The sequence below is a fragment of the Lupinus angustifolius genome, chromosome LG02 (assembly GCF_001865875.1).
Source record: "Lupinus angustifolius cultivar Tanjil chromosome LG02, LupAngTanjil_v1.0, whole genome shotgun sequence".
NCBI lineage: Eukaryota > Viridiplantae > Streptophyta > Magnoliopsida > Fabales > Fabaceae > Lupinus > Lupinus angustifolius.
Genome location: NC_032010.1, coordinates 6,555,785 through 6,627,873, shown reverse-complemented (window position 1 = coordinate 6,627,873; position 72,089 = coordinate 6,555,785). Strand labels below are relative to the sequence as shown.

Sequence of the window (72,089 nt, the reverse complement as noted above, 5' to 3'; positions counted from 1 at the left end):
TTACGACATAGTGATAAGATTGAATTCCTACTATTTTAGTTTTAAAAATAATTAAATAATATTAATTGAAAATGTTTTAAGATCTTTTTAAACAATTAGTATAATAAATGATTATTTTGAAATAATATCCACAAATTTACTTATTAATTATAATATCATAACTCATTCTATTAATAGTAACATTAGATTTCGCATACTTATCTTTTAAAAAAATGATTAAATGATAATAATTGAGAACGTTTTAAGATTTACTATCTAAATGTGCAATTACGACATAGCCTATTTAACGTTTTAAAATTTGATAAATGATTATTAATTGAGAATATTTTAATAAGATTGAATTCCTACTATTTCAGTTTTAAAAATAATAAATAGTATTAATTGAAAAGATTTTAAGATCTTTTTAAATAATTAGTATTAAAAATTATTATTTTGAAATAAATTCATTGTTTATTTTTTAAACGAAATAAAATATCATTTAATTATTAAATTTTAATATCATAACTTATACTATTAATAGTAACAATAGATTCATTCTATGAACAAATTTACTTATTAATATTAATATCATAACTCATTTATTCTATTAATAGTAACAATGGATTCCCCTTATTTAAGTTTTAAAAAATGATATTAATTGAGAACATTTTAAGATCTACTATCTAAATGTATAATTATGACATAACCTATTTAGTGTTTTAAAATTAAAAAATGATTAGATGATATTAATTGAGAATGTTTTAATAAGATTGAATTCCTACTATTTGAGTTTTAAAAATAATTATATTATAAAATAATTAAATAATATTAATTGAAAACGTTTTAAGATCTATTTAAATAATTAGTATTATAAATGATTATTTTAAACTAAATTTATTGTCTATTATTTTTTAAGTGAGGTAGAATATCAATATATTTTTCCTTAATAACTGTAATACCATAACTCATTATATTAATAGTAACAATGGACTCATCTTATTTAAGTATTAAAAAATGATTAAATGATATTAATTGTGAACGTTTAAAGATTTACTATTTAAATGTGCAATTACAATATATCTTATTTAGCGTTTTAAAATTTGAAAATAATTAGATGATAGTAATTGAGAATGTTTTAATAAGATTGAATTTATATCTATAATGAGCATTGCTTATATCCATAATGACATGACAAGGATCTTAAGTTAAGGAGATGGTGACATGTGTCAATAATGAGTTTTTTTTTAGTAATTAGTATATTAAAATTATTATTTTGAAATAAATTCATTGTCAGTTATTTTTTAAGGGAGTTAGAATATCAACATATTTCCTTATTAATTGTAATATCTTAACTCATTATATGGCTAATTGAAAAGAGGAAGACAATTTCAACCATATATTTATAGCCTCATTATTAAGTTTTCGCAAATTTATTATTTACAGTTATGCAAAAATATATTCATAATGAGCTTTGCTTAAAATTGGCGAATCATAAATAATTTAATCAAAATATAAATCAAATCAATTATACATAATATGAAATTGAATATGTTAATATTAATTGCAAACGTTTTAAGATCTTTTTTAATAAAGAGTATTAAAATCATTATTTTGAAATAAATTCATTGTCAGTTATTTTTTAAGGGAGTTAGAATATCAACATATTTCCTTATTAATTGTAATATCATAACTCATTTTATGACTAATTGAAAAGTGGAAGACAGTTTCGGACCATATATTTGTAGCATCATTATTAAGTTTTCGCAAATTTATTATTTACAGGTATGCAAATTTATATCCATAATGAACATGGCTTAAATTAGCGAATCATAAATAATTTAATCAAAATATAAATCAAATCAATTAATTATCATAATCAATTATACATAATATGAAATTGAATATGCATAATATGAAAATTATACAATTTGAAACTTTCAAATAATATAGAAGAAAGTCATAATAAAAAATGACAAAATGGCTTATCAGGATCCGTGACGATGAAAATGGATTCAACACTGAAATATATTTTGGATCGGATCTAGAACTTTAGTAAATGTGGATGAACCTGAATGATAGTTGTAAGAATCAAAATATGTTCAAAATTATATCAGTTTTTTTCTTTTAAGGCTTGTATCTCTTTGATTGGTAAAATAGGAAATAAAATTATATCTATCAATGAACATCTCGGTGATAATTCATGAATGATGAAGTAATAAAAAAGTGAAATGACTATAAAATCATACCTCGTTTGATGATGGAAAAGATTAGATCTGTCTAATCAAAATAAAAAAAATGTAGGAGAAATAGTTTGTGAGTTTCAAAAAAAAAGAAGATTAAGAAGTAAATTGAAATAAGAATAGAGAAGAAAATTAAGAAGTAAATTGAAATGAAATAAGAGTAAAGAAATGAAAGATTAATTTGATGAAAATCATACCTCGTTTGATGATGGAAAAGATTAGGCATGTCTAACAAAAATGAAAAAATGTAGGAGAAGTAATTTGTGAGTTTCAAAAGAATAGAAGATTAAGAAGTAAATTGAAATAAGAATAGAGAAGAAAACTAAAAAGTAAATTGAAATGAAATAAGAGTAGAGAGATGAAAGATTAATATGATGAAAATAGACTATTCTTTGGACAATCTATTCTCACATATATTTATATTAAGATAGTAGATGAAGGATATAGTGTGTGAGAGTTCATTATAAGAATATGTGGGCATTTTGGAGGAGAAAAAGTTAAGGAAATGGTGACATGTGTCAATGATGACATGGCAAAGAGCTTAAATTAAGGAGATGATTATATGTGTCAATAAAAAGTTTTTTTTGTTATATAGATAATAGATAGATTGGTTCAACTAGTTAGAACGTTTTACCGTTTGGTTTTCACTCATGTCTTTAATAGTAGAATAGTCAGAACCAGTACAATAATCAAATCATACCAAATACTTGACTGATTAATTGGTTTTATGGTCACTAGTAATATACAACTTAAATCCAAACTTATAACTTAATTCTAAAAAATACTCATTTTATTGATTTCGATTATGGAAATAAAAACTTTAGGCACTTCTAAAAAATTAAGCTTAAATAAATAGTAAGAAGCATAGTTATAGCGAATTCAACCAAAAAATTGGTGCAGTGTACAAGTACGTTTTGACAATTATACTCGATATGTAATTAAATTTGTCAAAATCATAAAATTGGTCTATTGTAGTGGACAAAACTGACTTTTTGCATATGAAAATTTTTAATACTTTTAAAAGTGATAAGGATTCAAAAATTAAACCTAATAATTGTTTGTAATATGTACCATTTATATGTTGTTCATAATATCAATCACATTATAAATTTATTATATTTATTATTATATATGACTTAACTAATATGTTTTTAATTAGTGAACTACTGATTAAATTAATATATCACTGTATCAATGCTTTAACATATGGTAATTGACACCATATTAATAATAATGGTATGAAATAATATGAAGGATGGAGATGGAAGAGGATACTACCAAGAATTAGAATAATCATCATCATCAAAGATCGTGCTAACTCAATTTGGCAAGATAGTAAGTTTTTTAGTACATTTTTCACTTATCTAGCAATTGTAGATAATGGAGCATGCTATAATAATTTTGTATGTAGTGCTTAGTAACATGATATAATTAAATTATAAATAAGCTGAATGAGTAAACGGAGATTGTTATTTTGATGTGATATAATATGGGATGTGATATTTACAATAGTAATTTGATCAAATATTAAGTGTTGTTAAATCTAACTTTCTTGATTGTCAAGTTATCTCTATTGTTATCTTTAACCTCAAGCTTTTCTTTCCAGAACTCCAAGGGCTTTATGAGTTGCTTCCAACATAAGGCCCAATTTTATTTTATTTTTCCATTTATTTCATATTAGGCCTTTGCCAACTTAAGTGCAATACTTAGTCCAACTGTTAATAGTAGTTTTGCTTCTGTATTTAGTCTTTTAGTTAGGTTAGTTAGTGACTACTTTCCTTTTCTAGTTTCTATATGAAGAGGAGATCATCTTTTCCAAAGAGAAACACGATAATTACTTTATCAATCAAAAGCAATATTGTAGTTTCCTTTCTTTCTTTGTTTTCAAGGCGTGCAATCAAATTGAGATGGTATTAGAGCAAACTGTATTGTGATCATTAACCTTTCCTTCTTCTCTTTCTTATCTTGCTTTTCCCTTTTCATTTTTATTTTTCACAACTTGTATTTCCTTCTAATCATTTTAGATTATAATACCAATCCATCAAACCCATATTTTCTCCACTCTAGTTAGAAATTTGTTTTAGTTCTTGGCACGTCCTTACTAAATGGGAGGAATTATCACTCTTGGGATCGAGCCTTCAAGTTGACCCTTCAATCCAAGAATAAATTGAGATTTATTGATGGAAGCTTGACATAATCAACATTATAAGATTCTCTATATGATACATGAATAAGATGCAACACCATGGTTCTATCTTAGATTCAACACTCATTAGAAGAATCCATTGTTAAATAAATTCTCTGGATTGATTGTGCAACTGAAGTGTGGAAGGATTTGCAAGACATGTATTCCTAAAGTAATATTTTTCGTATTGCTGCAAGAAGAGTTTTACCAATTAAATCAAGGTAACCTAATTTTTTATGAGTTCTTTACTCAATTAATGGCCTTATGGGTAAAAATGGAAAATTTCAAACCTATTAGGAGTTACAAGTGTGTGACACCATGAACTTGTGGGGTAATTCAATCTGTGAAAATTTATAGAGAATAAGACTATGTCATTAGGTTTTTTAAAGGCCTAAATGGTCAATATGCTCAAGTGAGATCCCAAATAATGTTAATTGATCCTCTTCCAACCATTAACAAGGTCTTTTCCATGCTTATGCATGCAGCAGAAACGTAATTAGGCAACCTAAATCCCCCAAACCTTGAACTAAAGGAGAAATCTTGTGTAGTAATTCTAGGAAAGACTATCAATACTAGACCAATCACAATTTGAGGGGGAAATGAACTAGGTGGTAGATCAAACAGAATGTGACAAACTCAAGAAAACAAGTTTTGTACCTTCTATGAAATAACAAATCACACAATTGAAACTTGCTTTCTGAAGCATGAATACCCCCATGACACCAACTAAAAAGACATGATAGAATGACCAACCATGCTACTAGATTTCCCTTGAATAAGAAAAAGGATCTGAGGGCAAACTTAAAGGCAATTAGGCAATTTCAAGGTGATGATAAGATGTTCACAAAAGAAAAGAAAAACTCCTCTTGGACATGCTCAACCAATCCAAGGCAGATCAGAACCATGATTCCAACTTAATTGTTAACACTACCATGTTTGCCTCTTCTTCAGGTAACATACACTCATAATGGCTCCTGAACACTAGAGCCCCAGATCATATCACCTACGATATGACAAATTTCAGCGTACATAAATCCATATCACATATGCTTATTACTCTGCCTAATGGGAACAAAATATCAACTTGTGTTTCTAGCACTATCAAATTAACCAATTTTGTCATACTAACAAATGAACTCTTTGTTACCCAATTTCATATGAATTTGATATATGTGAATAATTTGGTTCACACATTAAATTGACATTGATATTTTCTATGAGTCAATGCCTCATTTTGCAGAACAATACCAAGAAGATGACTGATTCAGCTAGACTTCAACAAGGATTGTTCTTTTACTTTTAACAATTTTACTAGAAATATAATTCATAAAAACCGATGTCATCTACGCTTTAGGCATGTATCTAACTCTATTATGTTGATACTCAATAAACAATTTCCTCTCACAATTAGGATTTTTAACTCTTTAAAACCTTGTGATATTTGACATTTTTCTAAACAAATTAGACAACCTTTTCCAATTAGAAATTCATAAAGCCTACAATATTTTCATCTTTTACATGCTGATATTTGGGGACACTATGATGTCTCATCTCTCTTTGGTCACAAAATACTTCTTAATCTTAGCAGATGATCATAATAGATTTACTTGGATTATTATGATGAAAACAAAAAGGTGAAACTAGGCATCATATAATCAATTTTGTATCTATCATATAGACTCAATTCAACACCAAACTCCAATGCCTAAGTAATGATAATGAAGTGGAGTTCCTAATGCATGATTTCCTAGGAATCATACACCAAAGAAATTGTGTAGAAATTCATCAAAAAATGAGATTGTTGAAAGAAAGCATCATCACATTTTAAATGTGGCTAGAGCTCTCTTTCTTCAATCTCATCTCCCCTATAAACTTTGGAATATTGATGTGAAACATGTTGTACATCTCATAAATGGAATCCCAACTCCTCTTCTCCAAAACAAAGTCTTTATCGACGCTTATGTCATAAGCAACCTTCTATTGATAACCTTAGAATTTTTTGTTATTTAGTTTACGATAACACCACTATTTCACACAGAAGCAAATTTCAAGCTAGATCTAGAAAGGTTGCCTTTCTTGGATACGAAGAAGGCACCAAAGGCTACCTATTATATGATCTACTTTCTCATAATGTCTTTCTTTCTAGACATGTTGTCTTTTATGAAAATTACTTTCCTTTTACATAGCATCCTATAAATGTTGATTCCCATATATGTAAGGTTTCACTGAATAGTGTTAATGCTAACAACACTCATCCCAACCTTAAACCTCACACTCAGATTCATGTTGTTAGCACCATTAACCCAAATTCACCCTCCACACAACATTCCTCTCCAATTCTCGTTAGACTTTGCCCAAAAATTAGGAAACCACCTACCCCTATAAGAATATCATTGTAACCTTGTTGCCTCTAATCTTGGTACTACCAAGTCATCTTCATGTCTCCCTTATCATTTATCTTTTGTTATTAGTTATGATAACCGATATACTTGCTATAGAAAAATTTGTTGTGATGTTTCAACCATCACATAACCTTCATCTTATAAACAAGGCAGCACCATGACTTGTTGACAAGAGGCTATGCAACAACACTTGGTCCCCAGCCATTCTCCTAAAGAACAAAGCTCCCCTTGGATGTAAATGGGTATACAAAGTCAAATATCATGCTCATGGCGCATTGGAGACGATTAAATCTAGACTTGTAACCAAGGGTTATACTCAACTGGAAGAAGTATATTACCTTGACACTTTTTCCCATGTGGTAAAAATTACAACTTTGGAAGTCATCTTGGCTCTAACTACTGCAAAATTCTGGTTTTTAGAACAACTAGACATCACAAACGTCTTTCTTCATGGTGATTTACTTGAATATGTCTACACCTCCACCACCTGGACTGTTATTTTCAAAACCCAGCATTGTCTGCAAGCTTAACAAATCCCTCTATAGCCTCAAGCAAGCAAGTTATGAGTGACACACAACCATCTTCTAAACTGATATCTTTAGATTTCTTTCACTCACAGGTTGATCAAGATTTGTTTACCAAGACCTCAACTATTAGCTTTACAACCATTCTTGTCTATGTTGATGACCATGTTCTCACAGGCAACAACCTCACTGAAATCAACCAAGTACTTGATACCTCCTACAAGATCAAATATATTGGCCCTCAAAGATACTTATTGGGACTGGAAATTGAAAGATCAAGTTCATGCATACATCTCAATCAATGAAAATATACATTTTCCCTCTTGGAAGACTCTGTCTCCCTTGCATCAAAACCTGCCAAAATACCTTTTGGCCCATCCATTAAACTACAACTTAATGAAGGTACCCCTTTGTATGATGCCTCTTGCTATAGAAGACTTGTGGGTAGATTAATCTACCTGACTATCCTATGGCTATATATTTATTATGTTATCCAACAACTTAGTCTCTTTACTAAATCCATGGATTCACACTACAAAGCAACATTAAAAGTACTTCATTACCTAAAAGCTTCACCTACACATAGACTCATTTTCTCTTCAGCATCCATAATCAAACTATCTACATTTGCCGATTCATATTGGGCTTGTTGCTTGGATACACGGAAATCTATCATAAGATTTTAAATATTCCTTGGAATATTAATCATCTATTGGAATACCAAGAGGCAAAACATTGTTAGTAGATCATGTCCAGAAGTTGAATATATAGAACTTGGAAGTCTTGTTTATGAGATCCATTGGCTCAATTATCTATTCCATGACATTCACACTCCACTTTCAAATCCCATCCATGTTTAGTATGACAACATATCAGCCATACACTTAGCTCACAATTCAGTCGTCCTTGAACGCACTAAACATATTGAAATTGAGGGTCATGTCATTGGAGAAAAGATACAATGAGGCTTTGTTCATCTTCTTCACATTCCTTCGTCAGAACAACTTACTGATGCCTTCCCGAAACCACTACCACCTAAACTATTTCAAAACTTCAACACTAAGTTGGGCCTCTACGATATGCATCATCCAACTTGACGATATGCATCATCCAAGGGGGGGTTAAATCTAGTCTTGATGATCAAGTTATCTCCATTATCATCTTCAACCTCAAACTTCTCTTTTATGAACTCCAAAGGCTCTATGGGTTGCTTATAGCATAAGGCTCGATTTCACTTTTTTTCCTTTTATTTCATATCGGGCCTTTGCCAACTTAAGCCCAATACTTAGTCCAACTATTAGAAGTTAGTTTTCCTACTATATTTAGCCTTTCAATTAGGTTAGTTAGTTGGTCACTTTCCTTTTTAAGTTTATTTACAAAAAGGAGATCTTCTTTTCCAAAGAGTAACACGACAATTACTTTCTCAATCAAAAGCAATATTTTGGTTTCTTTTCTTTCTTAGTTTTCATGGTGTACAATCAAATTGAGAGGTGTGTTATTGACACAATAAATTAAAGGTGTTTATCTAATATGAAATGCGTGGGGTTATTCATATATCAAACTATCTATTTACTATCTACATCAAACCAATCAATTATAAGGTATTGTTTTTTATGGTTGAATCTAATCGGTATATTACAATCTCTTATATAATCAAATATGTCACACATTGTTTGATTTTCTAGATATTGTTTAAATATATGTTGAACTACTATGATAGGTTTAACTATTAATTAGTTTTGAAATGGAACCAATACATGAGAGTCAAAATTCAACTTTTTACATTTTCCCTAGAGAAAAAGCAATTAAAACCTTTTTAGATTGTTGCATATTATTCTTTTAATAGGAAATAGTATGGTGTATTATTGATTTATTTAAGATATGACAATTCACCATGTTATTTTTATTTTTCTAGTTACAATACATATTTACATCAATTCACTATTCAATTTGTATTTTTTTTCTTCTCTATCTTCCTTATATGAGAAAGTCATTATCTTTGGGTATTATAACTATCACTCCTAATAAGTGACACTCGTAAGAATAAAATATCAGTCTTTTTGGCATGATACGATACTTAAGGTCTAGTTTTGCCCAACTATAATCTTTGTCATTGAAATTGAATTAAAAATGGAATTGAAATGGATGGGGATCACATTGTTTTTATATTCTAATGAAGTTGATCGATCCAAACCGCAACTAATTTTCTGTTGGGTGGAATATGTTGTGATTTTTGTGGTAGATGATAATATTATACATCATGTTGGAAAATGTACTAAATTTGCCACATATGCGATTTAGTTATTCAACTTCAAAACATATGTATAAACGACCTTATGTTAAAGCAATAGAAAGACAAGGAAAGAAGAGAAGAAGACAATGTTGTTGAAAGAATAGTAAGAAAATAAAGAGAAAGAATTGTATGAGTGCGATCAATGCCTTTGTGTATTTCTCATGTATTGAAAACTTAATGTCAAGGTTATGTATTTCCATAAATGGAAACTATATTTAACCAATAAAACTAACTTTACAAACTACTTTCTAGAAAATGAATTATCTCTTAACATTCTCCATTAATTCCTATTCTATGAAGAAGATGAGACATCCTTCAACTCTACTATACTAAGTGTGAACACCCATTTTTTCCGGCCCAGAAAAAGTTCAAAACGTTTTTTAAATAATTTACTTTTTAAAAAAATAAAAAAATGATTTCCTACAAAAAATAGTTTAATACATAGGTTCTAGAAACCCATACAATTTTAACCCAAAATAAGAAAATAAATTATTTTATTATTTTATTTTAGTTTTTTTAAATTATAAATTTAAATAAATAATAAATAATTACAAATATTTTTCTATTAATTTATATGATTTATTTCGAATTTATTAAAATAAATATATAATTAAAAATGGAATTTCAAATAAAAAATAAAATAAAACAAACAAAGTAGGGTTTTTTTTTAGTTTCCCACAGGTATCCTCGCACTAGAGGCAATCATGTCCGAGCCGGGAACATCCACAGGTACGTGGGGCTAACTCTCCCAACGAGCATTTTTTCCATCCACAAGACTCGAACCCGGGTTCTTGCTTAAGGGGAATCAAACATGTACCACTTGAACCAACGTCAGTTGGTACAAAGTAGGGGTTTAGTTTAATTTCATTTTAGTGTAAATAAATGTGTTTAGAAATAGAAAAGGGGTTCTTTGGGGGTTGCACAGGAGAAAGGAGAAAGAGTAAACACTGTGAAGAAAAAGTGTAAAGTCCATTAAAGTAGAAAATCTAGTAAAGGTAGAAGCATTATTTGTTTTGTGCTCTCATCGTTCTATTGAATCGTGGCAGTCCATCGTGCATACCCTTTTCTGCTTCATCTTTGACCTCCAGATTAACCAATCACGTTGTGAAACGTAGGCAAGTGCACGTTGCACATGGAGACGCGTGCACACTGGAGGAATGCGCCTCTGCCCAGGTTTTCTTCCGGTACAAGCACGTCTATAGTAAGCCTTGTACACCCCTTTTTAGACCGAACCACAATGTGACACGTAGGCAATACATGATGTGTTCGTGAACTCACCTGCACCTGACCAACGACTCTCCCAACTTCCTATCTGATGCCTGCAGGCACATTGTAGATGTGATGGACCAAGAGGCAGCCAACCACAGACTAACACGTGGCGCAGTCCTTTGTCGCAAACTTCCCAGCCAATCGTTGCGCGACAAGTTGGGCATCCTCTTTGCTCCCATTCCCACCAGATTAAAACTCATACACGTTTAAAATTCTCTCCTCTTTCACTTATTTTAACCCAATTAATTTTTGTTAAAAAAATAACAACTGTATTTAAAAAAAAAATTGGACAGTAAATTAGTACATTTTATATAAATTTTTTTGGAGGATGAATTAATAAATTATTATGCATAAGTAATAATAATAATAATAATAATAGTAATAGTAATTTCCTTAATATAGGTAACAACAAATACACTTGTTATGACCTTTTAACAACTAATTAAATTTTTTTAATTTTTTTATTTTATCCTTTTTTGTAGTTAATTAAAAATTGTTATATAAAATGTGAATCCTTTTACTAATATAAAAAAATGACTTTTAATATAATTTTTTTTTATAAAATACTTATACACAATATTATTATTATTATTATTATTGCTTATAAAAAAGTTTACAACTTTTTTGGGATTAACCAAATGGTGGAGACAGGTTGTGTTAATACTTCTTGTTCTCATATCATCCTTGAACGGTCATATTCTGATGCTTATTTTCGATCGATTAATTCCGAAATTAATTATAAAAAGCCCAAAAAATATATTATAATTATTTTCAAACCTTTTTAAAATGGGATGTGGAGCAAACATTAGTTTCTACCGCTTCACCACTTTTAAAGAGATAATTATTTTACCAACAAACTATTTTAAAATTAAGAACTACGTAGTCTTCATTTCCTAAAGTGTTTAGCGTTACGTAAGAGCAAGATTTAATCTTGTTATACATAAAAATAAAAAAATAAATATTTTTGTTTTAGACAATGTAATTTTAAATAAACTAAAGGTATTTAAATCATGTAATTGTCAAGGGTACCATTTAATTACGGGCTGACGAGATGCAAATATCTTCCTCGATTCGTAATTGACTCTTGAACCTACATATTAAAATCCAAAGCCTAATGTGATTGAGCAAAATAATTTTTCTACTTTTCTTACCATAAAATGTAGTGTCGACTCTAAGAGGTCACGTAACCGATAATCAGGACTCGACAGCTGGCGACTCTATTGGGAACTTTTTTTTTAAGAGAGTCAGGTCATGTGAAGCTTTTTGCTTATTTTTTAAATACCCTTTTTTCTTTTCTTTTTTTCACACCAACATTTTTCTACGATTTTGTTCATTATTTATTTATTCATTTATTTTTTTATCCATTTATTTTTATTTTCAACTGAATTAATTATTTGAACATACTCATCATGTTTTATGTAGCTTTGGGGTGGGGTTTATTTTTTTTTTAAATCGCTTCCTCACAAATTGACAATACACTTGAGTTACACACATACCCTATACCCGAGTTGTTAGAGATTAAGATTGAGATAAAATAGACATTTGCTTTACCGGTGTTAGACTTATCTCCTGATATTAGCATAATAGACCGTCCAAATTGTCCTGGTATTGTGAGTTAGGCACTCGAAGGGCTTGACTCCTCTTGTTTCTAACCTACAATGTTATGACTCCTTTCTTTCGAGATTGGAGGCAATTTGGTGACCTGCAAGTCTAGAGCTTTTATTGAGTCCTCTTTAAATATGACCTAGTACCCCACCATAGAGTTGTGACTTTTAGAATTTCCAAAACCTTATAAGCATACATTACTTAAGACACGGGAAAATAACTTAAATTCAATCTGTTACAATTTGTATTCCCTTCGATGAGCTCAATGCCCCAGGGATAATTTTCATGCCCTTCGATTGGCTCAATGCCCTAGGGATAATTTTCACCCCATGAATAGGCTTAACGCCTAGGGATAAATCTCATTTTTCTTCAATGGACTCAATGCCCTAGGGATAACTTTTCTAACATCTTAATGATTTTGGAGTTTAATCATTTAACTCATGTTCATGCACCCACGTACAAAATCATGCATTCATTTACAAAATTTAATCATTCAAACATCCATCCGTAATATATATTATCTAAACATTCATAAAAAAAAGTTATCATTCAAACATTCATAAAATATCATAATCCAAAAATTTATAAAAAATCATCATTTATACGTTCATACATTCATCATTCATCCATGTAAAAATAAAAATAAAATATGTTATTCATTCATCAATTCATACATTCATATAGTTATTAAAAAAATTAAACAAAAAACAACCATTCAAAAATTATATTCCATACATCATTACACCAAAATTGCAAACACTAATATTATTCAGAACAAAAAATTCATTCATGCAACATCAAATGCATTCATCCAAGAAAAGAAAAAAACAACATACATATATTATTCATGAACCATCATCCCATTTATTCATACACTTTATATCCAAACTTGCAACAAGCATTTCATTATCCATTACCAAGTGCACTCGCGAATTAAAATTGGTTTCAAAGGTGATATAATTGGTACCCGACTAAAACGAGCTAGAAAGAGGAAATAAATCAGTGGCTCAGATTGATAAATCATCCTCAAAAGCTATTTTGCAAACTTTTGTTTATATGGAGATCCCAATTGACCAAGACAACCTCAATCACTCAACCAGTTCTCAGGATCGAGAGGAAATAAATGCCATAGAGAAAAGAATTAGAGTTATTGAAGAAGTAAATTCATATGGTTTGAAGGACGTAAGTGACATGTGCTTAGTCTCAGGTTTGGTTGTGCCACCAAAGTTCAAAGTGCCACTATTTGACAAATATCAAGGAACTTTTTGTCCTAAAGACCACCTAACTATGTATACTAGGAAGATGACTTCATATATCAGAAATGACAAGTTGTTGATCCATTTCTTTCAAGAAAGCCTAACTAGAGCTGCTACCACTTGGTACTTGCGACTTGAACGTTCACAAATTCAATGTTTCAAGGATTTATGTGATGTCTTTGTCAAGAAATATGATTACAACATTTATATAGCTCCTAATAGGACACAACTCAAAAATATGGTCAAGAGAGATGATGAAACTTTCAATGAGTACGTCCAAAGGTGGGCAGAAGTGGTCGGCCAAGTGAAACCCAAGATATTTGATGAAGATAATGTTTCAATGTTCATCGACACTCTTCAGCCACCATTCTATGGTATAATGTTGGGATGTTTATCTTTGGGATTCCGTCAACTTATGACCATAGGGAAAAAGATAGAAAGTCGTCTTAGAAGTTGCAGGAGTGTGAAAGATCCAACTCAACACATAACTCGGGATGAAACTACAGGTAAAGGGACTGAAGGTGATTTGTTATTCATCGAAACCTTCAACCAACCTCAACAACATCATCATCTCCAACAACATTATCTTTCTACTAACAGTCAAGGAGGACCATCTCGAAAACGCAAGAGAAAAAGTCTTTATGATGTGATCCCCATGTCTTGCTTTGAATTGCTGCCACAAAAAGTTCAGAGGGGTTTGTTAACTCTCCTTCCTTTTAAAGAGGTGGTGCCTCCATATTCAAAGGGTTTCAACCCAAATGCTCGTTGTATGTATCATGGAGAAAACAGGACATCCGACATATGGTTGAAATCAATTAAAGGGCAAGGTATGATACCTGATTAATGAAGGACTGATCAAGTTTCAAGGCGATGCTATGATTTGAGGAAGACATGAAACATACTCCATTCGTGAGAAACTCACCCCAACCAAATGATATTTCTCTAAAAATATATTGCAATACACCCTCCTGGATCCACCCAGGGCTTTAGGGTTGCAAAATAAATGGTCTCATGTTTCCTTTCTTATGAATAAAAAAGTTATTTTCTATTGCATGTCTTTTTAACAAGCATATACTAGTGCATTGATCTTACAAATTTACCATCTTATAATCCATTCCACAAATCATATTCACCCAAGCAAAAAAACAACAAAAATAAATTCATGCGTTAAACTAAGATATAAGATTTTAAAAAATTTGGAGGATGATGCAAATGCAAGACCAATGTGGTGTGGATCCTTAGTCACCTCATTTGAGCCATAGACAGATTTTTCCGATGACACAAGGCTTCTTTGATAATTCCCAAACACTAAGAAGATATCCTTAGTCACCTCATTTGAGCCATAGACATTATGAAAGGAGATCTCTTGTGCTTAACCCTTAAAACATCATAGTCGGGGAGGGTAGTTTTTCATCAGTTTCCCATTACATTCAATTAATAGGAAATAAATGAAAAAATTCATACTCCAGTCACCTTATTTGACCTGAAGGACGATGATTCCAAATCAAGTAAAAAAATTGTTCATTTGGTCAAAGTGCAAAATAAATTACATAAAATAAAAGTATGCTGAGAATCTACAATATCTAAGGCAAAAGTTAGGGCAAACTAAATGCATTGACAAAGGTCGAGAAAAGGAATATTCACATCCTATCGGGTAAGGTTACAATGTTGACCTATCACATTACAAAAATTCAATAGAATCCTAATAATTGAATGTCATGTCAGAAAACTATTGAAAATAGGACAAAGGAGAAATGAGGAAGGATGAATGGGTATGGGAAACACATATTTGAGCTTTATATCTTTTCTTGGAAACCCTTAGCCATGCCAAAGTACAAGCATAAAAAGACCTTTGTTAAGGATCGATTTGCCTAAGCTTCATACCATGGCAAAGAATGCTGACTCCACTAAACTGAAATTTTGATAAACAAATATCTCATATTTAATGCATGAAATACATTCTCTCTTAAACATCACCATCATGATCACTACATCTATACTCAAACCCCAAATACAACTTCAATTCCATATTCACTTATCCCATCACCACTTATAGCCCAAACACTTAACCAAGTTAGCAGATCATTGTTTTAGTATTCCTTTTTAAAGGATTGTGCATGAAGTAAAAAGCACTAGACCAAAGGAGGAATAGTCACCCAAACTGGGGCAATTTTGGGATGATTCTTGTGCAAGTTCTCTCGAATTGAAGCATATCAGGACAATTTGAATAGAAGGATAACCTCGTTATCTCATACTGGGGCAATGTTTTTGAGTGGGTCGCAATTTTCTTGAATCAAAAAGTTTCACGAGTACCAAAATTGGGGCAATTTTACATAAGGGTGTTCAAAAAACAAAACAAAATAAAAAAGAGTGCTAGGTTGAAAACCCGCAAGGGCGGCCTGTGAAAAGGAGAGCAATACTAAATCGAAAACCTGAAAAGGCAATTTAGTATCATTACAAAAAGAGAGAATTCCTGGAAGAGAGGTATTCTGGGCAAAAATTAGGGAAAGTTAAATGAACACCCTTATGAAAATGCCCATTATAGTTTAAGCAAACTAGGGCAATCAAAGTATTTCCTCCGAAGGAAAACGAGCAATCACACTTTCATCTCCCGATGGTGAGGTTCCAAACAACTTATACTAGGAAAATATTACTTGTATTAATTATTCTTATCAATACAACATTGGGACAGTTGGCCATCAGTAGATCGTCCCAGTCAGCAGTAATTCAGTCATGCTCAACAAAAGGAGACAAATTGATATATCAAAGACAACTCATGAGTGCACTAGAACATTAGTGCATAGTTTATATCCTTCATTTCATCATATTCTTAATTCATGCATGACAAACATCACACATAAAATATTCTCAAACATTCACTCATTACTTTACAATCATTAAATCAAGCTCTCCGGGTCATGTATGTTGATGTGAAATATATGCTTTCCGGGTCCTGTACCTCGATGAGCATTCAATTCAAAATCTAAGCTTTTCGGGTCCTATACCTCGAAGTGCAATCTTAAACTTTTCGGGTCCGGTACCTCGACGTGAAATATTTTCTTTCCGTGTCCTATACCTCGATGGATATTCAAAATCTAACCTTTCTAGGTCTTGTACCTCGAAGTGCAATCTTAAACTTTCCAGGTCTTGTATCTCGACATGAAATACTCGACATGAAATATATGCTTTTTGGATCATGTACCTCGATGTGAAATCTAAACTTTCCGAGTCTTGTACCTCGATGCGAAATTTAAGCTTTCTAGGTCATATACCTTGATGTGCGATGTAAGCTTTTCATGCCCTATGCCTAATGTATTTTAAAATTGTACCTTCAAAGACCCTGTGCTTGATAGACCTCGAAGTTAACCTTTCTAGGACACTGAGCCTCATATGAACCTTTTTAACTCCAAGTCTCGGCATTACCCCGACCTACATTTTTAGCTTTTGTCTGTGTGTCTTCAAATTTCGGCAGTACATAGACATGTGTCTTTGGTTTCACCTTTTCCAATCCAAATTCTGGAAGTACATCGACCTGCATCTTTGGTTTCATATTTTCCATTCCAAGTTCCGACAGTACACTGACCTTTGTTCTTGGCTTTTATCCGTAAGTCTCCAAATTTTGGCAGTACACTGACCTACGTCTTTGGTTTCACCTTTGCGCCCTCCGATTCTAGTATCACACTCACCTGCATCCTTGGTTCACTCCCACCTTCTATCACACCTCTCGAGAAAAAACTCCAGTCATCTTGAAGACAACTCAGCTCACAAGACAATAGTTACTTTTAAGTGACAAGATGTTGTTAGGCTTTTTCTGATCCACGATCAAATTGACATTCATTTCTTTACTAGTTACTTATTATGATATCTCTCGAACCTCAATTTGCTTTTTTTATCAGGTAAGCAACAAGTAAAAATGGGCAGCTGGGAACACTCATTTTTGTCCGGCCCAGAAAAAGCCCAAAACATTTTTTAAATAATTTACTTTCTAAAAAAATAAATAAATGATTTCCTACAAAAATAATTTAATACATAGGTTCTAGAAACCCATACAATTTTATCCCAAAATAAGAAAATAAATGATTAATAAATGATTTTGTTATTTTAGTTTTAGTTTTTTTTTTAAATTGTAATTTTAAATAAATAATTATAAATGTTTTTCTATTATTTGATTTATTTCGAATTTATTAAAATAAATAAGTAATTAAAAATGAAATTTCAAATAAACAATCAAATAAAATAAAAAATAAAAAAACCTGGTCAAATAACCAAAAAATAAAATGGGATCATGTCCCTTAAAATGGGCAAAAGAACTTAGTAAAATAAAAGTGGTTAGCAAAATATTAGGGGTTTAATTTAATTTCATTTTAGTATAAATAGATGTGTTTAGAAATAGAAAATGGGTTCTTTGGGGATTTTGAAGAAAAAACACTGCATATGAGAATGGAGAGAGAGTAAACACTATGAAGAAAAGGTGTCAAGTCCATCAAAGTAGAAGATCTAGAAAGGGTACGAGCATTATTTGTTTTGTGCTCACATCGTGCATATCCTTTTTTTGCCTCTTTTTTTGACCTCTACATTAACCAATTATGTTGTGACACGTAGGCGAGTGCAAGCTGCACATGTAGACGTGTGCACACTAGAGTAACGCGCATCTCCCCAGGTTTTGCTCCGGTATAAGCACGCCTATCGTAAGCCTTGCAACCCCTTCTCAGAGCGAACCACAACGTGACACGTAGGCGATACACGCTCCGTTCGTGAACTCACCCGCACCTGACCAGCGACTCTCCCAGCTTCCTATCTGATGCGTGCTGGCGTATTGCAGACCCGATGCACCCCTAGAGGCAGCCAACCACAGATTGACACGTGGCGTAGTTCTGTGCACCAAACTTCCTAGCCAATCGTTGCACGACACGTTGGGCATCATCTTCGCTCTCATCCACACCAGATTAAAACTCACACAAGTTTATAATTCTCTCCTCTTTCACTTAATTTAACCCAATTTATTTTTGTTAAAATAATAATAATTGTATTTGATCAACAAATTGTTTTTGGGATAGTAAATAAGTAAATGTTATATAATTATTTTGGAAAATGACTTCAAAGATTATTAACAACAAATAGACTTTTTATGACCTTTCAACAACTAATTAATTTTTGGTAATTTTTGTATTTTATGCTTTTTTTGTAGTTAATTACAAATTGTTATATACAATGTGAATCTTTTTACTAATATAAAAAAAAGACTTTTAATATAATATTTTTTCTAAAATACTTATACATAATATTAACATTATTATTATTATCGTTGCTTATAAAAAAATTTACAACTTTTTTGGGATTAATCAAAGGATGGAGACAAGCCATGTTAACACTTCTTGTTCTCATATCATCCTTGAACGGTCGCGTTACGACGCTTCTTTTCAGTCGATTAATTCCTAAATTAATAATAAAAATCCCAAAAAATATATTATAATTATTTTCAAACCTTTTTAAAATGGGATGCAGTGCGGACATTAGTTTCTAATACTTCACCCATTTTAAAGAGATAATTATTTTACCAACAAACTATTTTAAAATTAAGAACTACATAGTCTTGATTTTCTAAAGTGTTTAGGGATATGTATGAGCAATATTTATTCTTGTTAGCCATAAAAATAAAAAAATAAATATTTTTATTTTAGACAATTTAGTTTTAAGTAAAATTAGGGTATTTAAATCATGCAATTGGCAAGGGTACCGTTTAATTACGGGCGGACGAGGTGCAAATACCTTCCTCGATTCGTAATCGACTCCCGAACCTGAATAATAAAATCCAAAGCCCAATGTGATTGGGCTAAAATAATTTTTCTATACTTTTTACCATAAAATGTAGTGGCGACTCTAAGAGGTCGCGTAACCAAAAATCGGGGCGCGACACCAAGCAAGTCTCTAAGCATTTTCAATATACTACATTTGAAAGCTTTTGTCATTAAGTCAACAATTTGAGATTTTGTGCAACAATACTTCAACTTAATTCTTTCTTTGTTGACTTGATCTCTTATGAAATGAAATTTGGTTTCAATGTACTTGGTCCTCCCATGTGATACAGGATTCTTTGCAAGATCAATTGCATACTTATTATCCACTTGTAACTCCACGAATTCATCTATCTTCAAGTCCAATTATGACATTAAAGACATGATCAATAATGCTTGATAAGCTGCACTATAAGCTGAGATGTATTCAGCTTCACAAGTAGATAATGGCACCATAAATTGCTTTTTGGAGTTCCATGAAATGGGGGCACCACATAGTAGAAACACATAGCCTGAGGTTAATATTCTCTCCACTTTGTCACCACACCAATCTGTGTCAGAGTAGACTACAAGATGTAATTCACCTTTCACCTTCTGGTATGGAAATAGAATCCCCAAATTAGTTGACCCATTTAGATACCTTAAGATACTTTTTGTAGCTTCCAAATGAGACTGCTTGGGTTGCTCAGAACCTACTAACAAGACCTACTCCATGTGAGATTTCGGGTCTACTATTGCAGATAAATCTCGAACAACCCACCAATTGTCTGAACAGGGTGTTATCTATTGAGTTTTCATGCTCACAGTTATCGAGCTTTAGATTCCCCTATACTGGATTTGAGACATCATTGCATTGATCCCTATTGAATCTATTCAACACCTCTCTTATATATTTTCTCTGATGCATCACAATTCCTTCTTTGGTTTTAGCAAATTCAATACGAAGGAAATATCATAACTTGCCTAAGTCAGTTATCTCAAATTCAAACTTGAGATTGTTCTTCAGTCTTTCCATTTCTTCTATACTACTTCCAGTGATCAATAGATCATCTACATATAGACAAATGATCAATATTCCAAGGTCGTTAGTTGCCTTTGTGTATATGTCATTTTCCATTGTGCATTTCTTGAAGCCTTCAAGTTGAAGAACTAAATTTATCCTCTTGTTTCAAGCCTTGGGAGCCTATTTTAGCCCATATAGTGTCTTTCTAAGTCTAAGCACCTTGTCTTCATTACCTGGAACTATGGATTAGAGGGCAGATGAATATAAACTTCTTCATATAGTGGGCCATTCAAAAATGCAGATTTGACATCTAATTGCCAAATCTTTCAACTTTTCTTGCTAGTTAGGCTCACCAAGATTCTAACAGTTTCAAATTTGGCATCAAATACTTTTGAGTAGTCCTCACCTTCCTTTTGAATGAACCCATATGCTACTAGCCTGGCTTTGTGGTTAGCTATGTTGCCATCTGGTTTCAGTTTAGTCATATAGATCCACTTTACTACTATTGAGTTCTTCCCAAGTGGTAGAGTGGCTAGCTCCCAAATGTTGTTCTTCTCTATGTCTCTTAGTTCTTTATCCATAGGATATGTTCATACTTTGTCTTTGATTGCATCCTGAAACTTTACTGATTTAGTAGCAGCCATTAGAGTAAAGTGCATATTCTTTCCATCATCTGTATTTGCACTATCTGGAAACATATGATAATCCCCGATTCTTGATGGTAAACCTCAGACTCATTTAGTTCTACCTTGATGGGTTGCTTTTTCAAGCACACTTTGTTCGCTTGGTGATGTCTTTGCTCGTTGCTTGGCAGATTCTATTGGAATGTAGACCTTGGTAGGTGCATGATCACTTTGATCCAAGTTGTCATCCCAATGGTTTTACTCGTCAAATTGCACATCTCTACTATAGGTCACCTTCTTTATCTTAGGATTATACACTTTGTATGACCTTGTAGGGTGATATCCAAGGAAGATCATGGCTTCATTATTGTCATCCAATTTTCTTCTTTTCTGATCAGGGACGTGAGTGTAGCATAGGGTTCAAAAGACCCTGAGGTGTTGAATTGGAGGCTTTCTCCCTGACCAGATCTCTTCAGGGACCAAGGATGTTGAGTTTTGAGTTAGGCATAGGTTCAACACATATGTGGTTGTGTCTATTGTATCAGCCTAAACACCTAGTGGAACCTTAGTGTTTTTCATCATGCTTCTGACCATATTCATGATGGTTATGTTTCTCCGTTCAACCACACCATTGTGTTGAGGTGTATATGGGGTTGTGATATCATGGACAATCCCATTTTCCTTGCAAAATTCCTCAAACTCTTTGGAAGTGAATTCTCCATCACCATCAATTCTCAACACCTTGACTTACCTAACCTTTTTTTTTTTCTACTAATGCCTTGAACACTTTGAAGGTTTGAAACGCCTTTGATTTCACTAGAAAAGTCCACATTTTCTTGTTGAACTCATCAACTAAAGAAACAAAATACTTGCTTTCAACTAGAGATGATATCTCAAAAAGTGCACAAACATCAAAGTATATTATGTTCAGCAAGTCCTTGGCTCTATTGGGTGCATATGATCCAAAAGCATATCTATGTTGTTTACTTATGACATATTTGTCACACATGGCTTGAGGTTTCTTGATATAGGGAAGGCCTATGACATGATTCTTATTATGTAGCATACTTAAATCTCTAAAGTTAAGATGCCCACACCTCATGTGCCAAAGCCAAGAATTTTCCACTTGTGATTTAGTTGACAAGCATATTGATAACAGTGTTCCAATTGTGACTTGGAAAGTTATGTTTGCTGAAAGTGGAGCCTTAAGGATCTTTCTGTTTCTTGTGTCATACAATTAAAAACACATTTGATTCAAACTCATACTAAATCCCTTCTCCAACAGTTAACCAATGTTGATGAGGTTACTTTTCATTGTAGGGACATAGAGGACATCTTTGATCATAGTTTTTTTGTCATCCTTTCTTCTGATTAAGATGTCACATGTGTCTTCTACTTGAATGGTTCTAATATTAGCAAGCCTTGTCTGACTTTTCTTGCTTTCATCAAAGTGTATCAACCAATGTTTGTGCCCTTTCATATGGTTGGAGCATCCAAAGTCCAAATACCATGTCTCACCATCTCCAAATTCTCCATCTTCACTCATCATCATCAAGATAATGCTCATATCATCCTCTGATTCTGATCCTTTAGCCATATTGACCTCATTATCTTGCACTTCGTTGTTCTAAATCTTGGCTGGAAATTTCCATTCACATGAGAAGTGTCCAATTCTTCCACAGTTGTAGCCTTTGTATTTCCTTATGTCCAATCTTTTCTTTCCTCCACGAAATCCCTTGTGTCCTCATCTCCTAGATGATTCAGATACAATAGGTTTCCAATTTCTGTCAGTTTTCTCCCTACATTCTCTGCCATGACCCCTACCCCTGAAATCTCTTCCTCGACCATGTGTGTTAGGTATCAGTGACAGAATACACCTAGAAGGGGGGTTGAATAGGTGTCGTGGTTCCCATTTACCGCTATTTGCACCAAAGCCCTATTCTGGAAAATCACTCAGTTAATCGATTAAAGCTATGACTTAATCGATTAAGTCACACAGAATTAGCAGTTGTTGAATGGCTCAATTACACAGTCAATTACAGATTATATAGAAATGATATAGCAGATATATTTGAACACAAATGATCTTTATTTGGCAGTAATACTATATTCAAAATATCAGCTACAATAGGCAATTGAAAGCTACTTAAAACAGTAAAGAGATATGGGAAAGAAACAGCCTGCAACAAGGTTTTTATACTAGTTCGTTTTGCGGTCCACTACAAAACTACATTCATTCCTCCCCTCTGATCTGGGAGATTTTCTTCACTAAAATTGAAGCCAATGTATCTTACATACACACTTCCAATTACAAGACCTTGAACGCTACCTTCTTGAATTACCAGAACCTCTACCTTGATTTGACCTTACCCAATCGCATAGGAAAACCTTTCCTACGATCCAGCTCCAACCAAGAGTATGTTCTAAACTCAAGACCTCCAAGTCTTGGTGAAGACTCTCTGATCTCGTTGGTGGTATGGCACTAAGAGACGACTTTCCTTGTTACAAAAACAACACAAAAACAAAGTAATGTGAAACACAAAATAGCTCAAATATTACAAGAAAGAATAAGCTATAAACCCTATATAAATCTCATAATTACCATGAATATGTATAAGATCATAATCATGAAGAACATATAATTTCTACCCTTAAGAGATCTCTAAATAGTGATGAAAGAATCATGTAAGAACAAGATAGAATGATGAACACATTTGATAATATGCAATGGATGACATGTTAATCCCTAAGCATAATACTATCTCACTCTAATCTTACAGGCAATTCTCTCTGCCTATATGATATACAAAGAATATGAAATATGCAACTTAGCAATTGTAATATGAATGAATGAATGTATTAATTTGTATATGAAATATGTTGAAAATACAGTTTATATAGAAAAACTGTTTTGCACCCAGTTAATCGATTATGTTGCATGTTAATCGATTAACGGGCTGTTAGAGAGTAACTGAAATCTGTTTTTCAGTTATCCGTTGAAACTGTTAAAAATTGTTTTCATGTTAATCGATTAAAGCTTCACTTAGTCGATTAACTGTCATATTTTCAGTTAAGATGTTAATTGGTACACTACCTATATGTTATGCTTATCAACTCTACATGCTTTACCTTTTATGATTAATGCATGAACATATAATAAACTAGATGGCATGTCTCATGTAAATGATATGATAGTTTTTAGACTTTGTAAGATTTGCATCTAGGTTTACCTAACCTAGACTCAATAACTAAGACGCATCTAAGACTCTAGTCTAGACATGAAGCTCTTGAATCTTTGGCGTGTTGATTTGTTGAGTTGTCTTTAAGCTTTCACTAAGTCCTTTGTTTTCACCAAAACATAGACAAACTTAAGTGCTCTCTTGGAGTGCTTGGTCTGGTGCTCTCCCACTTGAACGTCCAATGGATCCTTTGTTCATTTCCCTCAAGTGATCCTCGGAGTTCTTCAATTTTCATGTTCTCTAGTGTTCTTGCTTCTTCAATAGCCACCACAATGTGGTCTAATTTGGGATTCAGTATACATAGGACTTTCTCTATTATGATGAGATCAGTAATCATCTCACCACATGATTTCATTGCATTTGTTACAATTGTGATTCTATTGAAGGCACAAGGTTTGAAGACACACTTTCTTCAGTTGATCAACACCTTTTTTCCCCTTCTCCAAGATCTTCCAAGCTTGGGTAGAGGTTTTTGCTCCAACTATCTCCTCGAAGTGAACATTATTCGAACATTGATGAATCAAGTATAATGTCTTGCAATCATTCTTCACATCTTCCTTGTGCTTCATCCTTTGTTTATCTGTGGCATTCTCTGTCAGTGGTGTGACTCCATTCATCATGATTTCAAGAATTTCTTGATACCCAAATATTACCTTCATTTGTGTATACCACCAAGGCCAATTTCTTACCATCATGGATTGGGATATTTGTTAGAAAGTTGGTTTGCCCCATCTTATGTTCTTGATTTCCTAGAAAATTAATGTGTAGCTTTGACACCAGATGTTAAAGGAAGAAAAACAAATAATAGAAGAAGATGTTGTGGTTGAAAGAATAGTGAGAAACTAGAGAGAAAGAAATGTATGAGTGTGATTAATGCCTTTGTGTATTTCTAATGTATTCAAAACTGAATGTTAAGGTTGTGTATTTAACAACAACAAAATACAAGCTAAAACAAAAAATGCAGAACCCAATTTTAACTACTCAATTGCATATTTCCATAAATGGAAACTATACTTAATCAATAAAACTAACTTTACAAACTACCTTCTAGAAAATGAATTATCTCTTAATACCTTAAACTATGTTATATATATAACACTTTTCATTTAATTACAATGTTTAATTTTAGACTGTGATGGACTATTTTACACTTAAATCAAAGTTCAAGGTCATTTTGACACATATTTTTTGAAGATTTAAAGATTAAACCCCATATCATCAAATCACGCATTCTATCAAGTCATTGGGTGTACCTGAACTTTCCTTCTTTTTATTAGAACTTTCCTTTTTTAATGACAGACACTAGTCTACGCCTCCACCTCCATTTGTAAGATATGAAAAGTGATAATTTTATGCATAGCAAGTTCAAATATATATAGTTATTTAAGTTAGAAAAGTTCTTCTATAACAACAATTATACATGAATGAATGGTTATGATTATTTAAAAAGATTGTACGCATAAATATTTTAAACATGACCATTTAAATAAGATTCAGTGGTTCATATTAATTTTTGCATTGCTCATGATAGCTTGCCCCTTAATTATGTGTATATATAGAGGAAGTAACTTATGTAGGAACCGTTTTATAGTGAGAAATAAGAATAATTAATATGAATCATTAACTCTTATTTAAACGATCAAGATTAAGAGAATTAATCCTATTATTAATAACTAACTTTTAATCCTAACAATTCATGTATGATTATAAGACCTAGATTTGTTGTTCACATAATATCTTTTAAAAAAACAAAGTCATTAGTATCTTCATGGTGAACGAACGATTTACCTATAAGATAGTTTGGTAGCCCTAGAGAAATGTAGGGTCATAATCAAAAACCAATGAATGGCTAGCCTTCACTCTTAAGAATATAGCGTCAGTAATTAACTTTCAAATTTAAACTCTGAACTCTTTATTTTGTGTAATAAAAGATTGATAAGTTCCTTTAAAACAGATCAAGAGGAAAAAGTTTCTTGAACAAAGAAGCCTTTCCTCTTCAATGACAAAACTAGCTTGATAGAACATATATCATAGTTCTATATCCTTAAATTTGTCAGATTTACATATTATTTATATATTTATGTATATTGATAATAATTGGTTGTGTAATAAAAAATGAAACTTGCCACCATTTCCATACCCACCCCAAGAATCATTACAAGCCCTTTGAAGTTGACTTCTTATTCGAGTTATCATGTAAATGCAGTTATTGGAAGAAAGAAGAAGATACACAAATACAAGCCATTATTAGTGGATGGAGAAGAATCGTCTGATGGTAGTAGCAGCAGGGATTCAAGGAGGAACAATAAGGTTCCTAAAGGATTTCTTGCTGTTTATGTTGGACCAGAATCTAAAAGGTTTGTGATTCCAATAAGCTTCTTAAGCATGCCAGATTTCAGGGTTTTGATGGATATGGTGGCTGAGGAGTTTGGTTGTGACCATCATGGTGCTCTTCATTTCCCTTGTGATGAACAACAATTTCAACAAATTTTAGTGACTTGCTTCTCAATACAGCGGATGTTATCCTCCAAAAATTAACTCGGTAAGATTATAACATGCTACTCATATTTATATGTATATTAATGTGGATGTTCTTATGAATTGAACATGCAATATCAATATAATTTTATCATACCTAGCATCAATTCCTCTTTTATGTTTATATCATTGCCATTTTGATGGTGAATCTTGAATTGAGTGTAAATTAAAATCTCAACGGATATTGCCAGCAATGCATAGATAGAGAAATTCTTGTTTTTCCTTTAATTTTCAATGACAGAAGTGTTATTTCATTGTATATGAAATGATAAAAAAGTTATATTATGTTATTTATCTCCTGAACCGAAATAGATATGTACTGTATATATAACATATGTAGACTTTAAGCATAAGATCTAATATTATCATATATTACAGCAAGTTGGAAGAGAATGAATTGTGAAATTAAATTGATCATTAATCATTGGAAGGGTACAGGAAATGACAGATCATGAATAGCACAACCTGGATTTGCATATTATTTTGTTGTGGATGATCAACCGAGTCAATCAAGAAACATATATATGCCAACCATTCCATTGTCGATGCTGCTTCTGTTATTGATACAAGATCAAGATCAGAGTATTATACCATTTGTAATTAATATAGCAAAAGGCTATGAATTCAGTTTCAACCATGGTGAAGCCTCTTAATGATATGTATAGCTCGGTTTAGTGTATTCCTACTCACAGTGTATTCTTATTCACAGTATATATACATACATATTTTAAATGCGGCCTAAAGCTTAGGCTCTCATCTCACATGGTAAAGTTTGGGGCACGTAGATATAGGCAAGCTTATCTCTACAAGGGAAGACATTATTTCCGTTGGATCATATAACAAGATAGACAATTCAAAGAGACTTTAATTAATCTATTCCATTGATTTAAATTGTGGTTGTGGTCGCGATTGAGATAATAAATGTGATTATGGTTATCTCGATTGTAGTTATTACGGTCATTGCAATATGAATTATTTTGTGATTAAAAAATATTTTTGAATTCAACGTGACTTGATATAGTCCAAATGTGGCCTGATGTGGTTGCGGCTGCATCACTGTGATTCAGAGATGCACCACAATTGAAATGTAATACGATTACAGAGATCACCACAACTGCAATATTGCGACAATATCAGATAATGCAGTCCATAGTAAGAAATAAGATGGAGGTATATATTATGGCTCTACCCACTTCCTATTGCTAATACTAATATCGAACAAAGATCTTTAGTCCTAAGTCATGTTTCAAATTATATCCCATACCATTGGCACTGAAGCAAAAATAGAAAAAATAATGAATGTTTAAATTTTTTAATTAACATGTCATGTTTTTATTGGTGCAGAATATAATTTATGATATTTTCAGTAATATAAAATACTTAATTGAACAAAATTAATAAACTAAAAAATATTTCTTATTCAAATTTCAAAATTTGTGCCTCTAAAGCTAAAGAAGAGTACACTTTTCACTTCTTTCTCATTAATGCATTGCCTTCCCAAACCACAAGAAAATTACAAAATCAATAGTAGTTTTTGTGAAGATTAATGAAAAAGAGACCTGAATAATAATGATTAGAGTAAATTACACTGACACTCCATGAGTTTTAGTAAAATTACATAAACAATCCCTCATTTTTCTACACCTACACAAACTCCCTAATTTTTATACTTTCATTACACTGATTAAACAAAAAAATTTGGTATAAGAGAAATAAGTGCAATCTTTTAAACTTCCTATCATGAGAAATAAGTGCAATCTTTTAAACAAAAAATATGATAAATGTAATTAAGTTAAACAAAACATGATATATTGTGGAGACAAGTCCAAATAATATATGAATCGATACATCTTTATTATTTTTGGTTCTTTACGATATAGTATAAGAGTGATTTAAACAATATCTCTTTAGAATTGTTGATGCATTTTGTAACAAAAAATAATAAATATACATTGATTTGTATATTATTTGGATTTTTCCTCATAATATATCCCGTTTTGTTTAACTTAATTGCATTTATCACATTTTTTATTTAAAAAATTACAATCATTTCTCATGCATGAGTGATCAATGTAATGAAAGTATAAAAACTAAGAGAAGTTTGTGTAGGTGTAGAAAAATGAACGATGGTTTGTATAATTTCACTAAAACTCAAAGGTATTAGTGTAATTAACTCTAATGATTAATATTTTGATTATGTATATATTTGAGCATGATGAGTGGGAGTAGTAACTTCACAACAATTATTGTTGTCCTTCTTCTCTCCAACTTCAAAGAATATTCTTATAGACAATTATTCAAATATTCTTTGTTATCTAGTATCGATGTTATTAAAGTTGGATTGGTCAATGACTCGATCAGGATATTAAGTCAATGATTGGTTAGACTGGTTAATTCAATTTACATTAAAAAATTTAAAAAATTTATAATATTAGTGAACATTATTTAATTACTCTTATTTCAAATTTAAAAACATTATCATACCTAATTAAATAATCAAAAAAAATTATTACTATAAAATGTTACAAATGACAAATATAATTATAAATAAGTTAAAAGTTTTTTCATATCAAAATGATATTGTTTTGTTTGTTTTTTAAAATATATTTTTTGATTGACTCGGGTAGTCCAACCGGTTTGACTATCTGAGTCACTGATTTTAGACTTAAATCGATTAAGTCGAACCAAGTCAATCTAATTTTAATGCAAAATTGTTAGATGAAAGGTTTAGATTGGTCAGATGTTTAATTCGCAAATGAATCAGTCGATCAGCCAGTCTAAACTGAGTTTAATAACAGTGTATTGTCCAATCTTCAATATTTCCTCTAACCCTAATGCCTGACATGGAATTTTGAGTACACCCTCTTGTTTGCTGGAAACCAAATTCCTCTTCAGCTTCTCTCAGCAACATCACCCAATGCTTGGTGTCTCATGTTGTCACTTGGAACAGTGTATTTTTTATAGACAATTATTAATATGTGTAGTAGATGAAACTCTACCCTCAACTTTTTTACACTTTATTTCTTAAACCTTCCTAACTAACCACCAAACCACAAACTTCAAGAAACCATTTAATTAGACATCTTTGAATCCTCCATAATGATGAGATGATTGAGTGTTAATTTGCGTGGTGATGGGGCAATCATTTATAGCTTTTATATATATAAATATAATCTTATTTATTTATATATATAAAATAAGAGAAAAATATGTATGTACTAATGGTGTAAAAGATTTATACACTGTCATTATATTATCCACTATTGAAGTTTAATTATTGTTGACTTTTCAAAAAAAGTAATCCAAATGAAGGGTGGATGATAGTATGCATGTGTATAAATCTTTACACTGTTAGTGTACAGATTTTACACTCATAAAATAATATAGGGGTCATAATGAACATACAAATTAGTTTATATAATATATATATATATATATATCGAACAAGTTCATGAATCTAACAATTCGAACTATATTCAATTCAAGTTCGGCTCGTTTATTTAACGATTCAGCTCATTTGATTTATGAACTAAGTTTATCGATAACCAATCAAGTTTCAAACGAATATCGAGTTGGTTTGGTTTTTTGTGAGCCCTAAGTATGAACATCTTAATCTCATAGCTTATTGGACAATATAGAGATAAGTAATTTCTTCACAAACAACAAATTCTCCAACTTATTTCCCACTTATGGCCCCTATAAGAAATTTGTCATATACCTACAAACGCTTATAGTGACAACGAATAAAATTATAGGTATAGATGTAATATACCTCTTGACATAGAAAAAGCGTAAATATATATATAATAGAGTTAGAGATGTCTAAGTTGGTAACTATATATATTAGTAACGTAATATATAGATATAGGTACCTTATACCTACATAAAATAGTTTATGTCACTATATGATTTAACAATGACTTTAAAATTATGGGTATAGATTACATATACCTACCTACATATGTCCATTTCATCAATATATAATAATTAATTTTATTATTAAATATAAAATATTGGTCATTTTTCTGAATACAACACCATATCTCTTCCGTATGTTTTTAGTGACATACACTAAAATCATAGAAATAGGAAAAATATACCTATAGGTTCTATTGGACTCTGAGTAATGTTTCACATACTAAAATAAAATAGTTCTCAACCCAAATCTCTTAATCTCCTCTTAGACACCTTGACTTTCTAGTTTCCAACATTTTCTACTCACCCAACCCCTCTCACTTTATCCACTACTAAAAAAAATGCAGAGTATCCACGTTTTTAGAAGAGAGTAGAGAGAGGCAAGATGAAGAAAGTGTTTCCATATTTTATATTTGCAAATTAGTTCCGTTCTCATTCTCATTCCCCTTTCTACTTCCTCTTTCCTTTTTCTCCATATTCTGTCACGCTATGAAGCACGGATTCGTCAAATACCCTTGCGTGTCGGTGTCCGACACGTATCCGACATTGATATACTCAGATTCGCGAATGATACGTGTCCACAGGGTATCCAAAAATAAATAAAAAATAAAAAAATAAAAATAAATATCAAGACACGTATCGGATTCGTTTTCAATAAAATATAGGATATATAGATTCGTTTTCAGTAAAATATAGGATATATAGATTCATTTTTATGATAAGATAGATTTGTTTTCAATAAACACTCACTTATTTAAAGGTCACATCATACCAACTTACCATCACACCACATTGACCCTCGAATATCTGGTACTTTCTGATCCATAACGTCGTCAGCCGGTGCTTAGTGTTACTGCCTCTACCGCCATAGGTATGTTGTGAAGAGAAAACAGAAAAAAGCTTACCTTTCTTACTTCTTAGTTTCTTTTCGCTTAGTATGTTTATAAAGAGAAGAGGATGTGGGAGTATTAATAGATAAGATAAATAAATGGCTTACCTTTATTTCTTAACAGAGAAGAGAAGAAAGAGGGGAGGAGATAATATTTTGATTTACACTTATAATTTTATCATATTTTATGTCTTTTTTATTAATTTATATGTGTATTCCTGAACGTATAGAAGAAAAAATGTGTGTCGACGTATCGTATCCGATACATGTATCCATATTTGTGCTTCATAGGTGGCACATTCTCTTCCTCGTTTGCTATCTACTTTCACGTTTCTTATTCAGAAAAGCATTTCATCCTCAAATTAGGATTTCAATATGTGTTTCAAAAATGTATGTTTCTTCCAATATCATATCTAAACAAGTTTCTAGTACCAAATTATGTTTCCAGTTTTTATTTCGACTTTGATTCTTGTTTTTCTGATTTTGAAACAAGGTTTCTGATTCAAGTTTTTATTACAGAATTCAATAATGTGTCAATTTTTTGCTTAGGTTTTGATTTTTTTTGAACTTGATAAGGAAATCAGTGATAAATATTTTGAGTTCTTTCTCAAGCATTCCCACAAGAAATTGTTGATTCTTGCACTATCAGATTGAAACAAGTTTAAGGTACCAAATTTATTTACATTTTTCGTCTGTGATTACAATTTTATCATAATATCTCTCCGTTCAAATTTCCCAACATTAGAGACTTCTCTTCTCTGATTACACTATTGCAACTATTTTCTTTAAACCCTAAATTTTTTAATTTATACTATAAATATTGTTCTTCATTTATGATTTTTATTTTGTAGTGCTAACTTTATTATAAGCAACGAATTTGGGAAGAGAATGAATTTGCTCTACCTGGCCCTTATTGCATTATTTTCAACGCCTTTGCAGAATGGAAGAAGACACTTGACGTCATCTATGAATGAAGTTTCAAGGGATCTCATTATGAATTCTTGTTCAAAAAAGAAACAAGCTTTTATGGTATTTTCCTCTTTTTATCCACACATGGGTTAGTTGTTTTTTTAATGCTTTGTTTTCCCTTTTTCATTATATTATTTTGTTATGTGCTTTGAAAAGTGATTTTTTGTTATTCACGACCTTTTATTTTAGCATTTAGGGGGCATAATGTAGTTTACTTTAAGATGTGTTATTTATTCATTTACGTTTTTGGGGAGGGGCTTTAGGATTAGGGTGGGATGAAAAATTGCTCACAGGGCCTTTTTATAGCTTGTGGTGGTGATTTCATGAATGCTTGCTTTTCTATTCATAGGATGTGCTTCTAATCTTGACCAAACTACGACGTGCTTTGGACATGCAATCAACACTTGAATCCCTTGTTGAGGAAGGGAATTACTGCAAGGTTTCTATTTATGTTTTAGGACACAGATTGTAGCCAATAAGTACTACTTAACAATCAACTTTCCACTTTTGCTTTCGTTTTCCCTGTTATTCGAAACAAACCAGCTTCTAAGACGTTTAATTTTACTGTTGGTCATTATGCAGGCATTTCAAGTCCTATCTGAGTATTTGCAAATCTTGGATAGTTTGTCAAAGCTTTCAGCAATACAAGATTTGAGTTGTGGTGTAGAGGTGAATGTTAAATTACAATTAGAAATGATTTAGATTGATATATCAAGCACTGCTTTATTCCTAAGATTTTCATTTCATTTTAGGAACTTGTGTAATTCAAGCCTTAATTCCTTTACTCCTACTTCTTTTACTGTACATTTTCTTGATGACAATGTATTTGATTTCCCATGTTAATGTAGGTTTGGCTGGGAAGAACTTTACAGAAGTTGGATGTTGTTTTATTGGGAGTATGTCAAGAATTCAAAGAAGATGGCTATATAATAGTGAGTTTTTATTTTTTGTGATTGAAATTGGTTTGTCATTTATTCATATGGAGCAAGTGTTATTCAGTGTCTTGAATGATTGGGGTGTGTGTGGCACGGTAAAATATAGTCCTAAACTTTGAACATCAAACTAGTTTCATAAATCCTTATAAAGTTTAACCGGTTTAATTAAAGTTGGTTACTGAACTAGTTTAATATTAAATATTTTTTGCTGAATCTTGGTGATGAGAAAATATTTTTATTTTCTATGTAAATTTCAAATAAAATAGAAAAGCAAGGGATGAGAAATGATGAATGTTTTGGTTCAAATAAAAAACAGTTTTCTTTAAGAACTTGTTTGAGCCAGCTTTGGCTTTAAAACTGATATGATAGAGCTTATTTTTCCAAAATTTCAAGTGACTGCCAACCACATGATTTTAAAACTTGCCCTAGTGTACCTACTTATCCAGATTTGAAATTTTGCAATGTTCATGTACTTTAGTGTGATAGGCTGTGCTCCATGGCAATAACTCCCATCCTTGGTTTGACTTGTGACACAAGTTATCACCCGTATTTTACATTTTTACTTGTTGTCCGCATTTCATGGTATATATGTATGCGTATGCTAACAGATTAATGGAAATATAAACGATTTAACATAAGAAGAGGTGATACAGGTAATTGTTGCCTATGCATTAATGGGGGATACCACTGATCTTGCTGAAAAGATACAGAGTTTTTCATGCAAGAAGTTATAGCAGAAACACAATCCGTGTTAAAGGCTGGTGTGCATGAGATAAGATAGTTCTATTTGCAACTGGAACTTTACAACCAATCATTTTTTGACTTAGCTAATGTTATGTTTAAAGAGAAATTCTAACAGCTAAAACCCTTTATCTTTAGGTATTAAGGGTAAAGAAGCTATGGATAAGGTTTTTATATACAATCATGCATGAGGATTTGATGTTTTACTATGTGCCCTTCCCTAGAGATTGCTAATATGCCACTTTGTTATTACCATGTAATTAGTTTTGCAAATTACTCTTCCTTTCCCTAATTTGCTTCAAAGTTCAATCATTCTAACTGTAAATATTGCTCAATGAATATGTTGGTCTGTATCATACCTAAAGATGATGTCACCCTAACAACTTATGTTGGATTCAGTGCACAGCATGATAATGCCAGGGGGGCTATGAAATGATGGTACAGATACTATCTTGGAGTTACTTCTATTGCCTTTCAAATAGAGGTATGTGGATATAATCCTTGGTCACTTAATTTATCAAATAAAGTTGCACAATTACAAGTTTACAACTTAAGCCCAATAATAACTTTGACGTGACTATGTCTAGCCATACTTGGCTTATGAATAATTGGGTTGAACTTATCCTTGGTTTCTGTTGGTTACTAGATCCTAAATGGGAGTTTAGGGATCTCTCTAAATTTTTATCTAATCTTTCTTTCTGTTTCATCAAGGAAGTGCTAGAAGTGTGAATTATTTTAGATTCTCCTTGTCAAAAACTAGTTAAAACAATCTTATAAACTAAGGAATAGAAGGACATTTAAATAAATGGACCACCATGTTAATTACAAGGATAAATTTCAAACATGTCACAATATGTCATGCATGGGAATGATGATAGAACAAGTCTTAGAATGTAAACTCCTTTTGTTACAAGGAATAGAAACATAATAAAGTATGGAGGCTCAAATATTTTGTCATGTATCATTTATCACAAGATTCAAGATTATACTTTTTTTCCTTCCTTGCTTAAGTTAGATATTTTACAAAGGATATAATTGTGTTTATACCATAGAATGTGATCAAATACCACCCTTGTGCACTACACTGCATTAGTCTCTAAAATATACCCAAATTTTCGGGAAGTCTCAAGAAACTAATTAGAAGACCAGATTCTAACTTCAATGGTCATGGTCTTATACTTCTAATGCATGACCATGTAGACAAACACTATCCTAAATCCTAATACATCCATCTAGCACACAGTGCAAAAAGTGTAATTTGGGTTAACTCCTTTATTGAAAGGGCAAAGAAAAGAATACAAGTCAACTCCTTTATTGAAAGGGCAAAGAAAAGAATACAAGTCAACTCCTTTATGATGTTGGACTTCTTTTGGCCACTGGTCATATTACATATAGCATATGCTCACTCTTTATACCATAAATTATACAATTGAGTTGCATATTACAATGACTTCACTTGAATACTTGTATTCTTTCTTTTTTCCTTTTAATAGGTTCAACATTCTTCTACTACCCCAACTTGTTTTGGTTCTCCAAATTCAGATTATAATGAAGATAATGAATATGGTATAACAATTTTTATTATTAGAGTTTTTCATTGGTTTATTTTATTCATTCATTATTGACTTTTTTATTTTTTGCAGATGAAGATTAGACAACTAATTTCTTTTTGATACAATAAATTGGGAAATGAATCATTTTGATTTGTTTTTGGAAACACTATTTGTATCTATTAGGATGGACTTGATCCAAAATATGTAAAAGATATCGTTCTTTTAATGTACAAATTAATTAAAAAGTGTGTAATAAGTTGGTTTTTTTTACATGAATTAGAAATTATGGTCAATTTGATGCTCATCGACTCTCTCAACTTATAACTTTGTTTGTCGACAAATAAAAGGTATTACAAATTTTAAAAACCATGGCTTAGTAAAAAGTTGATCTCATCTAAAATCAAGAATGTTTTGTATGATTTCATATTTTTCAAAGAGATCCCACAAGATATGTGATGCCTACAAATCATGTGTCTAATAGTGAAATGAATGCAAATTTCATGAATCCATTTAGCAATTCACCTAAGCTAATGTTTTTCAATCTAGAGAAATGTTTATGTGGTCACATGAGATCAATTTTTTTGGTACTTCCAAGGATATCCCTTCACTTTTTTGGGTGAGGAACTAATGACTTTTGAGGTTCGTCGCTCCTATAAATCAAACCCTCAATCTTAGGAATTCAGTGAATCTTACATCATTATGCCAACATCTTGTTGGTACATACGATCAATTAGAACAACATGAAGGTAAGTGTTTCACTCATTTTCAACTATTATATTGCAATAATTTAGACTTTATACTTGTCTCAATAATTATTAAAATTGGATGTTTATCGATGATCACTTAGGTCTTATCAAAGTTGTACTGAGACTTTCAAGAAACTTAGTTTTTCTGCATATTTAGAATATTTCTCATTAGCTGAAGAAGGTCACTAAAAGCACAAACATAGTGTATAGATGCTTGTTTGTTTAAACCTTTTATAAGTTCAAGCCGCTGCTGCAATAAGCCAACCTACACAAACATATTAGTGCCCATTAGCAACCATCTAGCCAACATTCTTAAGCAAGGAAGGGGAATCTCTTGCCAGTGAATATGATGACAACCTCTTTGTGGATTGCCTTTGTTGTAGGATCATTTCTTGTGAAAGTCCTTTGTAGTTTTGATTGTACTTGTATTTGCTTGATTTGCTTTGTAGTTGCCTCGGTTTGGACTTAGAGAATTGCTTTGTGAATGATTGATATTGGAATGCTTGCTCACGGTTTGTAGTTGATGATGTGTTGTATGTTGTGGATGATTGTTGGTTGATGATGGAATTGATGCTCACGGGTTGTAGTGGATGATGGATGAATGCTGGTTGATGATGGAGTGTAAGGTGATCACGGTTTGGATGGTGGATTGAAGGTCGGTGTGTTTGTAAGTGTTTAAGAATATGGAAGGGGGATTGGAATGGTATGGCGCCACAAACAATGGGATGTTTGCTAAGCCTTGTGAAGTTCACCACAAGAGAATGATACTCTTGATAAGAACAAGGGTTCTTGACTCAGCCAAGAAGCTCGGAGAAAACTCACTAACAATGGTTATTCAAAATAAAATTCAATCTACTTTATTCCTTGTGCATTCGGGTCATACATTTAGAGAAAGGAATTCGGTTTTGCATTGCCATAATCAAAAGGCATGAAAAGGTAAACTAATCCTATCTAATCTCAATCTAATCTTCATGTGTTGGATGAATGGTGATGGTAGATTTGATTTGAGATTGCCTTGATGAGTGGTTGACATAATATCTTTCATTATCTTCATGTTGATGATACGATTTGGTTCTCCTTTTGATTTGCTTGTTTGAAAATTAGATTAGGAGATCTTTATCTTGTGGAGATTAGATCTCCCTTAATTATCATCATGTGGACTTGGTCCTCCTTGATTTGCTTGTTTGAAAATTAGATTAGGAGATCCTTATCTTGTGGAGATTAGATCTCCCTTAATTATCATCATGTGGACTTGGTCCTCCTTGATTCTAGCCGTGTGGAATCTCTTTGGCTCCATCTTTTCCCTCCAAGCTTTCATCAATATGCTTTATCTCCTTGTCCTATCTCTTAACCGTGTCTTCCTTCCTTCCTACAAGACATGAACCTTAATTAAAACAAATGTAATAAAATGACATTAATTTAAATGACATGATAAATAAAAAACCTAAACTAGTGTGGGTTTAAGACAATTCCCACTTATTTAAGGTCCGAATTACTAATGTAAGAACTAAAGAGATCAAGGTGGATCCTCCCCTAGGTCGTAGCCTTCCTTGAGCTCTTCATTAAGACTTATGCAAATTAAAGCCTTCTCTTCATGCTTGGTCTCATTTGCACTTGTTTCCATGGTAGAAAATATGAGTTGCCGAAGTGCTTCTTGGGCCTTTTTGGTCTTAGCTCTAGTCATAGGTCCTCCTAAGCCATGTAAAGGGTCTTCAATGATGTTATGTCCCAATGGGTTTACATTAGAATATATGATCGTTTTTATTTTGGAAAATTTACTCAATTAGTGTAGTTTCACCAAAGAATTACTGTAGTAGTAGTATAACTTTTTTTACTAATTACCAAAATAATGCAACTTTATAGAAATCGGCTACCACATAGCCGTTTTGTATTTTTTTCCTCTTGGCCCCACCAAAATCAGCAACTAAGGTGGAGTTTTTTTTAATGTATTCTTATAGAAATCAGCAACTAAGAAGGAGTATCTCCTTTTTTTTCATTCCCCCACCAAAATCGGAAATGTAGAAGAAGATTTTTTTTAATATATGCCTTAATCGACAACCATGAAGGAGTTTTTGGTCTCTTACTTTTTTTTTCTCCCTAAGAGAATCAGTTATGGTGTAGGAGTTTTATGTTGTTTTTATTTTTTCCTTATGCCCTAACAAGAATCAACTATGCTGAGGAGTTTTATGTTTAAATTTTTTATGCCTTAACCAAATCTTGCAACTGTTTTTTAAACTTTTTTTGTGTGTATAATTTTTGTCTATTACCAACCTATTACCAAATCTTGAAACACTAATATTATTATGAAACAAAATATTACAATATCAAAATTTTAATACATTAAATCCCAGAAAACTTTAATGACGTCTATGTGATGAAGTGCCACATGGAGGTGGTTTTCTCTTTCTTGGCGGTTGAACTCTTAATTGTTGTTCATTCCGCTGCGAAATTCTCCCTCTGCCACGTGTCACCAGTTGTGGCTCCTCTTCATCATCTTCATCAACATCCCCAACCACAACTTCGTCATCAGTACCAAAAATGTTTGCAGACGGCATAGTAGGATGATATATTGTACTTGAAGTAGTAGCAAACATTGATGGTAGTGAGATTTGAGAACTTGATGACAAATATGTGGATGAATAATTAAAATTTTCAGAGTCATATATGATTGTTGTTGTTGAGGAGTAAAAGTAGTATGTGCTTGAGAATTAGTATCTGCTTGAGTTTGTTGGGAAGACTCAATTTTCGGCATATGATAATGATGAGTAAGAAGAGTTTCATCAATGTGGGTAAAGTATGAATATGGGTATAGCTCAGTCAATGCTCCCATCATTTCACGGCCAGATGAGAAGACGTCACATAAAGATTGTGTGAGATTTACTAAAGAAGCTGGAGGACGACTCTGATCACAAATTCTTTTTGCATATGTATACTGAAAAAGAATTAGACAAAATTAGGAGTAAATAATATAATTAAATACAAAGTTTAATTTATAAAAAAGTGTTACCATTCCATTAGAGTGTGCTCCATCTCGAGATATGTATATTCTAGTCATTTTCAAGTATCATTGCATATACTCAAAGCATTGGTTCAAAGGGAGGATATTAGAGATCATACCATCGACCGCATAGTTTCCCCTGTTATTCTATATTTAAATCCATCGCCGATGCTTATGTGGTCAGTCACAATCAATTTTGCCATGTACGTCAACTTTATGAAGTTTTTCATAATTCACTATATCTTGTGGAATTGGTTGATCAAAACCAAATTGCCTCATAACCCGATCAGTAGCATGTCATTTCATAATTGAAAAACAAATGAGTAGCACACAAATATGGCATCCACTCAAACTGGTAGAAATGTTATTAAAAAAGTTAATATAAAAAAATATACAAATAAAATCATAGTTTGTGTAAATAATAATAACCTAATATACAAATGCAGCCTATTTATAGTAATATAGAAAGAGAATGTAAAACAAAGCCTATTTAAAGTAATATACTAACATAATGTAAATACTAATAACCTAATATACAAAGAGCATATTTAAAGTAATACACAAAAAATATACATGCTCTACATGCATATGATCAAACATTACACATATGATATTAACAGTATGTCCAGGAATGTTGGTGGTGATCAAATGTTGTGACCACCTATTATTAATCATTGTTAGCTAGTAAATATATTTCAATAAATATTTACATATAATAATAAAATAAATATATACATTTTGACCAATGGAAAATAAGGTGTAGTTGTGTCGCGCAGTCTTGGTGTAAGATTTTGAATGTGATCATATGTCCATGATTGAAGGAGTAATAGACATCCTCCAATCTCTTTTTTTATCAGTAATTATTGTTGATGTGCTTGATATTTCATAATTGCATTGGGAGAGAAATATTGTACAACATTCATCCAACGTAGTAACTCATTGTATGATCCTTCCCAGTCACCATAAATTTTGGCTAATGTCATTTGTTTTGTCGTCCACGCCTTTCTATATGTCACTGTATAACCAAAACGACTAACAACCTCCTTTATCAATGTCTTAACTAGTATATTTGGATCTGCAGATACCAAATTAACAATAAGGTCTAAAATGAATGGTGAATTTAATTTGTTGTGATCTTGGGAAACCAACATATATATACAACTATGTGTTCCATTAATTTTGTTAATTTCTCAAATGTCGCGCTTAACGTTAAAAGAAGCGCGAATTTGTCACTCACATCTGTCACCAAAATGTGTACATTTCTCCACATATCTATATGGTCTAGACTCATCAACAACATAATCAAATGAATTTTTAATATGAAATTATTTAATAGCATTTATTGTGGCTTCTTTAGATTCAAATTGCATCCCAACAAACAAGTCATTGTTATTATTGTTCATTAAACTAGTTGTATGACCAACATCACGACCAACTTCCGAATTTGTGTTACGAAAAATGATGTTGGAGTGCTATATGTAATCCTACAAGATGAACCAACATTGAATTTGACCTCCTCATCATCACTGCATATTTCATTGTCTTCTTCGTCACTAAAGTCGCTAACAATATCCCTTAGAATAGTCATCTACATTTAACAAAATAAGAATATTAAAAAAATTAACTACATATAACATTTAAAAACAATATGATAAAATATAATCAATCTAAGTGAGAATACTAACCTACAGTGAAGTAACAATATGAAAGAAGAGAATAACTCCAAATGAAAAATATAACACTACCTTCAATTCAACAAGTTTTAGAAAGAGTATTGGAAAGAGAGAAAGGTGTGTTTTAGAAAGAGAGAAAGAGCACTGGAAAAGACTTCAGTAACAAGTTTTAGAAGATGTGTTTTTTGGTGAACACAAGATCAAGTTTTTATAGAAGTAAAAAATAATTAAAACAATGAAAAACTCATATGTCATTGTCGATTTGTTTAGGGTGGGGAAAAATAAAAACTCACAAAACTCCTTCAGCATAGTTGATTCTTGTTAGGGCATAAAAAAATAAAAAAAAAATAAAACTCTTACACCATAGCCGATTCTCTTAGGGAGAAAAAAAAGTAAAAACTCTTTTTTGGTTGTCGATTAAGGCATATATATTAAAAAAATCTCCTTCTACATTGCTGATTTTGGTGGGGGAAAGAAAAAATAGGAGATACTCCTTCTTAGTTGTCGATTTCTATAGGAATACATAAAAAAAACTCCACATTGGTTGCCGATTTTGGTGGGGCCAAGAAAAAAAATACAAAACGGCTATGTGTTAGCCGATTTCTATAAAGTTGCACTACTTTGATAATTAGTACAAAAGTTACACTACTACAATAATGTTAAAACTTCATCATGACATTTCTTTTCAACAGATTCAGATTTTCACAAAGTCCAAAACTCTATTTAATAATTCTAAAGAAATGGGGCACATATGACTTACCAAACTACCTGTTCCAGAAATTATATACAGATACAGATATATAAGCTATATAGAGAGAGAGAAATAGATGCATGAAGTGACTAGAGTTTCATAACCATTGACACAAAAGCACTATACAGGCTGTAAAAATTGGATATCTGCTAAAACCTGCTACTAAAAATTAGGGTTGCTCTCTCTATGGTTATGCATTGCTCTCCTAAATTAGGGTAGACATGAGTATACTCGTTTTTAACTAGGATATGAAATATCATGATATGCCCGCTCTAAACATGGATACGGTGAGGTTGCAGGCCGCCCTAAAAAATTACAAAAAATATATGTAAATATATAAATGTATATACACTAATCATACAAAATAAATAATACATAATTTGCATACAAATATACAAATGTATTTATCATAAGAAAAAATTATACAAATAAAACAATACATACAAAATATAAATGCATAAATATAATATAGAATATACATAGTACATAATTTGCATACAAAATAGAAAAGAAATGATACATATGGACATATAATATAAATATATATAATAAGAAAATGATAGTACTTTATCACATTTGATATACAAATTCATATAATAAATGGAATGCACTTTCTCATATTTGACAAAAAACATATACATTTGCATATTTCATGTTTAATATTTTCTCCAATAATGTCTCCAAGCCACGAATTTTATCAGTTTGAAATGTCCGTAGATGAATAGGGTATGTTGGGCCGGATATTTTAGGGTGGATTGATACATTTTTCATGTCATACCCATCCTACAAAGGTGTGCAGACAAACTCTATAGGCTTTGCATAAATTACCAATGATACATGTGATCCTTTGTCCACCCCTCTCAGAAAAATAAAAAAACCAATTACATTATTTTTTCTATTTCTTACTCTTCTAATATAGAATGACAATTGTGTTACAATAGTCATATATGTAGGTGTAATGCTAGAAGGATTCCCACAATAGGTGAGTGTCTCATACAGTAAAGTGAATTATTGTTATAATTGATAGTATGCATACATAATTTTACTAATGTTTTAAAGTGAGCAACTTAGCCCCACTAATTTGTTCATTAAAAAGAGAAGATGATGATTGAACAAGAACCTATATTGGTTCTTGGAAGAGAAACTTGAAGGTTGAAGATGAAGAATAAAAGATATGAAATTTTGATTAATTTTGGATGATTGAGAATTGAATCATTCTCTCTTGCTTTACAAAGTAGCCTTGATCAGGCAGTCTCGGTCAGATGGCCCATGTGGCCCATGTGCCTTGACTTCATTGTCTCGGTCAGATGGCCCATGTGCCTTGTTGCTGATACGGTCACAGGCCTTGATGTCTCGGTCGTGTGTTTTGATGTTGGTCTAGTCATGTGCCCTGGTGGCCTTGGTCCTATCCCGGTCAGGAGCCTTGGTCCTGTCTCGGTCATGCGCCTTAGTCCTGTCTCGGTCAGGAGCCTTGGTGCTATGGTTGTCTCGGTCAAGTTTGAGATTGCTTTGGTCAAGTTGCTTGCTTTGATCAATCTTAATATTGCTTAATAGTTGTCATAATTTTTTTAATTCATTATTAGGACATTTGAAGAACGTAAAGTATGGCACACACTTTTCGGAACACACCTTATCATTTATCAAGTAACACACCTTCACATATTAATAGGTCATGCTTGTATACTTCACTCCGATTTTTTATACAATATCTTATCTCAAATCTATATAATAAAACATGATAAGTAAAACATAAACTAAAAGATATTTGAACTGAAAATTGAGGAGGCAAAGCCAACAATTTTATGCTATAATGTTGCAACTTTAACCCAGACATCGATGATTATTTACCATTAGCTTTCACAAGACACAATTTTTATATCATTTTATGCACTCATATGGTTTATCTGATTTGTGGATAAATGTAAAGAATGGCCATTTAATAAGAAGGCATGACAATGCGGTGAAAAGTATTAAAGTTGCCAATGACTGAACATGACCGAGATAAAACACCCATGCAACATAATCGAGCCAAAGTGCAAATTGACCGAGCTAAAATCAAATCTCACCGAGCAACACTACCACATGGCGAGGGAAAAATCAATCTTGGCCGAGAAATTATGGTTCGTGACCGAAGGAATAAGAAATCTGTGAAAGGCAGTGCATCACCATCAGCATATTAATCTGAGTCATCACACAACACTCTGACCATGGTACACAGGCCTTGGCGCATAGATTCTGCCCGAGGCGCCTAGGGCCTGGCGCACCAAGTGTGGTCGTTTGGCGCACCAAGTTTGACCGACTTCTTCTAGCCTAGGCGAGTAAATTCTGACTGAGGCTCCCTAGGCGTGGTGCACCAAATCTGACCGAGGTTCCCTGGCCATGGTGCATCTGGCCTAGGCGTACAAGCTCTGGCTGGAGCTTTCTAATCATGGTGCATCAATTTTTGTGTCCTCAACATTTTTTGTTTTTAGGCATTTCATATGTTTCCTTTTGATTCTATATGCTTCTTAGAAGAAGTTTGTTATAGATTGTTAGAGCTCTTTTGGCTTTTAGAGTAGTTGGGGGTTAGGTGCTTGTTTTCTAAGCAATTAACCAACTCTTTCCTTTTGTATAAATTGAAGTGTTTAGCCACTTTTCCAATTCAATGAAAATAAAGAAAATGAGGTTATCCAGTCAAACCAGAAATAAAAAGGTCATGGTGTGTAGATGGGTGAAAGGAATGAGAGTAACCGAAGATGGGAGAGACTAGGTAGGTAAATGGAGATTAAGAAAGGGTAAAATAAAAAGGGAAATTTGAACATGACAATGGCAATTTGGACAACTCTATCCAATGTAGTTTAAATTAGGACGGACATATGGATCTCTATTGTTAAAGAATACATGAAATGTCATGTTTTATCTATCCTAAATTCATGTATGGCACACTTGGGAGCCTAATATACTTTTTTTAAAAGAAAATAAGGAAAACTTGAAAACAAATTTACATAAAATTAAATAAAAAGTAAATTACACTTAGACACACTCTCAACTTTAGTAAAATTATATAACTTATTTTTCTTTTTGCACTTACACAAATCACATCTAATTTATATGCATATATTACACTGACTAACATTAAATGATAGATTAGAGTAATCTTTCACACACAAAAAGTGATAAGTATACTTTTAGTTAAACTTTAATTGGTGTATGTGTAATTCACTCTTAGTTAATTATACATTAGCTAGAATAAATTGATTATTTGTAAATTTGCATATTGAATTTGATTATAAAATCATTTTTCTCTTTTGTATATTTATGCAGCATCTCCTTAGAATTATTGATGCATTTTATAATGAACCAAAATGAGTTCTTTATAGTTTACTATATTTTTACTTCTCTTTGTAATATGTATCACTCATCATCTACGGCATAATATGATAAGATAAATTTTGATACATACTACATTGTTAAATATGATAATTATTATTTCTTACCACTTAATGGAGAAAGTGGAATCCAACTTTCATTGGACCAAGAAACAAGTTCTCTCTCCCTTATAAAATTTCAAATCATACTAATTCTACTAAATAATAAGATAAGCTCAAATGTTTTTTTATTAATGACATTTTAATATAAAAATACAAAATTTCAACATATTTACAATATTATTAGTTTTTTATTTAAAATATGAATTTTTTATTTGATTTCGAGTTATCTACCTTATATATAGTTATCATCAATAAGTATTAAAATAATAATAACAAGATCACGATTCATGCAGTATTGTTTAGTTTAAATCAGTGCTTGGTACTAGCTTTATATTATTAGCACCAACTAATTTAAGTGTTAAGAAAATGATACAACTAATTGGGATTGACTTTGAGTTTCTCACTACTTATGATATGTCACTTATTTTGCAAATAAATATATCTATTAATGATAATAGTCATAGAGAATAAACTAGTAAGTTATTCATGCATTCGCACAGGGCAATAATTTTGTCATATGGTTAAGAACAAACATGTTACCCATGTATTCGTATCGTCAATAACACACATGTTACACATGAATTCTAATGGTTAATAACACACATGTTACATGTACATTCTAATGGTTAAGAACACACATGTTATTTGTGCACTCATTCGCATGGTTAAGAAAACACATGTTACTCGTGCATTCATGTGATTAAGAACACACATGTCAAACGTACATTCTCATGATTAAGAAACACATATGTTACCCGTATATTCACATGGTTAAGAACACTCATGTTACTCGTACATTCATATGGTTAAGAATATACATATTACTCGGGCATTTGTATGAGATAGATTGATTTTGACGAATATTTAGAAGCACATAAGTATCAATATTATTAAATATATATTAGTAATATTGTGTTATAAAACACTTATAATGTATTTCCTCTCCTTATATATGATTTATTTATTAAAATTTTCATTTGAAATATTTTTTTTTAATGTATACCCGTTTTTTAATATGTAATTAACTTCTACATGTAATGTAACAGCTTAAAAAAATAATATAATAGTCTTTTAGTTTATTTCTATCTTTCATCTTATAAATAATATTAACTATAACATTATATTTTAAATTATTGTATATATTTTATATATATTTCTTTCAGACTTAAATAACTGCCAAAATTTCGGTTTAATGAGGCATCCATCTGTGGCAAAACAAAAGTAAGGATTACAAATATCACCATCATGGTTCATTGATCATGTCATGTGGTTCATGTTCCTTAAATATATAACTCATGTATGTGTCTTTTATTTAAGATTTTATATATATATAGCTGCTACTCTAGTGAGAACAATTATCATATAAAAATTGTGAGAACAATAAATGTAGGCCTTATAACCAATCATGAATGGTTAGTAGCTCCCAGTATATACATATATATATTTTTTAAATCTTACGTTTAAGAAGAATGAATGAGATGAGAGAGTTTAGGCAATTTGAGATGCAACTGTTAAAAATGAGGAGAGAGGTGTTGAAATATATTGTTGGGTTAGTTTTAGCCCAAGTTATTAGTTTCTAAGAGTAATAAATGTTAGTTATATTAGTTAGTTTTTCTTCTTCCTTTTATACAAAGATTTTCATTATAACTCAATTCAACTCATTCAATCAATTCAATAATCATTCAATGAATGATTTTCTCATTCTTTCTTTCTTGTTTTATCAAGATTCATGCATAACTCTACTATTTTAACATGGTATCAGAGTGATGTAATTATTTCTTCCGTTGTTTATCCATCAACATCTCGTCCAATATGGGACTCCAAATTTGTTGTGGAAGTTGATGCAATTCTACCTGGGGAGCCATTGGTTTTATCATTCAACATTTTATCTAGCCAATCTTTCTTTCATCATCCAGTTTTTACAAGGAGCAGGTTACTTTCATTATATGCCTACCAGTTCAAAGACCCACATATATCCAACTATGTCATTCAAGTTTTATCACCAAGTGATCTACAATCACCAACAACGTTTCTTTACTTTCTTGATTCTTGTGGTGGTTCTCTTTTGTCAAGGATGTATTCATCCATAGGTTGGAGAATAGCAACATTGCATCAAATTCTTTAAAATAATTAAAGAATCAATTAGTGAAGTTCAATATAGTGCCCTCTGAGTGAAGTTCCATATATAATTCAAAGAAGACCAAGAATCACTTTTACATGCAACTACTCCTGATCACCATACATACCAGAATAATTGTAGACAACATTCTTAATGGTGATGATCCTGAACATAACGCATGCCACAATATTTGCAAACAACGGGAGCTTCCAAGTCAAGGCATATATATTCAATTAGGTATCTAAGTGCAAGATTGGTATCTCCTTCAGTATCTCCTTCCCAAGATTGGTATCTTCTTGAATATATCTATTTGAGCCAAGAAGAAAAGAACTGTCTAGAAGCATTTTGATATGTAGTGTGAACAGGTGGAGTATTATAACCATCTTCATTATTATGATAGTCCCATGGGTATCTAATGATTCTGACCTTCTCTCACATCCAAACATGCAAGTAGCTTGGGAAGTGAGGAATTCACAATGCTCTTCGTTATTTAGAGGATGTGACATCTTCAATAGTTGGAGCATGATGCTAACTTCTTCATTGGCCATATCGGAAGTGCAACCTTCTCTTCCTGAAATAGATTCTATTTTGGTGATGACAAAAAGGAAGATCAACTTCTTCTTGTGAAATTACCTTTGATATCTCTACCCTCAATTACATCAATTTCATTCATACTCTCATTGAAGCATCTCATTAGGATCAATATTCTGATATGTTCTCTCTCTTTCATCATAAATGGTTAGTTCGCTTATGTCCATGATAGTTAAACTCAGATATAACTTTTGTCATGGATGGTTAAGCATTGGATGGGTAGCTTCTGTCCATAGTGATTAAGCAAAGATATAGCTTCTACTATGTATGGTTAAATGTTTGATGATATAGCTTCTACCCTGGGAGGTTAAACGTTGTTATTTCTTCAAATCAATTCCAAGTTGGGAGTTCAGAATTTCCACTCTCCAGCTTGAGGGGGTTGTTGAAATATATTGTTGGGTTAGTTTTAGCATAATTTATTCGTTTCTAAGAGTAATAGATGTTAGTTAGGTTAGTTAGTTTTTCTTCTTCCTTTTATAAAAAGATTTTCATTGTAACTCAATTCAATTCATCCAATCAATTCAATAATCATTCAATGAATGATTTCTCATTCTTTCTTTCTTGTTTTATCAAGATTCATGCATGTCTCTACCTTTTTAACAAGATGAGTTAATAAGAATGAATGAAATCGAATTATGTTCATAAATATGACATTAATGTTGATGAATCTTTATACAATTATTATCCAAATTATTTTAAATTTTAACTGAAATATAATCATAGCATTTAAGTCCTTAATCAATTAAATTATTATCAATATTAGTATAAGAGGACAAATGGCAAACATAAGACTAAATTATGGAATGAAAGAATGCACATGTTAACGGTGCATTTACATAGTTAAAAATGCAGGTGAACTAGAGGTGTCAAAACAAGCTACCCGGACGGGTTTGGGTAAGCCCACATCGGGTTTAGACTAAATTGGGACGGACTAAAAAGGTCGGATACAATTTATGCATATCAAATTGTAGCCCAAACTCGCTGCGGGTTGTGACGGGCCAGCCCGCATAATATTAAAAAATTATTTAAATTTTAATTTATTTAATCTATTTAATATATATATATATATATAATTTGATATTAATGTATAATTTTTTTAACACATTTTCTATGTCCAATACAACCAAACTTATAGATCGAATGTCTTATTTTTGAGTTAAGACGTGAAGTCTATATATATAATTTTTAACATAACTCATTTATTAAATATCTCATTTTTATTCGACTCTCACTCTCTATTATATTAAATTTGGTTATGTAGAGTTCTCTATGGGGAAAAATTATGTTATCCTTTAGTTTTGTTGCAAAAGTTATTTTCTTTATTATGTTTTTATTGTAGAAGTTATATCTAATTAGATACACAATTAAGAAAGAAAAAGTGAAATCTATATGGTTTAATGTCTTCTAATTTGATTTGATACATTATTTTTATTGGGCTTAAAAGGATATTATGCAAAATAAGAAAAATAATATAATGTTTAACTTTATAAATATTTATGTTATAGAGATTACTCTATTTTTCTATTCAAAGTTCAAAATATAATATTTATTATCTATTTTTTATTATAAGTAATTATGTAAAATAATTTTCACCTAAAGGTTATTACCAAAACAAAAGTTCCCAAAAATATTAAAAAAATAAGGAAAAGCGAATATCCCGAACCCGCTCGGATAAGCTCGTCCTAAGCTTGATTTTCATATAATTCGGCCAGGTCGGGTCAAAAAGTTTGGATTCAATAAAAAATGTCTAAAATGATACACAAGCCCTATAAATTTTTTGGGTTTGGCGGGCTGGCCCATTTTGACACCACTAAGGTGAACATATTTTCACATTTAAGTGAGAAAAATAAACAAAATAATCCTAAATATTTTTTATTTGTTCCAAATCTTAACTAATGTATTAATCCTTACTTGCAACTTTCTTAGAATCAAACTAAGTTATTGTTCATTTATTCATATTTAAATTGCAATGAATGAAAATGAATTTTGCTAATAAATAATTAAATATTACCTTAATAATCACGTATCATTACACAATTATTAACAAAATTATTTCAAAATTTAAATGAAAGATAATCATATCATTTAAGTTCATAATCAATCAAATTATTATCATTATTACTATAAGAAGACAAATGAAAATCATAAAATTAAATTATGGAATGAAACACAATAAATGATTAAGAAATGGAAGGAACACATGTAAAACCACCTTCCTATTGTTCAACATAAAATGATCTCAATCATTTTTTTTATTTGTTACAAATCTTAATTGATGCATTAATCCTCACTTGCAAAAAATTTAGAATCAAATTGAGTTATTGTCCATTTATTCACATTTAAATTGTAATAAATGAAATCAAATTTTGCTCATAAACATTACTTTAATGCTCACGTATCGTTACACAATTATTATCAAAATTATTTCAAATATTAATTGAAATATAATCATTTTAACTAAAAGATAATCATATCATTTAAGTCCATAATCAAACAAATTATTATCATTATTACTACTAGCATGTTGACAGACACTCTTGTGCTTGTCAACCCGTTTTCCTATTGTTTATAATGTATAATTTATATGCTATAAATATCAAATATAATAATTTATGTTAGATATTATAATTTGGAGTTGAACATGTTTGATTGAGGTAATTATTCAATTCTATTATATAAAAATTGAACATTCAAATAATTGAATCACTTACAATTATCTTTATAGGTCATTTTCCTTTATGAAATTATACATGTACCTTAGATATCTATATTCAATCAATACAATAATCTGACTTAAATGAACCAATAGTGGAATTATATATTTTATTTGTACCTAACTGGTTAAATCGGATATGTGGTTTATTGAATGTGTTTAATAGAAGTATTAATCTCTATGAAACAATGATCTTATTGAATCTGTTTTATAATTTAGTATAGAATTATATGTTTTTTTACGGTCCTAATCAATTAAGTATTGTATAGATAAATTAAAATATATCAATTAAAAAAGTTTCAATCTCATTTCACTTAGAAAAGTTATTATATGAAACAAAATTAGTTGATCTAACTGATCCTCACTCATTGATCATGCATTAATGAGATATTTAATCAATTTCCTCTTTACCCCATATCAATGGTACATATAAAAAGGAAGGGTTGGTAGTCTATAATAGTAACTCATAGTCTTTTAGTTTTCCAACCATATATATAATAATTAACAATCATGCACAATTTAAATTTCATTGAAACATAAAATAGTAATTAAAACATGAGATTTAAAAGGAGCTCATATTATTTCTCTTACAAATAATGGTTGTTTCCGTACCAACAAATATATACATAGTTTGACTTTATAACTTACTATATAGAATTATATATACTTCATGATAGTAGTTATCTTTCAATTGATTATGTATATTTTTTAAATCCATCAAATATAGTAAAACATATGAATGAATAAATTGAGTAAATTGGGATGGTTTGATATGGAAACAACCATCTATAAAAACAATATTGAGTAAATTGTAAGAGATTAGTATACTTTTATCACATTTTTCATAACATGATCTTTTGGTGATAACTCATATTTCAAATAAGTTATGTACCCAAAAAATATTCCAAATAAGTTAAATTACCAATTATCTTTCCAAATCACATATGTTATTTGGTTACCACATACAAATATGGTCATCTTTACTTTGCATAGAAGAAGCAAAGTTAAATAGTAAGCATGTAAGAGTTATATTAAAAACTAAAATAATAAATATCATTCGATAAGATGAAATTATAAAATTTATCACTCTTAAATGTAGATAAATTAATTATCAATTAAGTTAGTAAAGATTACAAAGTTCTAATTAGCATCAACGTGGATCAGTAAAGATTCCATTAGAACCAATTATAAAAAAGTCAGTTGACTCATCGGACTTGTGAGCTTTTGAAGTGGCCCCAACAACAAAAAAACCAATTCAATATTTTCTTTGTTATATCACCAATTACAACACCAAAGTGGAATGTCAATACATCATCTGTGTTGATTGAAACATCCTTCTCTTTTGATTCAAGGAGTATTATTCCAACAACTCCACTTCCTAAATGAACAACACATTTTAACAATTAACCAATGTAAAAACATAACTTCATCTATACTATATATAAAGTCAAAACTTAAAATAACTTTCATCATGGTGTAATTTTCATTTCCTATTTTGCCCTTCACATTATTTAATTTTTACCAAAAACTATATAATCCTAAGCAATCACCACCAATACATTAATAAACCACATATCTCACATTAAATTAAACATTATCGTAAACACAAAAAATATAATATAAAGTACACTGAACACAACAAATACATTCTAATTCAAAAAAAATGAAATATATAAAAATTGAATATATAGTATCACACAATATTCGCCGGCAGGCACGAAGTGCCTGTACACACTAGTTAACATAAAGTACAAAATAAAAGAGAATGGCTAACATTTATTTATTGTATTCATTCATGGAATATATTATATTACCATGAAATGCAGTTACTGTTAAGTCTCTTCTTTGAAAGAAAAAAGAAATACCTTAAAATTGGAAGAGGAAGATAATGGAGAATAAAAATGGGAAATGATAGTAGTGGGTAACATTATATTTTTGCAGCACCTTTGGTGCATTGCTTTGTCTTTTTTAGAAATATCATCCTAAAATAATGTAGTGGAAAGAACAATAACTAAAGATGTGTTATAGTTTCAAATTATATAATTTAGGCAACAATTTATTTGAATGTGGTAGTTTTTGAAAAAGTAACTAACGTGCAATTTTTTTTTTAAAATAATTCAAATGGGAGGTTTTAAACTGTTCTAAAATTAAAAAGTAATAAAAATGATAGTTTTTGAAAACTAAGTAATAATGTGAATGAAGGGAACATTGTGTATATAGTTTTTTGGTAGAAAATAGAAAATAGTGAGGGTAAAATAGGGAACTATAAATTACACTATGAATAGTTAGTTATTTTATGTTTTTGCTTTATAAGTAGTATAGATAAGACGATAAACGGAAACCATAAGATTAACTTATGGAATAAAATACAATGAATGGATAAGAAAGGGAAGGAACAGGTATAAAGTCACCTTTCATTGTTCAACACAAAATGATCTTAATTATTTTTCTATTTGTTCCAAATCTTCGATGATGATTAATCATCACTTGCAAATTTCTTAGAATCAAATTGAGTTATTATCCATTTATTCATATTTAAATTGCAATGAATGAAATCAAAATTTTATCATAAATATGATCTTACTTTACACAATTATTATCAAAATTATTTCAAATATTAACTTAAATGTAATCATAACATTTAAGTCCATAATCAATCAAATTATTATCAATATTACTATAAGACGACAAATGACAATCCTAAGATTTAATTATGGAATGAAATACAATGAATGAATAAGAAAGGGAAGGAACAAATGGAAAGTCATATTCCTATTGGTGAATGGGGGTGCAATTTGATGAATCATAACATGAGTTTCCATTTTATTTATCTGTTTGTATGATGAAGAATGAATGACTGTGGATTACCTTCTATAGTTTCTATAAATAAAAAATCAATCTCAATATGCTTCGCATAGTTAATTCATGTTGTACAACAAAATATATGAATCACAACGAAAATAAAAAACATAGAATCAATATTGTGCTACTTCTTGCTCCAAATTAGGTAGCAAAACTTCTAACCAACAATTTCTTTACAAAATTAAGGGGAAATGATCGAAATATCATAGTGTCACAGATTATTTACTTTTTTCTTCCTCTCTACCATCTCGTCAGTGTTTATGTCACTTTCAACATTACAATAATGATTATTTTGAATAGAAACTTCTATAAACAAATTAAGAGATGCAAAAAGATATAGAAAACTAACATACAATGATGATTCAAGAGTGAACGAACAATAAGAGATAGCAGATCGAATAGAACTATCATCGACGCTCTTGTCATTAGAGACATCTCACTCCTCTAGTTATCCAACAATAACATCAGATCTAAAAATAAACAAAAAAGAGATTTTAATGTAATATCTTCAATGAAAAAATCAGTGAATGGATCTACATGCATAAAACCATTTTAAAATAAGAAAGATTGAAATGAAAGAATGATACAAACCAATAAGAGAGAAAAATGATTGAAGAAAATAAGAGTAATGAAATGAATGAGTGAAAAAGAGAGATGAAGTTTTATGCTTAGTAATAAAATGGGAGAGTTTAACGTAATTAAATTTATCATCCATTTTCTGTTTAAAAGATTATACTATCTCCCCTACATGAGTAGCTAGTCTAATATGTGTACATAATATAAGGGTGGTTAGTGTATATGTAAAAAAAAGATGTGATTTACGTAATTTCGCTAAAATTCGACAATGTAATTTGAAAATAATAATCTTATATATTTACATCAAGGTTTTTAATTTGCACACAATTAGCATTGAAGTATAATTAGAAAGAATCTTGAAAAAATATTTATTTTTAGAAATAATAAAAAAATATAAATGTAGTATTTCAACATACTCATAGGACCCACCATGCCCTCCGGAAAAGCCAGCTGGTGAAACAAGGATGATGTTCGGACATTACAGATTAATAGGCATTATTTTCATGTCATGTCAAACCAATACATATGAGGGGCCAAGGCCCACAAACTTAACTCGTACTCCCAATGTTATTTGAAGTATGATAATTTTCAAAGTTTTATAGAAAGATTGCAAAATATGGTGTGATTTTGGTTTTGAAAGAAACAAATAAAAATGCTCAAATATTAATTTGGTCCCTAGCATTAATTTCAATTACTTTGTATATTGTCAATCAAATGGTTCGTATGAAAACTTTATTATTTCTTGGTTTATGAATAAATTTACTAATAATATGTAAAATTAATGACCAAATTAATAATTTTACAATACTAAATTGATGAGAAATATAGAAATAATAGTTCTCTATTCTCATTATTACTTTTTCCAAAAGTGGAAAACAAAATGCTTTTATTTAACTATTGTTATTTTAAAATACATAAAATGTATAAAGCATAATAATTAATAATGTATTCTATGGAACAGTTCAATTGGAAACCTAGTGAATCAGTCCCCGTATTAATATGAATTTGCAATTAAAACATTAAAAATTGTAATATACCAATAAGAATCAATCAAATCATGCTTTCAAAATATCACATCAAAAATTTATATATCAACATTTAAGTTATATATTGTAAATAATATTATTTTTTTATTAATTTATTAATAATTATTAATAAATATGTGATTTAATTAATAGATCATTGATTAAGTCATTATATTGATATATTACATGTTTAACTAATATAATATTAACAATAATATATAGAACTCCAAGCAAGTAGTAAAATCATTGTTATTAATTTTTTACGAGTTAAAGTACTGGTATGATGATATTTTGATTAATCAGTGATTCACTAATTAAACTATATATAAGCTAAGTTATATATTTTATAATAAATATAATAGATTTATGAATATAAATATTTTTATTTATAATATATAACTTAATTATTGAAATGATTGGATAATTGATCATGTTATAAGGAAGTATGGGTTTAGAGGTTCAAATTTTTAATTTGCCATTTTAAAGAATATAAAAAATTCATGGACAAATCAATTTTGGTTTTTTTTTTCATTTTTTATCTACTTAATTACATATCTGACATAAGTTGAATCCACCAATAAGCCATGTATTTATTTAGAGTAAAATAATATTTTAATGAAAGAGAAACACTTTTGTTGAAATGTATGTATGTAGATATACTTGTGTGAAGACTTTATTATTTCTTGGTTTATGAATAAATTTGCTAATGATATGTGAAATTAATGACCAAATTAATAATTTTACAATAATAAATTGATAGAAAATTTAGAAATAATATTTCTATATTCTCATTATTACGTTTTTCAAAAATGGAAAATAAAGTGATTTTATTTAACTATTGATATTTTAAAATACATATAATGTATGAAGCATAATTGTTAATAATGTATTCTATCAATCGGTTCAATTGGAAACCTAGTAAATCGGTCCCTATATTGATATGGATTTGCAATTAAAACATTAAAAAATTGAAAAATATTAATAAGAACATATCAAATTGTATTATGTCATATTTATCAAAATTGTTTTTCCATATAAGAAATCATACATTTAAAACAACAAATCAAAAATTTAAACAACAAACATTTTAATTGTTTATAACATGATCAACCATTATATATTTATAATATTTGAGTTATATATTGTAAATAATATTGTTGTTTATAAATTTATTAATATTTATTAAGAAATATGTGATTTAATTAATAAACCATTGATTAAGTCATTGTATTGATATATTACAAGTTTAACTTATATGATATTAACAAAATATAGAATAACAAGCATGTGCTAAAGTCATTGTTATTAATTTTTTACCAGTTAAACTACTAGTATGATTATATCCAATTTAATTAATAATTTACTAATTAAACTATATATAAATTAAGTTATATATTTTATAATAAACATAATAGATTTATGAATATAAATATTTTTATTTGTAATATATAACTTAATTATTGAAATGATTTAATAACTGATTATGTTATAAATAAGTATAAGGTTAAGGTTCAAATCTTTAATTTGTATTTTGAAAATATAAAAAAATGATTAATTTCACTAGCATTCCCGAGTGTTAGTGAAATGACACAAATTACCTTATTATTTTTTATACATACAAAAAACTCCTGATTTTTATACATTATACTGACTACCCTTACATGAGAAATAAGTGTGACCTTTTAAACAAAAAATATGATAACTTTAATTAAACTAAACAAAATATGATATATTGTAGAGACAAATCCAAATAGTGTACGAGTTAATATTAGGATTGAGATAACAATCACTCTACAAAGCTTGAAAAGAAGAAGAATGTCAACAAACCAGATGGTTATAGCTCTCATGGGAATGAGTAGCTAAATGTTTCTGTACGGGGTTAGATGTAATTATTTGAACTCGATGTGTCTAATATGACTATTTAATTGTTTAATATTATTCCATTGTTTTTGCTTCACTATTCTTATTGTTAATGTTTGTTTTGGTTTGATCACCCAATGCATGATATCAAGTTTGAAGATGAGTAATAAGAATTTCAATATTTAAACTAGATCTAGAATATATGAACTAGTAACATATTTATGCATAGGAATAGGATAAACTAGTCATTCTAACACTCACATTCTTCTGACTAGATGATTAATTTATGAAGGAATTGAGAATTAATTTAGTTAGTCATTTGATCTGTTTACTCAAGGAATTGATAAATAGATAATAACTAGTGGTGGAGAAATCATAGGAATAATCATATATAAATGTCATTATTGGATACTACAGGACAAAGAGTAAAATCTAATAAGAGATTCTTCATATATCAACTTAACATCTTTAAATCGTTTACTTTTATATTAGTAATTTTAATACTTTGATTACATCAAAACCTTTTTTAACTCAGTTTAATTATTTGCTAATTAAAAGAATATCAAGCAAGTCATTGTGGATTCGACAATCTTCTATACTTGTTTACGACAACTCGTTTAGTTAAAAATAACAATCAATTTGTCGATTAGCAAATAATGAAAATGTATTGACTCATATACTATTTGTACTTATTTCCATATATACTATATTTTGTTCAATTTAATTATATTTATCACATTTTTTTGTTTAGAAAATCACACTTATTTCTCATAAATGTGTAGTGAGTGTAATGTATGTATAAAAATTAGGATTTTTTTTATAGGTACTAGCGTGTTGACATGCACTGTCGTGCCTGTCAACCCGTTTTTCTATCGTTTGTAATGTATAGTTTATATTTTATGAATTCAAATATAATTTTTTGCGCTAAATTTACGGTTGAATTTATTCAATTGGTCTAATATTCAATTTTTTAAATACACTTTTGAAATAAGAAGATAAGAAAGATAAAATAAGAAAATAATATTATATGGTTTTTTGGTAGAAATAAAAAGATATTGAGGGCAAAATAGGAAAACACAAATTACTCCATGGGGTGGTTATTTTGTGTTTTCCCTTTATTAATAGTATAGATAAAAAATAAAAGAGTGATTTATATAATTTCACGATGAGATATTAATATAATTTACTCTAAAAAAATTCATGGACAAATCAATTTTATTGGTCTTTAATTACATATCTGACATATAGTTGAACTAATTACACTCAATCTCAACCATTCATTTTCTTAAATCTAACAGATCAAAAGAGTGAGTAAAATAAATGATGAGAGAAAAAAAGAGAAATTAACTTTAGTTTCACTCATTTGGTCAGTTGGATTTAAGAAAATGAATGATTGAGATTGAATGCAATCAGTATAACTTAATATATATATATAAATATAACTAATAAAATATTTATAATAAATTAAAATTAAAATTTTAATTAAAATTTAATCATTCATAACTAGAAAAATATAACTATAAATATGAAAGTGAAATGAGATGAGCAACATCGTGTGTATTCTTTTTCTTAAATAAATAAATGTGTCGAGCCCACCTTGTCGATAATCAGGAATGAGGCGCAACTTCTCAATTCAAATAGGAAACAAAGATAAAAAGGAACCTATTTATTTGGCTAGACTAGAAGAAATGTGTGAGTAAAGAAGAAAAAAGAGAAAGATATTTACAAAAAATCGTTGGAAACTCTCAGAAAAAATCTGGGTGCACCATGCCGTCAAAAACAAAAGGTCCTTGTTCCCTCTCTGACTCTCATTCTCAGGCATGTCAATTCAATTCCCTATTTGTTTATATATTGCTACATACCATATCATATTTTTATTGCTCTTCTTCTATTGTATTCTAACTAACTGATAACATTTTCAGAATAATAAGAATTTCATGACCATGCTTCCAAAGGAGATGGTGGAGTTTGAGTTGCAGAAAGACTCTTCTTCCCCTGCCCCATTTCATTTCAAATTTGACCTCCCCCACGCTTTCAGAGTCATTCACTCACTCCTTTGTTTCTCTCTTTCTTCTACTTTCTCTATCAATCACAACAATTAATAAATAAACTTTATGTTATAATTTTATTTAATTTCAGGATTTTTTGGGGACTAGAGAGGTTGGTGAGTTTGTTAGCGGCGCACTTGCTGGTGCTATGACTAAAGCTGTTCTTGCTCCTCTTGAAACCATTAGGTTCTTTATGCTTCTTTTCAGTTTTTCCCATTTTTTATAATATCACATTAAATTATATCTTTAATAATAATAATAATCTAAAATAAATAACTGAATGAGGTCAATTTAAGTGAGACCACAACTTACATTTAAAACGCGATTAGTTACGAGTACTCGATTATAATCTGTTAACTATGATGCAGGACTAGGATGGTAGTTGGCATTGGCTCGAAAAATATTGCAGGCAGTTTCGTCCAGGTTGTAGAGCAGCAGGGATGGCAAGGGTTGTGGGCTGGAAACATGATCAATATGATTCGTATCGTTCCAACTCAGGCGATTGAGTTCGGTACATTTGAGTGTGTAAAACGGGCAATGACATCGGTGCAAGAGAAATGGGAACAGGAGGAATGCCCTAAGTTGCAGATAGGATCCATCAATTTAAGCTTATCTTTATCTTGGATCTCACCGGTGGCTGTGGCTGGGGCAGCTGCAGGAGTTGCTAGCACACTTGTGTGCCATCCCCTGGAAGTTCTGAAGGTATCTTATTATCGGAGTATTTCATAAACCTATCACTATTGATTTGAATTTACTACATTTATGTTGTACTTAGACATCAATATATATCAGAAATCTGTGATGTTGCAGCTATGAATACCTCGCTTACTTTGTTGTACTGTTGAGTTAGTAATAGCCAACACAAGAAAATTTCAAAGCTTTGCTTTCCTGCCTTTTATATTGTCTTCAATCACGGATGTCTTCTGATTTGTTATTACAGGACCGGTTGACTATAAGTCCTGAAGCCTACCCTAATTTGGGAATTGCAGTTAGAAATATGTATAAAGATGGTGGTATGGGTGCTTTTTATGCTGGTATCTTACCTACCCTAGCTGGTATGCTTCCATATAGTACATGCTATTATTTCATGTATGATACAATAAAGAGATCTTACTGCCAGACCAGAAATAAAAAGTCTTTAAATCGTCCGGAGATGCTTTTGCTTGGAGCTTTAGCAGGTAAGAAATTCTCTACTACTTGTTGTGACTTCAATTCTTTATGTTTCTCTGTGTATTCTCACACATGACTGTTCCATTAAGCAAATGACAGTGTTAGATACAAAATCATTAATGAGATTTATCTAAAAGCACTTCTAGAAATGTTGTTTAGGTGTCAAAGCTTCTATGACCAAGTGGTTAGAAGCTTTATTTTTGCTACCCTCATTCTTCAACATAAAAGTTAAATCTCAATCCAAGATAGATATTGAACCATGCTTCAAGCCCAAATGGCTCTTGCATGATGGAACATGTTAGATATAGAGCCATTCTCAAGTTTTCACCTAACAGCCTAAGTGTTTAGGACATAAGAAAGCTAGTAATTGATAGATGACTAGTTCTTCAAAGCTTCATTCTTAAACAGAATAGTGATGCAACAGATGGCATGAGCCATTAATTTAAATAAATATAACAAAAAATGAATGTACGGTTTAGATTATATGGAACAAAATAGATAGTTCCTATTATGTCCTTCTACCATTTCCCCAACCACCACGCCACCACCTCCACCTACACTGAACTGTCACCGTCCTATGAAGTGATCTGCAATGTTATAGATCTGGTTGTGAAAACAACGAGAAGTGATCTGGAATCTACACTCATATGATGCCGGAAAACTCCAACATGCCAACCAACCGCCGTCCAGCTATCAACCCATGCACACTGCTGTCATGTGACCCAGTCACGCACCATCACCAGTTATCGAATTGCGGCCATGGCGGAAAGCGGTGGCGGTTCTGGGCCAAACACTATTCGCTATTGTGACAGACCCTTTAAATGGCGATGTCCATCATTTGGTGCTTTAGAACCGCTATGGCGGAAAAAGGCAGACATGGCACTGCTAATGGGCTTCTGTAGATTGTTTTTGCAGGTTTCAGGTTTTAATTTCGGGTTTTGAGTTTTTTAAGCCCAATTTTGGGGTTTACCCAAAAATTGGGAACCCTACCTCAAAGATATTGTTGTCTTCTTCGTTTGCTAGGAGAATCGAACCTCTCTCTCATCTTTGTCTTCTTGCTCGCTCTCTCTTGATTGTTGTCTTCATCTGCGACTTCATCTTTGTTCATTCTTCTTCGTCTGCGACTTTTCTTCTTCGTCGTTTGCTCACTGCAGTTGGTTCGTCTGCTTCGTTCAAGGCAGTAACTGCAGCAACTGCATTTGGCAGTGACATTATTGTTGCTAACTGAACTCTCTTTGTTTATCTAGAGCTGTTTTAGAGCTTTAGATTTATGATTTTTAGATCTATTTGCTCTCTCTTTGAAGCTAGCACTTTTGTCCAATTATTACTACGTAAAAAACAAAACAAAAAAACTTACCGAGAAAGAGTTGAAATTAATAAAGTGCAATGTAATTTCCATTTTCGCATCAACTTCTGTGGTGTTAATTATTTCTTTGTTCACAATTTTTTGACCAAAAGCATCAACGTGGTTTAGGAGATTTACTTCATCAGTTAATGTGGCTAATTCAAAACATACATCTACCCTGGGTGAAGCCCGAACTTCTATACTTGGTAACATAAATGATTTGTGCTTACTGACTTCTTATGCAAACCCAGGTTTTTCAGCCAGCACAATCAGCTTCCCGTTGGAGGTGGCCAGAAAGCGGTTGATGGTGGGAGCTTTGCAAGGTAAATGCCCACCAAACATGGCAGCAGCACTTGCAGAAGTCATTCGAGATGAAGGTCTGAAGGGTCTCTACAGAGGATGGGGTGCAAGCTGTTTAAAGGTCATGCCATCCTCTGGCATTACCTGGATGTTTTATGAAGCATGGAAGGACATACTGCTTGTCAATAAGGGTCACTCCTTATAGCCTCATAGGGTTGAGATTTTTAGCTCCACCAGTTATGCTAGTTAACCATTATCTTTTTTCTTTTTGGATTGGTTAAAATTTTGGATAGCTTAATAACAGTTGGCTAGCTTGTTTGGAATAGTCACTTCTGCTAACCAGGTAGCCTAGCTATTAAGTTTTCGAGTTTTGATTCAAACAAGAACGAAGTTGCGGAAGATTCATTTATTTCTTGTTTCTTACAATCACAAGTTTAAATGTGATCAAATTGTATCCTTTGAGCATAATTTTTAGTTCCCTTATAAATACATCATTATCACTAGGAAGTTTTTTATAACTATGAGTTCAAAGATAATACATTTTTCGTATTGAAAAAGTTTATATCCCTTACTGCCTCCTGTGTCAAGTTTAAGTTCATGATCAATCTATTAAACTGCAATAGATAGTGCAGTATCTGGTGTTGGAAAAAAAATTATTTATTCGAGGCACTCAAATCATATATAAATTTGTGTAGATAATTATAATATTAGTGATGCTTATCTCTATAACAAATGTTAGACTACTTATGTTAGACTACTTAGTTGATGATTCGAAGTGTTTAATTTTTTATAATATTATATAAGGTTTTGCATGTTCTTACCCTTCTCTGTGCCCCGACATCAGAATAAAGAAGCAGCTGTTAGCTGGGATCTTCATTGGTTCTATGTAATAACACAGTAAACAAGAAGCAGTTGGAACTGATATTTATTAAAATAGATAATCATTTATTTTAAAAGAGATTAATTTCTTACTCATAAATTAAAGAAATTAGTTAGAACATAAATTAAGAACTTATTAAGTGGTTATTCACCAAAATATTATGAAATGTATTTGTACACTTCATCGATTTGTGCACTAGAACATACCCTTGAAGATATATAGATATGTAGCTAATATGAAGACTACAATTATATATTAATTGATAATTACAAAATGACTCAACTGATTTTGTATAAGTCATAAACTACAACTAATATCTTATAAATATAAATTCATAACCTCATAGCCCATTAATATAACTTATTTTTTAGAATTTAATATTTATATATTGATATGGTAAGAGTTTTATGCATTGAAAAGTCATTGAAAAATTAAATATATTTGTTTTCTCTTTTTATAATAAACTTTGAATAAAAATGTCTCATATAAATCATCAGAAAGTACTAGATTATTTGTTTTACGTTACATTATTATTACTTATTAAGCACTTTAGTTGAATTTTTTTTAGTAAACTTCTTAATAAGCTTTAAACGGTTCCATATTTTCTTCACCATAACCCGAACATTTATTTTAATTATATATTAACTACGTGATAACATAATACAATGATCACTCTAACTAATAAAGGTTGAACAAATTCATACATAAAGTAATAACTGATAACACAACTAACTTTAAAAGCAAGAGGTCCCATGAGAGTGAAGAATTTATAAGAATTTTGGAAGTAAGATTATTTGTATATGTAAAAATATGTGAGCCTCCATTAACTATGGGTCATTGTTGGTACCTGCTATGTCCTTAAAGGACTGACTCTGAATGTTTTATCGGAAGTTATGTTTATTGACAATGTATTGATATTTAAATATTTCTTAATAGTTTCGTCAATGATTTTTTTTGACTCTCATGTGCATTTAAAAGTTGGATTAACCTTTATTTGAATTTGATATACTCTCCTTAATGGGGTTTGTGCTTCTAATGGTCTGCTCTGCATGTGCCTAAATCACAAAGTACAATTCCACAATCTTTTTTTACAATAGGAGCCATTACAACTTTTTTTTAATACATTCGTTCATAATCATATTTTGTCTATTGTCTAGTGTGTTTATTCATCAAATGCAATATTCTCATCCTTTTCACTTTTTTATTCTCTTGTTGATATTTATTGCCAAAAATCACATATAACCTTACAGATCTTATAGTTGTACAATATAAATTCCCCTTAAACTTGAGCAATACGTTTTTATCATATATGACACTAGATGCACTCTAGCATTTCATCACCCACTTGAATCTTATGACTTACATCTCCCATAATTTCATTGTCTTGTTATATGATTGATCAAACATATTTAAATATAGTGACTCGTGGTATTGTATGATTTCTATTTTTTACTTCATGGTAAGGTTTGTCCTCCTCTTGCTAAACTTACATTTCATATATCTTATCTTATAGAAAAGTCGTAAGCTTCTAAAGCTTTGTCTTTACATCTTTAACTTTTCATTTAATTTCTCTCGGTTATCTAATCAAGACGATATTATCCACAAAAAATATACACTATACCTCGGCTCTTGGATATGTTGAGTAAGCAAATCCAAAATTAATATAAGTAGATAGTGGGTAAATGTTAAACTTATATTTCATATATCTTATCTTATATGAAAGTCATACACTTTTAAAATTTATCTACACATTTCTAACTTTTCCTTCAATCCTTCTCTTAATTTTCTAACTAGGACAATATCATCTACAAAAAAAAAATATACATTATGGCATCCAACGTATGCGTAAAGGTTAATAGCCCCAGCCATAAGTAGAAAATTAGATACTATATAGTAAAAAATAAAATATCATAAAATCAAAAGGAAAATTATAAATATATAATTATGACAGTATAAAAAAAACATATAATGTATAAATAATGCTAGTCTGCTTTAGGACCATCCACATACATGAAAAGAAATTAGTTCTCCTTTATATATATGGTTCGGAAAATCTTGGTTAAAAAAAATCTTTGTCTGCTTTAGGACCATCAATCATGCTCGAATGAATAGCTAACAATTTAAGTAAATAACTATTTATTATGAAAAGTATTAAAGTAGGACCTTAAAATATTTTATATTGGAAAAATACGAAATTACTATTTTTGCGCTCGGGCTATTATTTGGTGAGATCGTGAAGGGGGATTAATTCTCTTATGCTGTAACTATTACTTCTTACATCACCATTCACCACAAAGAAAATGTAAGACATTTGTTTACGTTTTATTCTTTGAGCATGCGGTTCAAAAGAGAGAATCGTGCTTTACATATAGTCTTTTTTTAAGGCCCTCATGTTCAGTATCACCCCATGAATTATTGTTTGGTGCCTATGAGTATTGAAGATTCAGTTGGAATGATTGGTTTAAATGTATTTCTGTAAAAGAACAATAAAAGAATAATGGATAACATTCTTGTTTACCTTTATTGATAATTATGAATACCTAATTTTATCTGGTTCATAAAAATTCAAAACCTTTTTTTAGTATCAAAATAATTTCTCTAAAATATAATAAATAAATAATTTTTTGAAATAAATAAAAAATAATAAAAAGCAGTTCTAGAAATTCATTCTTGGTTTTAGTTAAGTGTTAAAAAAATAATAAGAATAAAATAAGAGAGATGATCCATTTATTCCAAATAGTAAGTTTAAAAATCACACTCCACATCTTAGTCATCTATTCTTAGAAAATCTAATGGTTTGAATTAGTGAGTAGATCTGAATCATTAAATTTTCTTCTTGAATGAATGACTAAGATGTGAAATTAATTTTTTAATCTTAATATTAAAGTAAGTGGATCCTGCCCCATAAAATAAAAATAAACTTCTTGAAACTCACACTTTCTCTCCTAAAAAAATAGAATAATGTGATATTTATTAATTATAAAATAATTTCGAAATAATAATAAATAGATAAAGCCTGGCCAATAAAAAAAGTTAATTTTACATATTTTCGTTTTATAAAATAAATAAAAATAAACAAAGAGAACTTTCCTAATATCCATTTTTGAATTTAAAAAATAAATACAAAGAATAAAAAAACATTATTGGTTGAATGTCAGAAAAATAAGTGGGATCATATCCTTAAAAAATACAATAAAATCTTGTATAGATAAAACTAAAATCATTTTTTTAGAAAGTAAGTTATGTAGCTTCTTATATAAATAGAGTATTGAGAAAAAAGAGCTGGGATCCTGAAAACTCTAGACAAAAAAGCCGAAAAAGCCATAAACATTGTGGAAAAAGCTCTCCAAGAACCTAGGGAAAGACTGTTTCAGAGAATTATCCACTGTAGTCGAGTGTACGGTCGAACTTTGCACCCTCCATTTCTGGTCAATACTATCCGCTCACGTGGAAGCCCATCTTTTGTTCTCAGCAGTAGCTAGATAGGTCAACTCCTCTGGGTGTGTCTCTCCACATCGGAACCCAATCTCCCTAATGGATTGTACTCTCATGCGTTCGAGTACACAACGAGACGTTGTACACTCTTTATCCAACAAATCACTGGTGCCAACATGGACCCTCCACCAACAGTCTGCCTCATCATCATCCTGCTAGCTAATCTTGAGGCGAGAGCTTGGCATGGTCCATGCTACTGGAATGCATCTTCGCCCAGGATATCCCAACCCCTCATAATCAATTTGCCCCCTCTTTTTTCATCCAAAACAAGTACATTTCTCCTTTTTCTAGCCTTCTTTATACACATATAATTATTAATATATGACAAACTTCTTAAACACATTTAAGTATTTTTATTTCATTAATAATATTTTAATTTTGTTTAACAATGATTATATTAACAATCATTTTAATAATGTTCATTTTAATAATTCTATAATTATAACTACTATAACAAAATAGACAAATAATGATTTTTATTATGCAGCAAATCTGTAATAATAAATAGGAATCATTTCATTAACAAAAACTAATTTTTCTTTGTAATAGTTAATTCTCATATACTATTTTTAATAAAAAAATCCTATAATATATTAAAGCTTTTATCATTCTCGACCCTAATAATAAAATGAAAAATTAATCCTGTAAATAATTAAAATATATTTATCATAATTTTAAGATGAGTGTGATGTGAATAAGAGTGTTGTTGTCACATTCATTTAAAAGTAAGTAAGTGAAAATTTTAAATTTTAATAAAAGATTTATCATTTTAAATCAATTGTGGTGCAAACACGAGTGCTACTGTCTCATTCTCTTAAAAATAGATAAGTGAAAGTTAAATTAATAAAAATTCACCTCTTTAAGATGAATGTGGTGCAAACAGGAGCACTACCACTTTATTCTCTTAAAGTAGATTAACTACTAATCAATAAAAAAAGAGAATAAAGTGTCTCCTCATACCAGAAGATAATTTATCTCCTTAAGTCCATTTATTTTTTATTTTAAAACACGTGTCTTATTTTTTATTTTATAATATATTTTAAAATGAAAATTTCTCGAACGAAGAAAAATAAGACACATTCAAGTACTGAATGAATGAACTTAAGGAGATAAATTATCTCCTGATATGAGAAGATACTTTATTCTCATAAAAAAAAACTTATCTATTTAAGATAAGTAAGGTATGGACACGAGTATTGTTGCCTTATTCTCTTAAAAGCAGATAGGTGAAAAATTAATTAATAAAAAAAATCATCTTTTTAATATGAATGTTGATGCGGACACGAGTACTACTACCACATTCTCTTAAAAATAAGATGGATAAAAACAATCGTTGAATAATTTTTATATAATCAAACAAACATATCAATCAACCTTTAAACTTTTAAAATTAGAACTACATACTCTTGATTCCCTTACACATAGGGATACGTAGGAGCAAGATTAAATCTTGTGATACCTAATTATAAAAAATAAATATTTGTGTATCACATTTTTTGAATAAAATAAATTAAGATTAAATTTAATCAATGTAATTAGCTAGGGTACCATTTTATTACGGCGGATGGGGTGCTAATACATTCCTCAATCCATAATTGACTTTCGAATATGTAACTCTGATTGAAAAGACCATTTTATTCTAAGTTGTGCTTAAATTTAGTTTTCTATGTTTTATACCGCAATAAACATAGTGATGACTCCTAAAGAGGTCGCATAACCTAAAATCGGGGCACGACAGCCGGCGACTCCACTAGGGACTTTTCTAAGGAAGTCAAGCCAAGTGCACCTATTTGCGTGAATCCAAATACCCTACTCTATTTTTATAAAATAAATAAATAATACATGTATTCATCCTTTTATTTCAATTATATTAATTTTGTAAATGTACTTTTCCATATTTTGTGCAACTTTTCGGGATGTTGGAAGTTAGTTTTAGAAATCTATATTCTTCTCCACACACTTGAGTTTTGTACATACATATGCCCTGAACCCGAACATTAGAGATTATGATTGAGATAGAAGATGTGTCCACTTTTCCTAGTATCAAACTTTGTCTAACTAGTATTAGCATGATGGAGGTCACCTAGAATGTTACTGATATTGTGAGTTATGTGCTTAGGAGGCTCGTATCCTTCCATTCCTAACCTATGATATTTAGGCTTATTTTCTTTCAAGATTGGATGGAGTCTCGTAACCTAGAATTCTAGAGCTTTTATCATGCCAACTTTAATCAAGACCTAGTACACCACCATAAGGTTGTGACCTTTAGACCATTCAAAACCTTGTAAGTGTACCTTATTTAAGATATGGGAAGCATGGCCTAAATTTTGTTCATTATCATTCATAAATTGAGACTTTTGTCCCTAAAAAAAAGTGTTCATGCTTGAGTGTTATGAGGATGTTGTGAAGAAGATCTTACTCTTGACCTTGGCACAATATTAATGAATACACCAAGATCACCAAAAAGAAGTAAAATGAAGAATATCATGAAGACATAGAAGATCAAGCTTCAAGACAAATAGATTTTAAGTCTTCAATAGATGCTTCTATCATTATGCTCTAATATAGTATTGTAGCAATTCTCATTAAATGGAAAAACAACTTTAAAATAATTGAAAAACTCTTAGTCAAAATATAACAATTTTTGAAATGCTAAGTAACATGTTACTTTAACTGTATGACAGTGAGTAACATATTACTAGAACTGCAAAACATGTTACCAGATTGAGTAATGAGTTACGAAGTAAAATGGATATGAAGTAACCAATTACTCAAAGGAGTAATTGATTACTCAATTGGGCAGTAAGCTTCAGTAATCTGTTATAGAGTGATGTAATCGGTTACAAAGAGTTGTTATACTAGATTTTTAAATCTGAGCCCAACAACTTTCATCCAAAATGAATGAGTTTCATTTCAATCATGTCCTACCTTCTCATAGAGGTATAATGGCTGGTTGGAAGCCTATTTAAAGGCCAAGAAACACTCATTTCGTTACATCTATAATACACAAGTTTCACATACAATTCTCTGCAATTTTTCATGCAACTCTTATTCTAAACTTTCAAAAATTTTTGAAGTTGCATCAAAATGCTGAGTGTAAAGTTTTCTAAACTTAAACACAATTTTAGCATTGTACACTAAGTATATAAAGAGCAATAAGATTGGAAGTTATAGCATTTTATATCTTGTGAGGCAAAGATTACCCTAGAATTTATTCTTCATACATTGTTGTAAACTTTTCATCACAAGGGTTTGATGAGAAAGGGAAGAGGTTGTCTTCTAAGGGTGAGAGGTATTAGTGAGTTTGTGATGTACAAGGAGTCTCACAGAGAAAAATTGTTATTACAACTCATAATATATAGTTAAGAAATCTCTAGTGCTGCAAGAGTATTAGATGCATCCTTCGGTAGACAAGAAGGTAAACTAGTATAAAAACTCTATGTACTTTCTATCTTCTTCTTACTCTCTTATTTTTCTGTTTTTACATGATAATTTTTCTGCAATATTTCTGCTGCAACAAACTCTCTTTGTCATAGAAGAAAAATTGCCCAAAGAAATCAGATAACTAATTCACCTCTCTTGGTTGCCATCTAATACTTACATATTTCGTTGCACTTCAATGTCCTTGTGCCACAAGGATGACTAATTTCTAATTTCCATTCCCTTTGATAGGTTCAATGCCCTAGGGATACTTAACATTCCTCTTGTTGGGCTCAACACCCTAGAGATAATTTTCATTTCCTTTGATGGGCTCAATACCAAGGGATAATTTGCATTCCCTTCAATGAGCTCAATGACCCATGGAGAATTTTCACCCTCTTTGATGGATTCGACGCCCTAGGAATATTTTGTATGTTAAGCTTAGATTTTAATCGTTTAACTACGAGTAGGCCTTAACATTGTAATAGGTATCAGATTCACCATGTCACTTTACTATACTGAAACTAAAGCTATATTTCCCTTAAATAAGATCTACCTCAACCTAGGGGCATACAAAATACATGACATCCTCACACACTCCACCCATACATATATCAACTCAAAATAAAAAAATACATATCATTCAAAAAATTTATCCATGCATACATACATGTAGTTAAAAAAATCATACATTCTTCAACTTATTTATCTACTTGTCATTCGTTCATTCATACATGCATCCAAAAAATAAAAATACATTATTCGAGCATTCATTCACTCATGCACTAAAAATATTTAACTAAAGCACTCATTGACTCATTCATTCATGTAAAAGAAAAAAAAATTCATACTTTCATTCACTCATTTATTCATTCATTCACGTATCAAAAAAATAAGAAATTCATAATTCATTGGCTCATTCACTCATAAAAAATATACATGACTTAAACACATATATACTTATTCATCATGTCATCCACATATTCAAAAAATGTTAAAACAACAATGAGTAATCCAAACATTGCATTCCATGCACCATCATACCATATATTGCATACACCACATAGGATCCGAAAAAATAAATTCATTCATGCAACATCAAATATATTCATTCAAGAAAAAACGGAAAATAGCTTGCATACATTTTCTTTGCATAAAATTACACCCTCATGCCACTCATTCGATTCATTCAGACACCTCATATCTAAATCATGTAGCATGCATTTCGTGATCCATTGTCAAGGGTGTTCATGAGTTAAAAAGTTGATTTTTAAAAGGAAATTCGACCGACTGAAGAATTCTAGGAAAAAGAAAATAAACAAGTTTCCCATATTGATGAACCTCAAGAGCTAGTTTGAAAAGCTTCTCCTTATTTTGAAGACCTCGATAGTCAATTCTTCATGCTTCCATCCATAAATAAATATTTTTTTCTATTGCATACCTTTTTAATAAGTATATAGTAGCGCATTGATCGTGCAAATTTACCATATCATAAATCATATTCATAAAAAATAATGTAGTAATACGAGATATTGGATTCAAAAATTAAAATCATATGAAAGATGATGCAAATATAAAACAAAAAATGACTTACATCTTCAAGCATATTTTTCTGATGACACAATGCTTCTTTATAATTCACAAATACTATGAAGTTATCCTAGTCATCCTATTTAAGCTTAGACATTATTGAATGAGATTTTTTCTGGATAACCCTCAATATGTAAATAGCCTGAGGATGGTAGTTTTCTAACTGTTTTCTTTGACATTCAATTATTAAAGAAAAGAATACATTTTGTCACATCTTTATTATGACTGAATCCAAGGAATGTTCCTAGCTCGAAATGCAAAATAAAGCAAATAAAGCAAATAAAAAACAAAAAGCCTGATGAGATTCCTCAATAAATATCTCAGACAAAAGTTAGGGCAAAGAAAAGTTAATAATCAAGGAAAACAAAAGTAACATGAAAAATATATGTGCCTAAATCTTTAATCATTCCTATCATAGCCTGAAAAATCCTCTTAATTATTTAATGTCATGTTATGAAACTATTGGAAATGGAATAAAGAAGAAAGGTGAAAGGTGGATATGGG

At 30.6% G+C, this 72,089-nt stretch overlaps 3 protein-coding genes and 2 long non-coding RNA genes across 5 annotated transcripts; 4 read left to right on the top strand and 1 right to left on the bottom strand.

Moving 5' to 3' along the window:
- On the top strand, positions 26,332-27,147 carry LOC109334711 (auxin-induced protein 6B). Its single transcript, XM_019570623.1, has one exon. The coding sequence runs from the start codon at positions 26,529-26,531 to the stop codon at positions 26,949-26,951; it is 423 nt and encodes a 140-aa protein (XP_019426168.1). The 5' UTR covers positions 26,332-26,528; the 3' UTR covers positions 26,952-27,147.
- On the top strand, positions 27,391-47,035 carry LOC109334731. The gene is made up of 3 exons (XR_002106137.1): positions 27,391-27,644; positions 34,437-34,439; positions 47,019-47,035. It is a non-coding gene; the product is annotated as an uncharacterized LOC109334731 (long non-coding RNA).
- On the top strand, positions 32,710-33,897 carry LOC109334721. The gene is made up of 4 exons (XM_019570634.1): positions 32,710-32,784; positions 33,074-33,163; positions 33,307-33,393; positions 33,573-33,897. Exons 1-4 carry the CDS (start codon positions 32,722-32,724, stop codon positions 33,675-33,677), a joined length of 345 nt encoding a protein of 114 aa, XP_019426179.1. The 5' UTR covers positions 32,710-32,721; the 3' UTR covers positions 33,678-33,897.
- On the top strand, positions 59,032-62,762 carry LOC109334697 (probable mitochondrial adenine nucleotide transporter BTL1). Its single transcript, XM_019570603.1, has 6 exons — positions 59,032-59,155; positions 59,260-59,376; positions 59,477-59,571; positions 59,754-60,087; positions 60,326-60,563; positions 62,152-62,762. Exons 1-6 carry the CDS (start codon positions 59,105-59,107, stop codon positions 62,403-62,405), a joined length of 1,089 nt encoding a protein of 362 aa, XP_019426148.1. The 5' UTR covers positions 59,032-59,104; the 3' UTR covers positions 62,406-62,762.
- LOC109334706 lies at positions 61,874-62,145 on the bottom strand. Its single transcript, XR_002106135.1, has 2 exons — positions 62,021-62,145; positions 61,874-61,968 (listed from the first exon to the last, which is right to left on the bottom strand). It is a non-coding gene; the product is annotated as an uncharacterized LOC109334706 (long non-coding RNA).

What these genes read in the sequence shown, in the direction of transcription:
- LOC109334697 (XM_019570603.1), top strand. Translation starts at nt 59,105, where the DNA reads ATGCCGTCAAAAACAAAAGGTCCTTGTTCCCTCTCTGACTCTCATTCT. An exon ending in ACCTCCCCCACGCTTTCAGA is followed by an intron (nt 59,377 to 59,476) that starts GTCATTCACTCA and finishes ATTTAATTTCAG; the next exon opens with GATTTTTTGGGGACTAGAGA. An exon ending in GCTCCTCTTGAAACCATTAG is followed by an intron (nt 59,572 to 59,753) that starts GTTCTTTATGCT and finishes ACTATGATGCAG; the next exon opens with GACTAGGATGGTAGTTGGCA.
- LOC109334711 (XM_019570623.1), top strand. Translation starts at nt 26,529, where the DNA reads ATGAAACTTGCCACCATTTCCATACCCACCCCAAGAATCATTACAAGC.
- LOC109334721 (XM_019570634.1), top strand. Translation starts at nt 32,722, where the DNA reads ATGAATGAAGTTTCAAGGGATCTCATTATGAATTCTTGTTCAAAAAAG. An exon ending in AGGAAGGGAATTACTGCAAG is followed by an intron (nt 33,164 to 33,306) that starts GTTTCTATTTAT and finishes GTCATTATGCAG; the next exon opens with GCATTTCAAGTCCTATCTGA. An exon ending in ATTTGAGTTGTGGTGTAGAG is followed by an intron (nt 33,394 to 33,572) that starts GTGAATGTTAAA and finishes ATGTTAATGTAG; the next exon opens with GTTTGGCTGGGAAGAACTTT.